Source organism: Taurulus bubalis (genome assembly GCF_910589615.1).
Source record: "Taurulus bubalis genome assembly, chromosome: 1".
NCBI classification, from domain to species: domain Eukaryota; kingdom Metazoa; phylum Chordata; class Actinopteri; order Perciformes; family Cottidae; genus Taurulus; species Taurulus bubalis.
Window position 1 is genome coordinate 38120530 of NC_136589.1, and position 72089 is coordinate 38192618.

Here is a 72089-nt window from a genome sequence, read left to right on the forward strand (position 1 = left end):
GTTATGCAGTTGCTTAGTTTTTGCATAATTTGCAAAAAACAATTTGCATAAAAAAAGTTCACAACAGTGGGCATTCCTTTGTTAAATTAGCATTTCCCGATGCAAATCAGCTCTATTTGTGGGACATAAAAGGCATGACATAATACATCTCAGGACACATTATAGCTCAAGTACAACAGTTATTTACATCATTAACTGTAATTTCTTCCTCCAAGGACTTCTCCTGTTAAAATTACTCTTTAACAGCATTAGAAAAGGTCAAGAATTCAATACAATCTCAATATAACATTGCAAATGAACATTGTGCACACATGGAATAATAAAGAACATCATAAAAGCTACAGACATTTAAAAAAAAAAACGAGTGCATCCAAAATCCCAATAAGAAGACAGTCTAAATGCATTAAGTTATACATAAATAAGATGAAATGGTATTTAAATATGAAAACTTGTTCTAATAATTTTATGATTGTAAAGATCAGCCATTATCTTGTGAGGTGTGAATGAAATGAGTGAGAATGGTTTGATGCATTTCACTGAGAGAGAGACCAGTGTCCAGCAGAGGGCAATAAGGGATCAACCATTTATTTTTAACATTATTCACTACATTCAAAATGTTGCTCAAACCCTTTGCATACTCTTTACATAAATGTGTTTGCATATCACATTTGTGTGTACACTGTTTCCTGTCTCCCTGTCTACTTTACTGATTCTATTTTCTGTGGCCTCCTGCAAGCATTCTCGTTTTCACCTGTCTGCTTTAGCTAATTGTCACCCCTAATCCACAATCTCTACTCTTTCTGGACATCAGCACAACTAAAATGCAGTTCTTAATTGACCGCCCTGTTTGAAATAGAGCTTAGAATAAATAAAGTTCTTTGAATTCAGAGAATGAGGTTTTAAAGAACTTAATATACGTCAGATGAAGGATTTGTATAACATGCTTAGCTGCGCTTATTGCATGATATCCAATTAAAGCGCCGTCTCCTGCCCTGCAGGCAAATGCAATATGGCTCATAGTTCCACCTAATGGTATCCTCCTCATCAGCTGCAAGCCCACCATACTCCCTCTAGACGTGAGCGAGCAAAGACAATCCGCTCTAAAGATCAGGGAAAAGCATATGAATACCCAAAGGCGGGAGGTAACAGATAAACAGCTTGCTGCGCTTGCTCTTCAAAATGCAATCCGATCCGGCTATCAAAAAGTGAAAATGAAGCAAAGCTTTTCACAAGTTTGTGACGCTTCAGCTTGTAATGTGGGGCCTACAAATATTTCAGCAGAAAATAGTGTGTATTCCACAGGCTTGCTAGGATCAGAGTGTTATTGCGACATGCTGGGTGAACTCACAGTAGCACAGTGTGTGCGGAAAACTACAAAGAATATGATTATAATATTGTGAAAATTATGAATTTATAACCTGTCATTACTGTGTAAACACTGTTAGTATGGATTGTGCTATAATATCTTCACAAATCAATTCAACTTTGTGTTGTTTGCAGTAAATTACAGCAATCAAAATGAAAATGTGTCATAACTCCTGTATGTGTTGTTGTTATTAAGAAACCAGCCAACATTGTTAGTTATGAGATGTTTGGTGTGTGCCATTATGTGATGCCAGCTTCTGAATTGCAGTATTATGGAAACCTCATGAAACACTGCAGTTCCACTCTGGTTTATTGCACTTCCAATCAGTTTGAAATGTGTCTGACATCAACGCTCCATGTCGAGTTCTGTCTGCGCGTCGACCGTTTTCACGCCAATCCGCCTTCAGTTATGACTGGATAATCTGCATCATATGCTAATCCAATTGTGTTGCAGAATTGTACAGCACAGCCAAACAGATTATTTTCTCCTACGTTTGACAGGCCAATTAGACACACACACACACACACACACACACACACACACGCACACACACACACACAGATACACGTACACAAACACATCCGCTGTGCAGTCAAATACAAAAGCCTCTGACGGGCAGGAGGGATGTTCGCCACAGTGACTGCAGTAGGAGGAGGAGGAAAATAAAAACAGCAATTTCCTTGATGAACATACTCACATTTATTTAAAATGTATACTCTCGCCGAGGACACTGATTCACCAGCCAGCACTTTGGCGATCCAAATCCAAATATAGGCTCATGTCTGTGTGTCTCTACTTGGGCGCCTGTGGCGCTTTGAATGAAATACTAATGTCAGCTTGCTAAGCACTTGTTCCATGTCAAGTCACACTCCGGGTATTTATGATTGCCATCTCTCTTTGGACATTGTTTGTAATGAAAGCTCTAAAAAGGCTCTTCACAGACTCCGAGGACAGATCCAGCGGCGTTAAACAGATGAGAGGTTCTTCACTTAAAACATTGCGGAAATGGCGTCAGAAAACACAAGCAGCAATCATAGATAATGCAAATGTCACACATTTAATAACCACTCAATGTTGTTCAAAGTAAACCGGTGAAGCTGACCAGAAGTTCAATGACACCCACAGAGACCAGATCCGTTTTCAGCAACACAAATCTGTTGGTGTTAAAGGGGAAACACATGATGCTTCTTCTCAGGTTCATACTTGTATTTTGGGTTTCTTCTCAAACATGTTTAAATTCTTTAATGTTCACAAACATTATTCTTCTCATACTGTCTGTCTGAATATACCTTCCTGTTTGAAACGCTTAGTTTTAGCGCCTGTCTCTTTAAGCCACCCGCCCATAAAAAGCCTGCTCTGATTGGCTTGTGAGAAATATATGACGCACCTCTGCAAAGATAGTTCTCAAGACATGGGTGGAGATACTTAGATGGAGGGCGGGATATTCTAATTACCTTGCATGTTACATAGGAAGGCGGAGCCAAATCTGATCCAGACGGTCCGCACAAAAATTAATGCACAAGCACTGATGATGTGCAAAAAAAAAAGATTTTCAAAACACACACACACTGCAGGATTTGTATCTTCCCACCCGAATGTCCTCTCTTTCTACTCTTTCCCATAACTAGCCCGACAATTGTGAGACACACAACAACACAAAGACACAAAACAATGTGCAAAGGCCACACAGAGCTCATGAGCCACACATTGGAACAGTTTATTGAATTGTGACAGGAGTTACTGTACACCATGATCAAACACAATTGTGAATTATCAAAGTGTGCTGTAATGGTCTTTGGGCATGAAATACATATTAAGATCGTCACGTACCCGGGGAGGATACAGAGAAAATGTTTTACACAGTTTAACTTCAGACATGGTCTATGAAGCAATTCTGTGAATATTAGATTGTTTTCTCTCAGCAGCTCCATTACTGAGAATAGTCCCACTTTTTTATTTGATAACACTATGAAAAGGATTTTCTATGATAACTGTCTATTCAGCTCATCTTTACAGTTTAAAATAGGTATTGAGGAAAGTAATGGGTATCATTTCACCTGGAGGGCCTCATTTGTTATCAATTCTATGGGCTCATGCACAGGAGAGCTAATAAAACTCAAACGAAATCTAATGATAGAGTTCATATAAAAAGAGTATAGCTGCAGGTAAGTCGACTGGTCCGATCCTCTTCAGCAGGTTGTTCGGAAGTCTATAAGGAGCTATTTTAATTTATTTATTACAACATTCACACTATACTACATATTTCAAAGCATTCTTTCATAAACCAAAGTATTGGACAGCGTGAAATTGTGGCTTGGGATTTTTTTTACTTTTCTTTATTTATTCTTTTTCCTTTTCTTTTTTCTTTTTTTTTTTTTTTACACCTAATGATATCTAAAAAAAAATGTTAGGGCATGTGCTCTGACAATTTATCCAATAGTTGGCATTTCTTTCAATCAATGCATGAACAAATTACCTTTTCATTCCATATAAACTTTGATATGATATGTCACTATATAAACCAAGAAAGTAAATCTCAAAGTGGCACGACAGGAAAAGTCAAGTGATCACTAAAGTTAGTGTAGTGCATCCTCTGGGGAACATGAATGAATATATCTGTACACTTGAATTCAATCAAATTTTCTGAGGACCATGAATGTCTGTACAGCATGTCATTTTAATCTATCCAAAAGTTGTTCAGATATTTACCTCTGGACTAGAGTAATGGACAGACTGACTGACTAAAAATCTAATTCTAAATAATGGATAACTTTAACACCAGAACATGTTCAGCGCAAATCTGTGCCTTGAATGACAGACTTTGAGTGACAGTTTATGATTAAATTATTGTGGCGTGATGAATATGAAAACTGTTGTGACTCCAGGCCTTTGAGGATTTCATTCCAAACTCAAATTGTGTGCCTAATTTGAAAGCGTAAATAGGTTAATTATTACACTTACTTCCTTTCCTCACATTTTGTCGTGCCTGAAGTGTGCTGCACTGGCTGTCTGTTGTTCCTGGGATTTCTGCCCTTATCAAACATAGACCAGCCAGAATGTAGAGATGCTTGCGAATGTGTGGTGAATTAACTATTGAAGGATACTTTGTAGCAAACAAAACAGCATTAATGTGACAGATGGAAGCAAATTACTGATGACGTTCCAGAGTCAGACGCTGGGCCACATCAGCAGGCCTCAACCCTCATGGGTATTGTCGACAGAAGTTTTCAGCTGATTGATCATTTGTCAAACTGTGATTGCTCTAAATGAATTTGAATTATCCCAGAATGTAATCATGCAAAATGGTTATATGTGGTCAGGGGTGTTGATTGCCCGCCCACCCCCACAGGGATCTCATTTCAAAAAGGTAGATAATTAAATGGATCGTAAACCACCTTCTAATAAAAGATGCAGTCTCTCCGTGGATTATGATGACAATGGATTTGTAATTGTTTGACACAAGCCAATCAATCCACAAAATTCCTTTCGGCTATAGTGCACATTTTAAAACAGAATACAGGGAATATCACATTATCATAGGTGGATGTGATGCAAGGCTGAAAACAGGTAAAATAGATTAAGGTTAACAACTTCATGCATTGAAAAAAAAGCAAGAACTATAAAAGCAACGTTGTTAAATCGTTCACACTGGGACACTCCGCCTCATTTTTCATCTGACTGCAGGAACTATGAAGATCAGTTTCCAATTAAATTAAGGATTAGAGCATTGGCTTGAATCCCTGCATACATTTGTCACAAACTGTGATGACACATTTGCAAAAGGATGAGGTGTAGCACTCCTTAAGTGTTTTTCCTTCCTGATCCACAAAATTGAATCTCAACTCAGTGTCCTCATTCGTCATAGAATAAAAAAGTTACAAATTAGTCAACATCAATTTCTGCTCAGGCTCAAAATGATATATATGTAAAACAGTTAATAAATGGGACAGCAGTTTTTAAGGGAACTGTCTAAAACATGGAATATTGGTTTTCTTGATCCTTAACTGTTGCTAAAACCAGAAGATGTGTTGGTTCAACACTGGTAATTATCCTTAGACCTTATTTGTTTTATTTCTGTTTCCTCAACGTTTAGTGTATCTTAAAGGCAGATCAGACAACATTATTTTATATTATTCATGAATCATAGCAGTAGCATAATGACAGAACAAAAACTTCCTCCATAGTTCTCTTACTAGCTTCATCTGGAGCTTTCAACCACATCTGGCAATCTTCCTAAGCGGATGGATTGCTAAAATGCCCTGAGACGTCCTGATTCACGTTGATTTCCACTTTCATTGTAGCCTATGAGTGATCAGAGTCTTATCAAGGCTTGTTAGCATATTAATTAGAGATGAAGCTGATAAGTGAGAGGCACAGTTTTTTTGTGCTTCTTCCTCAGAGGTTTGACTGCACTTTTTCACTTTCTTTCTGGATAAGATATCTCTCACTATCTCCTGAGATATAATCTTTATACCGACCTTCATACAACTGTATAGCAGTTTTTTATTTTACATGCACCAAGTATTTATTATGCTAATCCCCTGATATCTTCATCGGCTTTTTAGCTATGACAATGGAATGAGAGGGGTGTTGATGAATTGGTTGCATCATCAAATCAGATAGACAAACACTGTTTGAGAACAGTTTCACCAGTTGACCGCAGCCGAACATCTCACACTGCTTTTTATTCCTCATTTGCACACATTTTAGAACAAGTCCCACTCTGCCCTTTGTGTCAAAACGGCCTCTTTTAAATCGCAGGTACTGCCAAATGCCGGCCTCTGTGTGACTTAACTCATGCAAAGCCTTGACAATTGGATTGTAAACAAAACACATTTTCACAAAAGATGCAAATGCTAACCTCCGTGGCGGTACCCTTCTCTGAATCCCAGCAGCTTTGTGGGGGGGCAGAGGAAAGTTATTCCAGCCTTTGAACGTTTAGCGTTTCTCTTTTTTCTTTTGGCGAGTGGCAGGAGAGATCAATGCCAATTAAAGTCAACCGTGGACCAAAGAACTCCACCTCGATGTCTGTTGATAAGGGCCTCAGTCCTCACACTTCTGAAATGTGTCAGAAGTGAGGAAAATGTGCCACTGAAATCTCTAACCTGCCAGAATGACGGCTTACCAACCCCCAGTACAGCTTATTTATGTGGTTATTGTTAGCCTTCAATGCAAATAAAAAGTAAACTTTGCTGTTTAATTTCTGTGATTCAGATCAAAGAAAGTGAGCTGAATATGTAATGACCAACCAGCTTCTCAAAGCTTGGCTCTAGGCTTGTTTACCATGTACTGAAAATGAATGAAAGCCTTCTGGCAGATACTCAAACTATAGTGCACACATTTAGCGGTGGAGGGATCTGCTGCGTGTGCCTCAGCTTTACTCACCTCCTCGTAATTTAATTCCGGAAAAAAATAACCTGACTGACGTCTCTTGAAGGCACAAAAAGCTGATTAGCCAGTCACGTGGGACGGGTGTATGCCACAATTATAGATTTAGAATATACATGTATACGCTCTTAATTGAATTGCCGATGCAAGTTGCATCTCTGCATACGAAACGCGGTCTTGAGATTTCAAGGGCAATGCTCATGAAAGCATCAATTGAATACAAATGATTCCCACTCTAACGCAAATGGCCAAAGATACATCTGTTTTAAAACGTCAAGCTGCATGAAGGATTCTCTGATGGAGGTAATCAGCTGTGCCTACAGTGGTACCCTGGACCAAAAGGCTGCTTGCCAAGCGTAAGTGTAAATAGCCTATGCAAATCAAACAGCATGTCTATTATTCAAAATGAATTGGCACACAAAAACACTCTCTATTCTCCAACAGCATCAGAGAAAGCAGTCACATTTTTCAGAAACATTATTAAGGTGGATCAAACATTAAAATGAAAGCTTCCTATGTTACGTAGACTCACTATGCAACCTGATGACAGAGAATACTTTGATTTATAGTTTGATTGAAGCTTCCATGAAGCCGGTTTTGCCGAGTAAGCTGATATATATGGATGGATAGTGACCCAAGGGAAACATCACCTGATATTATTTAAAAAATATGACATATATTGCTATATATGTTGTTTTTCTTGGCTGATCCCTAGAAGCATACAGTATCTGACCACACTTCTCCTGCAGGGCAATCTGTTTCCTCCTGTTCTGTTCTTCTTCTGCTTTTTCCTTGTTTCTTTCCCCGTACTGCCGCTCGTGTTCAGAAATCACTGAAAAGCACACATGAATAAGAGAAGGAGACATAACTGGGACAGTTCAAGATGTTTGCCAACATCTTATAAAAAAAGTCCACATCCAATGCAGATGAAAAGTCCAAATCACAAACTGTAATTTAATAGAAAGTTGCAATTTTCTTTGTAAATTTAGACAGTAAGGAGATTGTAGGACATTTTATGTTAAATTGACCATTGCATTTAGAGTCTCTTTGCAGTTTCTTCTCTTTGTTTCTATAAGTAGTACATTTTGATTTTCGTAAGCTTCATTGTTTCTAATCAGTGTGAATGTTCAGTTTTATACAGAATAGTTGTGTAAAGCAAGCCTGTGGCATTTATGTGTGGCCGTGTTGTTTAAAAATATGGGGGTACTGGTTGAAATGAGTTCCATAAACGATGTTATGGATAAATGATGTAATAGGATCTAATATAGGATGATTAAAAAAAAAGAAAAGCATTTGGCTCAACTACATTATGTGACAAGCCAGTCTAAAGTCTTTTATTAAAAGTTTAATGAAAGTATTTGTATGCAATTGAATTCAAATGGGATTTCAGCGTTGTCTTAATTGGTCTGACAGTGACCAATAAATCACGTGGAAGAGGAGAAGAGTGACAGACTGCATGGATCAAGATGTGTCACTTGCAGTTATTGCTATTTAGAAGCCAGGATCCATCAGTGCCACCAAACTTTACTCATAGCCAATATTATTTCATGTCCAGATCTTCAGTATAGCTTTTAATGGAGTGAAAGACTCATGGCCTGGTTCAGGCCATCCATTTGAGCCTTTATGGTCTATAAATGCCTCATGCCACAATTGCTCTGCATTGATTTTGAGAATACCATGTAATACGGTCATTCAGACAATTTCCTTGTCTTCTCCATTCAGGAATTTTATGTACATGTTCCTGACACATTGGATTTACCAGTTGAATTGTGTTCTATACTCGTGGTTACATAAAATGTTCTTCTGTACGACTACTTAGACCTTCATTCATCCCCACAGGGAACATTAAGAATGCATTACTCTTCTCATCCAGGAGTTGAATGTGCATACATTCACTTCAGGCCTATTTTCCCCACACATACAGCTGTACATATACAATGCCATTCATTGTCAGAAACACAAAATGTCTGCGATTCAAATGACAAAATTAATGTAATGGGTAGGAGGAGGGAGGCTAATTAGAAGAAAGAACAGAGAGTATTAAAACTACAAATAGACCCTGTTGTGTGTGTTGTGGCAGCAGGGATTTTTTTGTTTAGACACACAAAAATATCTGTTGCCACGGCTACATGCTGGAGATTAATAGGTTGGGGTGGACTGGTTATGTTGACAAAGAGCCTTTGACAAATGAGAGCAAGTGGCAGTGTAAGGGTGGGGACGACATAAATTAGGGATTCAGAAAGAAGCAGATTAGCTCAAAGACAAACATGTCAGAGTCAGGGACAGAAGTCTATCAGGCGACCAAAAAGGAATTAGAAAACTTTCACGATAAAAAATTCCAATTAAAACTTTATCCTTTTGAGTATGGTCTTTGTGTGCTTTACAAAAAGATCAAAAATGAATTCAAACCGGCTGAAGATGTGAGTGCAAAACTGAGCAGTTTTCCCCTCCCCCTCAGATCCCAGAGGGGAAATTCACTTTTCCCTCCAAACTATATTTACAAACTATCAGACTGCAACTCTGAAACGGTGACAATGACATTGAATTGCTTGACTTTTCTCCTCTTCAAGCTTCACTCAAGGAGAAAAGGCATCTAAAGGTGCTGAGAAAAGATTAGAGGGATGACGGCTGGGCGTTAATGGGCCAGCGGCTCTGTCCTGAATCTACCAGGGCGGGGGAACAGATGGACAGCTTTAGATCTGATTCTGATGAGAGGGACATGCAATTAATGTATCAGGAAAAGAGAAGAATTTCATGGATGTCAAAGCCCAGTGGGGACGTTGCAAGGAGAGATGGGAAACATGTGTAGCATCTAATACTTGTAGAGATGGTAGGTGAATGAAGAGCTACTTAACTATAGACTGCAGCAGGGGCCTGCTGTGAGAATATGATAGCATACAGTATACACAGTTATATAAATATTGGTTATGGACCAGAAATGGTTTTCAAACACTGCTGTTAAAGAGATTATTTAAACAGTTTGTAAAAGCTAATATATTCCTCTGTGCATTCTATGTATTCGTGCATCCATATGACCATATGTGTTCCTTCGCTTTGTAGTCTGAAGAGCTTAGAGGATCGTTTTTCAATTCAATTCAATTTATTTTGTAAGGCTCAAAATCACAAATTGGCCACAGAGGGCTTCACCATCTGTACACATACGGCATCTTCTGTCCCGGGACCTCACATCGGCACAGGAAGAGCTCAAACTTTAACGGAAAGAAACCTAGGAACAGAGAGGGTCCCTCGCCCCGGATGGACAGAAGTACAATACTCATCATGTGTACCGAACAAACATGATTGTGTTTAAATGGGTCTGATGCTGAATCTGGATTCTTAGACATTATATGCATTAATTGTATCAACATTGACACAATATTACTTTACAGCATGCAGTTTTTATGGTGCAAGCAGTTGCCTATCTATTTATGCAGGAGAACTGGAGAATTAGCATTCTGTTCTGTCCACTCTGCTTCATTCTAGTTGCTCCACAGCACAGAACCGAGCTGACAGCTGCTCCGGAAAGCTGAGGGGAACTGCAGAGTCGGGAGTGATAATTGTCTCTGGCTTCATCCCTGCAAGCGACCCCTTTTTACTTACACGCAGTCATTTAATCAATTTTTTTCCCTTCTTTATCAAAATATTAATTAGTGCAGCTTTAATGTCTAAATGTCTGTTTAAAGACTGTTTTAAATGCTTTTCCACCCCACCGTGATTAATAGTATGGGAGGAAATTCAGGCTTATTGAAAGCCCTTGCCATGGCATTTTCAAAAGATATCGACAACATTTTAAATTGCGGTAACTTCAATGAAAGCCTTTGTTTTGGTTTCCAAAAGACCTCATCAACCTCAACACTTTCGTTCTTACTGTAGACGCTGATAGGGGTTAAAACCACAGGGATTTTTTTCAATGATACCACCTGTTACGCCAAATTTGACCAGGGCCTTCTTACGGCTCCCTTGATCGGACCACACCCATCTAAAACTCGGCCTTTGTGCCATCCAAGCACTTGTGCTGGTGATGGATTGTAACATAATTGACTGTTCTGTCATCTTTGCAAAATTCATAATAAGGATTTAGCTGCTATTCCAACTCCATCCATCTTTGTGTCACAGATATGATTATTAAGTATTGAGAATGTATTCTTTAAATCCCGGGTGATCATGGGAAGTAATAGTCCGGAATGCGATGAGGTATGATTAAAAGTATATTTAATAAAAAATTATAGACAGCTTATGCTCCCGAATCGGGCCCTTTAAATCCACGGCGCACCTCAGAACACAGGTCCGAGTGATTCGCTGGGCGGATGGAAAGAGGACGAGCGTTCGCGTACCGGTTAGTTTTCAACTCATTCGCGGGACTTAGAGTCCTTCTCATTGGTTAATGCTTATCTACCTTTGGATATAACCATGTTATTGGAACTGCCGTTTCAGGGGCGGAACGATTCTTCTTCGTCGTCGTCGTCATCTTCTTCTTCCCCAAAAAGGGTAGTGTCCATTGTCTCAAAAGTCAATGTTTGGCTACGCCCCCTCCGGCGAACAAGAGAACTACAACTCCTTAAAGCGGTAGTCAATATATCATGCAGCATGCAGTATTTGTCTAACATTAGGCTCGTTCGTTAGAGCTGCGCCTCGCCTGGAATCCAGACGAGAGCAGGCGGCCGCAGCAGGAGGCGTTGACAAAAAACTGCGATCAAGTCGGACAGTTGTCAGCTGTCAGCTGTGTATACGCAGGAAGTCACAGAAAAAAGTACTTCCTGTTAGTTCCGAACTTTTGTTTACTTGTAGTTTACAGATCACGTTTGGATTTATTATATATGTTTATAAATATATATTTATGTAAAAATCAGTGTGTAGCTACATTACTAGTAGTTTTGATGTGTGTTGTATAGATATGATTTTGTATTAACAACCACACAATAAATGTTTTTAGATCAAACATGAGACTAATAGTCAATAATCCAGCGTTAAGTATTCCAACTACACATAAAATACAAATTTTCTACAACACGTGGTGTTTGCTGTCAGATCTAAGAGCCAATCAGCTCTCTGATGTGGCGAGAGCCAGGCGTTTCCCATCATGCACTGGGCCAAGCAGTCGGGGGAGAGCCACTGCAGCGCCTGCCTCTGAAATCGACGGTCGGCTTAGTCTCGTGAGAGTATCGTTGACCACGTGTGCATGACGTCAGAGCAAGTCGGGAGCAAGTCGGACACAAATCTAACCGGCATGCATTGCGAGCCTATTCATTCACACATCAATCATTCTACAGCAATAAAAGTGACCTTCATATGCATACAATTACAAATCCCTTATAATAATATCCCTTATTAATTATCATATTTCATGCATTGTAATGTACACATAAACAACTTATTTTACATAGATGTGCAAGTCCAAATGTGACTAACTAAGCTTAAAAAACACTACAGTATCACATAAGACACTGTGTAGACTCAAGAAGAGATTTAAAACCATTCATAAGTAATTTAAGCCTGAGAGGCATTTTGCAGTAATCTCTTCATGACTCAGACATGAACTGGCAGCGGGACATTCAGTATATGTGGCATATGGCAGATTCACACAGCCCCTTTGAGGTCCATGATATCATGGCGATTAATCTCTATAAACAAGGAACGCTGGAGTCCACTTGCACAAAGTGTACATGTCAAGTACAATAAAAACGTAATATTTAAAAAGTTAATTTATTGCTTTTGATTTATAAAACCATTAGGCTACACACGCACTGTTTAAATTTCCATTTGCATCACTTTATTTAATAGTTTTTTTTATGTTTGCTGAATATTAATAGATTCAGATTACAGATTAAAAGTACGGAACATTGAATTCATGCTGGAAAAACTGCATGGTTAATGGAGGATTTGCTGCAAATGACCAGTAAAATGTGACAGGTCATGGGTTAGGGAAAGGCCTGCATTCATTGTATGCAGGAGGGAGAGTGATTATGAAATGATTTATGCATGCCTCATCAGGAAATTATATTGGCATTACAGTAGACTCAACTGTATGTATGATTATCAGCGGGCCCACCTGTCGTTGTTTATTTTAATATGTAAATTATTTCCTCCATCAGGATATACATTAAATATATACCGCATTAAAACACATGAGGGATCAGCTTTATGGTTAAGAGAAAACTACGAGGTCAGATCAGTCTCACTATAAATGAATGCACACAGAAGGATTCACAAATGTATTTTGAGATTCATACCAGCCTGCCTGAGTATTACAGATGAGTATACCCTCATGGGCGTGCGCTTGTGTGATTGGTTGAAAATTGAGGAGACATCTGATTGGCTATATGGTTTCCTGTTGAAAAAATATACCGACACATACATGTTTTTGATGACAATTTCTTATCCTTTTAAATACATATATATGTGTGTATTGAAAAAAGCTTTGTGTATACATCGGAAATATACTTTTTTGTGAATTTGGTTTACATTAACTATTTTTGAATGCATTGAAAAAATACTTTTGCGGTGAGAATTTAAAAGTAAATCCCATTTCTTGTGTCATGTTCATTCATTAATACTGAGAGTGATCTGACATCAGAAATCAAAGCTTAAAGGAACTTCATCACACTGATCCAAATCTGAGAAGTAGCATATAAGAAAAATAACATCTCTTGTGTGTTGACTCAATGAACGTAGTTAAAGCAACAACAACTCACCTCATGACTGAAATATCTCGAGTTCATTTGGAAAGCGCTGCTGTCCAAAAAAGAACAACAACAAAAAATAATAATGATATATATGATGAATTACCATTTAGCTGCACTGACGACTCACAGGTGCAAACACGAGTTGCTACATTTCTAGAAAGGTGTCTCTCCTGTCTTGGAGATTAATGATTGACTGCATTATGTGAGTGGTAGAGGAGGAGGTTGGATGGAAGGGAGACAAAGAGCATCCTGGGTAGTATCAATCATGCCAGGCAATGTTGCCCTTGCTGCTTAGCTAGATAGAGCAGTGCCTGCAATGTGGGAGTAAACAAACTGTTTAAGAGAAAATGTTAAATGTGCGAGCCTCTTTTAATAAATTAGCCTTCACAGCATGTTCTAAAAACATTTATTCATGGGATGTCACATTGTAATTTACATGAAAAGGTTTCAAGAGTTTTGCATTTTGTCCGCATTTTGAAGTATTCATTTTTGCCCTACAGCTTAAAATACTTGTGACAGCTTTTGTCATAATAATCATAAAACAAAGCCTGAGGAATAAAGACACTCAAACAAACATATACTTTTCAGTCAACAAAGTGCTTCAACCCTTATTGATTCAGACAGTGTTTACCAATGTATTATGCCATTATTTCGTATGTATTTAGTAATCAATGAAACTGTTCCTCAGCCAGGAATAAAATTCCCCGGGGATAATTTGAGCTCACTCTCTGGTCCCTGGAAGTCATTTTTAAATAACACCTGCTGAGGCACAAGGTTGTGCAGGTAAATGAAGAGCTACTTAATTATAGATTACAGCAGGTGACCCCTGTAATAATATTTGACATTTTCTTTAAATAAATGAAGACTTTCCCTTGCAGAATCACATATTCAATAGTATTACTAACTCGACTCCAAAAGGACAGCACAGTTCAGTAATACAACATGGCATATGGAAGTGAATATGGATGAGGAACAGAATGTAATTGTGCTCTGCATATATCTGTCTTTTTGGAAAGAGAGAGATACTGCTGTATCTGGCTCCTGTCACTCACAAACTAATGATGCATTCCCAGTAAAAACTCAGGTGGGTGACCAAATATGTATATATGTATGTGCATGTATCTATATATATATATATATATATATATATATATATATATATAGTCACTTTGTCTGATTTGTTCCTTGGTAACTTCCCTTGATTTTGCATTAATATACCATGCTTATTTTAAAAATGCAAACAATGTTGAAAACCACATTGGAGACCTATGATTAGCTGCAGAAATAAAACCCTCTGTGATGAGTGCGTTATACTTCCTGAGGGAAGCAGCTCAGTACTATGTGTCCTTTGCTGCATTCTGTCCACATAGCTTCTCTCCTCGACATGAGCCTAACATCTCCGGGGAGGCTGACGCCTGAAGGCAGAGAGTTTTTCTTCTTGTGGACAGCACCGACAGCACATTCAAAATAGTACAGGGCAGATGGCAGGGGATCACGATCCAATATACTGCATATCAGGCTCTAAATTGTATCTGGCTCCCTTTCATGATATGATAAAACGAATAGACAAGTCGTAAACCGTTTTACAGCCGGAGATATAGGTGGGATTGTTTCCCCATCATTTTAAGCAGCCAATTGTTTAAGTGAGGAGTGTTTTTTACCAGCTTGAACTTTGTGCTGATTATTATATAATATTTGCATCCCAAGATAGTGGAAATAAGTAACATGAACTGCAGCTAAAGTCTTTGAGGGATTAGATACTTCACCAAAAGACCATCTGTCACAAGTTCTCAATTATTGTTGTTCAATACCAACAATCCAATATTTGAAAGATATATTACAGATTTGTATGAATTTTTTACAGCTAACAGTTACTCCATGCAATGAGAAGCGTATTTTGCTAGGTCCTCCTTCCACACAGAATTACAATAACTTAAAATGTAAGGTACAAATTAGCATTAAAATTAAGATTACAAAAAAGTGCTATAATGCTAATAGTAGAAGAAAATATATCAAATAAGGCACAGAAATATGAGAACAGTATTGCACAACACAGTCACACAGCAGGAATTGACCATTTTTTTCCCCGTATCACTCAGTGAGACATGTAAAGTAGAAAAATAAAATTACATTTAGGCAACAAAACCACTTTGTTAGATTTATGAAAAACATCAAGGTTGGGCTTCAAATGACTATACGTAAAGGTAAGTTTAGGCAAAAAAAAAGAAAACGTTAGGTCTCGGCAACAAAACCACAACAAAACCCTTTGGGACACGCAGTGCTGAACACCATCCTTGTGGTTGAAAGTCCCCTCCACCACCCCAACCGCCAACCATAAGTGGTCTTCGTCGATATTTAAAAAAGCTATTTCACTAACTCTGACAGTTGCATAGTCACGTGGATGTGTTCAATGTGTGTGTATACCACAAAAACAATCCTAATTGACTATTCATAGCATTTTTGTGCTAAGCGACACACACAAAAAAGCTAAAAAACCCACAATACAAGTCCATGTGAACAAAACCAATAGATTGCATTTTGTGCCTGTTTCACAACCCGCCACGGCACTGGGCTGAAATATAGCCTCCTGTCTGATCCATTTGATAGCGACATTCTGTCATTGCAATCTGGTCAAATATCTGGCCCTTGAATGGACAACGGCTTAATCATAGTGGTATCCTTTATATTTGAAAATCATGATTAAAAAGCTTCTCCATAAATTCCCTGCAGTCAGGTTTCTTTTAAAAGAACAAACACACCGTGCCTGAGTGGAAACAGGACGGTGGGGACGAGCTATTGAGCTGAGAGGTAAAAGTCTGTCACTCTCAAGATGGAAGAATACATATTGATTAAAGCCTCTTTCGGCACACTCATTATACTGCACGGTAGTTGAGACAATGCTCCGTAGATTCAACACTTGGAAAAGAATACCTGCGTAAGTGAAGGTCGAACAACCTCAACACGAAGAAATTAGGAACAATAGCATTTTCTATAGGAAGAAGTTTACTGAGCACAATGCAAAAGACTCCCACACACATCAATTTGGATGAAAGAAACAGTGCTAAGAGATGTGGCATCTTTAGCACTGATAAGATGGCCCTTATGTTTTTTAACATTGTATCCAAATGTTCAGTCTTTTAGACACTCAGAGGAGCTTCTACCAGAAAATCCTCTTTAAAACAGCCTCAGCGCCCAAGCCTTCATGTCTGCAAGCAAGCGGGAAAAATCCCCTGAATAATGGCATGTGGTCAAAGGTTTGATGAAGGCAGAATTGCATTGCCCATCATATGACAGCTCTGGGCAAAAGGATCACCTCTATTATCCGTGATTTAGATGGCAAGGACCTCGGCCTCATCCAGTCAGTGCTTCATTAAGGTGCTGCGGTGAAGATGCAGAATGTGAATGCTACGAGTGGAGGTCTGCGAGATTGGATCCCAGAAGTTTTGGTATTTTTTTATTTATATATTTACTTGCGGGACACTTTTGTGGGAATACGATTACCAGTGATGGGGTCAATAAGAACGAACAATTGGTGTATTCGACACAGATGAAATTTTGACTGAAAACTATTAACATATATACATATCAGGACAATTGTTTTTTAAAGTTTGAAATCATAGCTAGCCAATTACAATGTAAACATTTCTATGCGAGGTACATAATGAATACTAAACACATTATTATCAATACATTTTTTTGTATACCATCAACGTCTCTTTTTACTTTCTGTATCATTCACCGTAATGCATTAAATGTGTGTTTCCTTGGAATCAAACACAAGTGCTGAATGCATTTATTTCGGGTGGCCAATAGAACATAACTCACAATGGATGCAATGTTGTCGACTGTGTCTGCTGGATCTGTTAGCGCTAAAACGTTTGCCATGGTAACTTTATATTGTGATAAATATGTCTATGTTGTATAGCTGGTTGGAGCTTTTTTTTGTCCAGAACATCAATTAATATATGTTTAAACTAATAGTTGCAAAACATAAATATGAATTCCCATAGTTCTAGTTATTCTGCAGCAGTGTTTTAGGAAGCACATTGACTTTTTACAAATACACATCCCCACGAAGGAAAGAATGAACGCTAAGATTTGTCTAATCCTCTTGGTAGCTGATATCTGTCATTCACTCTTCACTGATGATGCGTTCAGACAACTGTGCAAATATTCCTCCAGAGTAAAACACTGCGTTTACCAAAGACCTCTAGCAAGGACAACAGACTATACTAGAGATCTCAGCTCATCCGGCGCTTAGCTACACTTCAATCAGGAGAGACTTGTTTTAGAGTTTAACAATAATTCAATACAATTGCATATATTTGAATAGTGCAAAGTCTTTGGCGATTGAACTCCATCCTGAATTTGGATAAGCAAGGGGTAGAGATGCTGACATATGCGAAGGCAGAATCTCCCCTGGAGTCCAGACACGGTTGGTGGTGTAGTTGAAGAAGGGAGTTGCTGTAACGCAGTGGCGGGCATGCATTTTCTACCGAGGCCTGCTGTCTGATATCGTATACATACATACGCGCATGACGGGATGCTGTTCGACGCGCACCCTAGGGTGGAGGAGGGTCGCATCGCTTTGAGCTGAAATGACAACTGACAGCAAGCAAAGCGGGGAAACTAAGTTTGACAACAACACTGTGATTGGCTTACGGAAACTGCGCCGACTCCGACTGGTTGATTCATTCAACATACACGCCCCCAATCAGCTGATGGAGTAATCGCTGTGAGACTTAGAGACCGAGCTTATGAATGAACCGGAGAGTAAAGAGTGTCTTCCTTGCTGAACTTACGCGTGAGCTTCATTTGTGTTTCTAGCAAACCAGAGAAATTTAGCTCAGCTTATGGCATTTAGTTCTCATTCCCTCAGATTTATTCCTGTCCCTGTGGCGCTCATACATCGCAACGATTATATTTGCGGTGCTTTGGCTCACACCTGGGAACACCACATGGCCAAGATCTCCGGGAGGAAAATGTTGCACGTTTGACAAGATCCCATAATCGCACCTCACACTGCGTGACGAGGAGCAGCAGATGTCTCAACTCTCAAAAGGTTTGAAAGAGAGCTCCGGCAGCATTTTGGTACAGCTTAATCTTTCATAGTTTCATGGACCAAAGAGGCAGTATGTAGCATCATTGCCGCTGAACTGAACCGTGAACTCGGGTGATATCTGGCTTTGCTATTGCGCTGTGTTGGCGTTGAGAGAACACTCAAGACGTGTCTTAAACGGACATCTCATGCAACTTCTCAGAGCGATTTCCAACATTGTGACATGGATGACACAGAGAGAGGCCTTTGAACCAACACCCTTTCAGACGAGGCAGTGGGAGTGACATCCCAAAATGTGGTTTCTGCAAAGGCACCAAGATTGCGTCAGTCAAGCACACTGTATTGGGATAAAGCTCGTGGAAGGAACCAGCCTCTGGGAAATAAAGTGGCTGTCATCAACATACTTCTTCATTTTCAGTGAGTGATCATGCCGGCTCACGCAATTAGCCTCACAGAATGGCACTTTTCTTATTGTACCGTATGAGCGTTTCTGCACACCAAAGCATTCTCCCCAGCCTGGGAGGTTTTTCGAAGTGAGTTGCATAACATTAGATAAGTGGAGCAATATATGTTCATGCTCTCTGTGGCAGCGCACACCTCCTCTCCACTTTATAAAGACAAACTGAGTAGTATAACACCAAATTGGTGCTTTCTATGCAATCAGAAAGCATCGAGTAGACCTCGGTGAATGAAACCACGCTTCATTTGTGCTGCCAGCAATGGTTTTAAACTGGGTTTGAATAATTATTCCAAGAACACAATTAACTTTGTCCTTCAGGGAAGAGCAATCTCCAAAATGCTTTAAAAAAAGTGTCCTGTTTTATTAGATGCTTCCCTGAGGTTACAGAAGGCATCAACAAAGCAGAGTCGATTCTGGCTCATTTGAACTGCAAAGACCAGAGGCCATTTGTTCTTTTAGAGGGACCAGTTAAATGAACATGTGTAAGAAAGTGAAGTCAGATAGTTCCTCTAAATGTATGTCAGAGGTGGGACATGTAGCCTGCAGGTATCCTTTCACAACCAAACCTATGTATATTTGAAGCACCTTTGAAAAGTTAGTGGATAACACACAAAAAAAGAAAAACAATTTTAGTTTAATTTTGAGATTTGGGGCTATTTTACTTCAATATCATGTCCAGTTTTAGATGAGTGGAAAGAAAACAACCAGAATGTAAGCAATAAGAAAAAAAAATCTTACTGCTTTGTCTATTCGCGTCTGTAGATTTCTTCTTCATTCACCAAAAGTTAGCATTAGATAACACCTCACTAGCATATTTAAACAAAACAATTTGTAATGCAACCATTATTTTAGCCTATTAATCTGTAGCGACTTGCAAAATGCATTGAATACTACAAAACACATCCACAAGGCCGTCTTCTCCCAAAAAGTTTTTTCTCAGACTCGGAGCCAGAAATCTCCACTTCAGTAGCTCCGACAAACACCAACCATCCCAATTTAAAAGCTGTCTGTATTTGTTTCATATGTCATTCATAGCCTGATTCATAGAATAGTGTCTTCCTAAAATCATGGTAAAAGTTGATTTTTGTATGGCTGTTGAGAGTATTTTCAGATTTATGGAGTGATACAAAGAGATATCCAACATTTATTTTGGTAAAAACAGTTGACTCTCATATATCAACAAAATGAAAGCCGCTCTAAAGCTTCATTTAATTCAGTGAAAATATCAAAAACACCGCTTTCCCAAGAACGCTGAATATCAATGACATATTTCATGTCATATTTCCAACACCATATTTCACTGCAAATCCTCCTTATAACACCAGATGGAAATATTTGGCATCATACAAATGAATGTTCTAAGAACAGATGCGAGTATATGCAGCATGCATACTACCGCTGTTGTCCGAGATCGGAGCCTGATTGCAAATAGTAATCTGTTGTCTGTACTAACCAGTCTGGTAGCAGCGGTGTGAAAGGATTTATTCCAATAAGAATAAACCAGCGACACGCAGACAGGTAGCATCGTTCGTGTAAGGTGTGCTGTACGACTCGAAGAGAATAAAAGGCTTTTAAAAAAGCAAGGACTGCATGTCTTTTCTCATTTTCACCATAATAACTCACACTGCAGATTCTCAAGAGTCCCAGTAATAACACAAACTACTAGAAGTCTCTCCAGATCATGCACTTGAGGGCCACAGTGAAACAAATACAAACACTTGGATCAGCCTCACAGTGACAGAGAAACACACACACACACACACACACACACACACACACACACACACACACACACACACACACACACACACACACACACACACATACACACACACACACACAGATGAGGGCATGCGCAGACAGAAACAAACAGCATCAACTGGCATAAAAAGTCAAAGCTTGAGCTGAACTTTGGAATATATTTCCCGGGGTGAAAGCTGGAGGAAGAGGGTGAATATTCCCTCTCCACCCACATAGAGAAGTTTCATTATAGAGTTACTCGCTGCACCCACAGACACAGTGTCCTTCTTGGAATATCATTTCCTTGAACATGTGCTTTTTATGTTCATACTCTGTTTTATGAACTGAACAACCTCCGGCTGGTTTCTCTTCAACATAATTGTTGTGTTTTTAGGGACTGTGGCTGAAGACGACAAGAGTAAGCTGCAATAACTTTAAAAAACACAAATCACAATCAATACTGCAAATTATTTCTTGTGCATCTGAGGTGATACATGTACAATGACATCATCGGCACTCAGAGTTGTGTTCTTACTCACAGTGCGGCCAGGTGAACGTTCAGTGTACAACAAAGTGACGTGAGACACAAAGGCAGCATCAACACTACAAAGCTGTGTGTTTATCGACTGCGCAACAGCATGGGTGTGCAGCGTCTCCGGGTTGAGCTCGGCCCACTGTAATGACCCGCTCTGGTAAACAATATAAAGAAGATATGGTATTGTTTTCCCATTCACCCTTTTATACTGCACGGACAGTGATAACACACTGCGTTCGTCATGGCTCAACATGGAAGCAGAGTAGGCAGATACTTGCAAAGACACTCGTGACAACAGTTAATTTAGTTTAGCATATTAATTGCACCACAGGCCTGCCTCAGCTCCCAGAGAGGTTATTAACGGGCTTTTAACATGGATGTTGTTTTAAACCGTGCAATGAACTGCCGGGTTTCACCACCGCTGTATGAAGACAATGCAGTGTAGTTGACAGAGATGGTCAAAGGTTTTCCTCCACGAGGCGAGTGTTCAAGTGCTTAGTGGCTCAATGATTTTAGAGGAGTGGGTCATGTCTGGGACGTACTGAACTCGACCGCTCTCATCCTCTGCCAAATCGAGCTGGGAGTCAAATGGCTACAATGAGCAGGGCTTATCACTCGTGCCACCTGAGCAGGGCTGTGAACTGCCGAGCTGCACTTCCAAAACAGCTCCGAGCTTTCATTAAGTCACCTTGAGGCCAGCGCCGCCGCGCACAAAGAGATTTATTCGGCAGCTGTCGTTTCATTGAATACATTGAGTCAAACCAAACCTTGCATTCATGCCAAGCTTCTCTGGCTGCAACATGTTGCCCTTCTGTACTGTGGGGAGTCATGTTACAGCTTTATGAAATCCTGCCAGTGTGCTGCATAATGCACAGCTGGTATGTTTAAAAAAAAAGAAATTCACACAATATCACTGTGACCTTTTGTTTTGTTTACATTATCCAAAGGTGTTGTTTCGTTGTGTCTCGTTAGGTCTATTGTTTTGTAGATTCTTCAGAAGCTCCAAGGTGGATTTGTGTCCCCCCCCCCTCCACTGTTGCATCCCTGCAGTGGGTTTCTCCGAGCCGTACCCTCGCTCGGAGCCGCTCCTTCATGATCTGATATTCTGATAGAGTTTAGAGCCCGCTAAAGGAGAAAAAAGGCCTTTTTCCTTCAGCATAAAGGCTGACTTGGAGAAATGACATTCATTTGATGAAGGTCATCTGGACTCAATGGGAAAGGGCTTCCCTTGAAAGGGCTTTCAACATGCTAGAGGGAACAACAACAATCTCTCATTCAGTTGATGTGATTGACTTTTGGTTTGCATCCATTTCTGCAGCTTCAGAACCAGTGAAAACCAATAATAATCACAAGTTACATCTCGGGCCACTGGACATTTGATTAGTCATCATGGAACTGGCTTCTTATCTGTACTTACACCCGAAGGCTCTGAATCACCACAGTGATCCCACGTAAAATCAACATCTTTTTTTAAATCCGCACACAACCCTTGGCTAAATTCCGTTGTGTGGGATGTGGCAAAAGTTCTGTTGGGTCTCGAAATACAGGTTCTCTCATCTGAGGCTCATTGATGCAAGCTTTAAGTTCATGCAACCCTGATGGAATGTCCCTCATCTGTGCTCAGAGTGGACACTCTGTTGTTCAAACAAAGGGTGGAGGTGACTAAAAGCATGAAAACACACTATATGCATCATGTGATATCACGTCGGCAGAGGAGAAAAGTATCTTGTTTATCCCTTGATCTGTCAATGTGCTCTTCAAGCAGGTCGTCATTATTGTGATGTATAATTCCCTCTAACAATACTAAGACCAGCGTGCAATTTGGAGCTCAAGACTATGGATGCAATAATAATGCAAAAAGTATAGATGAAACAGTACAAGACTATTTATTTACCAAAATACACAAGTGTGGATAGTGTTTGTGGTTGCAAGCACATAGGTGGTTTATATTATATATTTATATTGTTTTGGCTTTAAATTTATAAATATAATTTAATGGACATATTTTAGGGTTTATATATTATAATATATAATTATTAGTGGGCAGAGAGGAACTTTTTCTTAACGTGTATTTGTGTTATATTTCCCATCTGGTCCCCCAGGAATGACCTGAGATACTAAATCAGTACAAGCGGACGTTGTTCTTTATTAAGATTGAATATTTTGGCAGAAAACAAATGATTTACGTTCTCAGTGAAGATTTTACTCGTGTCTGTATTAAGGCTTTATTATTCTTATTAAAATCACAGACTTTCTCCCAGTTGTCTAATTTGGTGGCTGTCACTGTTTATTTAGCAGCTCTTCGTTCACAATTTGAGTGCCTGGACTGTATTTTCACAATGTTATGTTTTGTCGTCGAGAATATATTATTTTGTGATATCTGGGCAATGGTGTTTCAAGTCAGGAAGATGATCCAAAGGTGCATTGTTTTCCTTCCTTTAGACAACAACTTAACCTTTTGTTATTGTCATAAACAGCACAATATAATAAAGTTCGACCTCCGCATATAGCCCATCCTAAGCCTTATGAGCAGTGTGCTGCTGTAAAGCGCCCAAGGGTTTAGTGTCCCGCTCAAAGATGAGCCGGGGATCGAACTGCCGACCTTGAGATTAAAGGATGACCCTTTCATCCCCCGAGCCACGGCCAACTAGTATGCCGCTACATGTTTCTGCTCAATTTAACACATCATTTATAATCGCATTGTGTGACAACACAAGACAATATACTATTCTCCCCATTAAAAATATGCTTTTTCCATGAACAAATAAAACAGTCAGGATAAGAGCATTCCTTTCTCCTCCCGCCACTCAATGCAGTGCAGTTCAGATGAGGCGCTGTGGGAGAATTCATTAACTTAACAAGTCAACACTCAGATGCTGGACTTAGTGCTAATGTGTTACAGAGCTTTGAGTAAGTGATCTGAGAGCTGCAAGTGGAAGCTGAGAGGAGCTCAGATCGAAAGCCTCATGCTGGTGAAAAGGTCATGTCTTGAATTTAACAGGTAAACAGCCAAGATATTAAACTCCAAACGAGTCACATGTTTTGTCGAGACACTTGTCATTGGACCGCTTTAAGGTTTCAGAGCCAACATTTTGGATATTTATGCACTGCTAAATTTACTGTAAGAGAAATGTATACAAAAAAAGATATAGTGTATATATTATATATATATATATATATATATATATATATATATATATATATATATATATATATATATATATATATATATATATATATATATATATATAATATATACACTGTATATCTTTTCGTAATTTTAATGAATATATGCAAAATGGTGAAAAGGAAACATTGTTTTGACAGCAGATTTTTTTTGTCTATGGCCATCTAATGCAGAAACTGACAGATATTTGAAATATATGTATATATGTATGTGTGTGTATATATATATATATATATATATATATATATATATATATATATATATGTCACTGATTGTTCAATCCATTGGATCCATTGGATCCATTGTGTAATGTGTTGCATTCTATGACGAGAGGGTTTTGGTGTTGAAATGACTCATACTGAAACTCTCAAATCAAACAGAGTGGCAGGGAGATGGTCGGGGGCATCGCAGGCTGACAGACATTCCCTGGCTGAATCTGCACTCAAGTGAACCGAGCAGTGCATTGTTAGAGAGGAGGGTCCACTCAACCTTATCGTAATATGCAGGTTTTTGGGGGGAAATGTTGAAGAGCTAGTGTTGATAGCTCTGAATTTCATGCTAATTTTGATTGTGGTCATAATTATTTTCACATTTTGAAATCACAAATAGGTCTTTTATGTTAAAGTTTAAAGTAATTCATCAATCCTTCACTTTTTAAAGCTAATGTCACTGAAGAGTGAAATCAGGCTCTGCTGACTGAGTGTGTGGAGTCAGACTACATTAGGACAGTCACAACATTTTTGTTGTTGCTGTGTTTCAGCATTGCTGATGGGAAGCCTTTTAAACCACAACTCATGCATACATTGTATCCGTCATCTAAGGAGACTGCCCTCACCTCAAAAAATAAAGCAAAAAATATTGTCTGTCATTTGTTTGAATGCTTTAAAACAACTTACATTTATGTTTTCAGGACAACTGATGTTTTATGGTTGTGGAGATAATGGCTGTTCTGTCTTGGAAACAAAAGGTGGAAACAGCATGATGCTATTTTGATGTCTCTCTGTCATTTTACATGTTTATAACACAATTCAACCATAAATATTAACATAAACCATAAATATGACTCGAGAGGACTCGAGAGGGACTCGAGAGAACTCCCCAAGTTATGAAAACATACATTTTCATATCCCTAGCTTGATGCCACACATGATTGCCGTATCTTTCTGGAAAGCTTACGACCTACAGAATCTGAAATGATTCAAATAGCCCTTATGGTTGAGGAGATATTCTGTATTTAGTATGGGGATGCAAAACCATTTGGAATTTTTGTGAAAAATGTCTGGGGCTTAACTGGGGTTAAAAAGGTTTTAAACGTCTGACTCTGAGACCAGAAACCATAATCTGCCTGAAGAACGCAATGGAAACTAGTTCTTTGGAAACTTTGTTATGTTCTCCTCTGCATTTTATCAATGAATATGTACTTGCGTATAACCTGTAAAATACATATTGATATATGTTTTATATGGAGTGCATACAAGGTCAATATTAGAGGATTTTGACTTTGTCAAAAGCTTTTTGAACTTTCTGCTCATAGAAATGTGGTTAGACCGGTAATGGTAAATATTCTCATGCTGTTTAAGTTTAGGCAACTAAGAAGGCACGACCACCTTCACCGGGGTGTTTTCAGGTAATCTGGCTGATTGGACTTCTTCACAGGAATCTGTGGGTGTGTAAAGACCATGCTGAGTGACATGCTCCTGAACCTCCTGTTAGCTGTGTTGATCCTGTTAGAGCGGGACAAATTACACCGCTGTCATTCTTATTGGGAGTAGAGATTTGTGACCGAAATAATTCCATCACAGCTCCAGCCCTCCTTCAACCTGAGCAGAGGTCTAATCAGAGAAAACAACTGAAAACACCTCTGTGGGTGTTCAGCACCTTTACGGGAAATGTTGTGATTAGACCAATACACAACTTAAATTAGGTTTGTGGTGAGATACGAACGCTGGTCTCAAGCATGAAATGCATGTGCTCCACCTCCATCTCTAGATAAATGGCACACTATGCATTGGCACTGCATGCACAACACCACAGGCGTCAAATCTCCCTGGGTAAATGGTAACCTATTATTATCGCATTTTGATTGTGTGCGTGTGTGTGTGTGTGTGCGCGTGTGTGTGTCATTGCCGATTAGTAATCCAAAACGTATAATACGGTATTACGTACACTGTAACAAGATTACTGTAGAATTTACAGTAAATTGCTGGCAGCAATTAGCAAGTAAGTAGCTGCATTATATTTTACAGTATGCTGTAAAATTAATCACAGTACCTATGGAATACTGTAGTCATTTTTACAGTAATAATCCAGTACCGTCATTGTTATTACAGTAGTATATACTAATACTGTATTTGTCATCACAGTAACCATGTAAAGTTTACAGCAAATCCTAGATTACTGTAACATGCATCACTGCATTCATTTTAATACTGTAAATGAATACTGTAAAATAACTACATACTGTAAAATGAAGACACAGTTTTTTTCAACAAAAGTCATTTAATTTAATGTTTCAACATTTTAAATAAAATATTTACATTTTGTTTTTAGTTTGTAAAAAAATTGTTTTGTAAACAACAACATTTTTTATGGTATTCTTGAACATACAACATTTTAAATCTTCCTCTTTCTTCAATGACAATTTAAACACGTTTTAAAGTAATTTGACAGTAAACAGTAAAATTCAAGGACTGGAAGCAATACAATATTCAGGTCAAGGGGGAAATGTATAAAAACTATTTGAACTGAAACAAGTAATTGTAGCACAATAAAAAGTCCATGACTGACTTTACTGTATTGAACTGAATCCTTTATCCTGTACAAATGATAATTGTAGGTTTTACAATTATTATTATTTTACCAGTGACGAATGGATTAAAACATTGAAGACAGCCTGCATTGTCAGACATTTGCAGCCTGCTTTGAAACTGCAAGAAATGTTCCTAAATTGTGCCAAATTTCCCTTGTGTTTTAATCCCCGCTTTGTTACCTATACACATTTGTTTCTTCTTCTGTACAGCTTTAAAAAAAAAAAAACTAATTATAATTAGACCTTCAATCTCTGTCCACAGTGCTAAAAGCCAAAAGGAGCACAGTGAAAGATGTTTTGACTGTTTTCTATCACTCACGTATTACATGCAAAGATTAGACATTGTGAATGTGTGTGAGGGAGAGTTAAAACAGTTTGCAATAGCACAGCAGGTCCTTGGGTCACATTGCCACACTTATTATTGTTGAAAGAACATTGTGAGTTGTGAGGTGCAGATGTGTCCAATATGGATGCAAGTCCTGGGAATACTTGCCTGTATGGCATGTTCATGAACATGACCTGTAAATTAGGTAAAATCACTAATAGGATACACACACACACACACACACACACACACACACACACACACACACACACACACACACACACACACACACACACACACACACACACACACACACATTAAAATCAACAACTGCTTTACAGCTCTTAGTTACATAATACGGACTGGCTTTATGCTGGATGTTATGGACCAATGTCTTTATAAACGTTTAGTTTGGTGATGACTCAACGGTGAAACTGACAATCACATGTATTGCACTTTTTTTAACCATGGCCTCATGGCTATTTTTTGTTGTTGTACTTTGCACATGAGCTGATTAATTACTTTACCAAATCATAACATTCAGGCTTCAGGCATCCTCAATCTGCCCATGTTTATTCTACAGTGAGTCTCTCTCACTGCTGCATTGGACACCCCTCTCCTGTCAGAGTGACAAAGCCCATGATCTGTCAGTCTGGTGTGTCGACCCTCGTTCACCTGGTTGCTGCAGCACGTGGATGGATGAGCAATTGCGCGGCTCTGATTGGTCCAGACGCGCGGCTCCCAGCGGGAGCGCTAGGCTCTCCACTTGTCATGACTGTTGCTCAAATTCACAAGCCCGTGAACACCGCTGCGCTCAGCGCGTGCATCTCTGCTCGGACTTGGAATTAAGCTTGCAACATTTGAAAGCGGCGGCTCGCACTATGGATGCTACCATTTATCAGATCATATTCAGGGAGCTCGGGGACCTAAATTGTAGTTTGATAGTCGCGCTCCAAGACACTTTTTGGGAAAACGCCTCATTGTCATTGCTAAGCTCTGATGGTAAGATGGAGTTCCTTTTTTTTTCCTTTCTTTTTCTTGTTCAATATTGAGTGATGCTGCCGTCTCGGAGAACGGAAACTATAAGCGTCCGCTTTTGTCCTACTGTATTTCCCTCCTCCCCAAGGTTTATATTGCAATGCCACAAGCGATGAGATTGGAACCTGCTGGCCGCAAACCAGCCCCGGCATGATTGTAGAGAGACCCTGCCCTGAGTACATCAACGGGGTGAAGTACAACACAACCAGTAAGATATGAGGCTGTCATGGCAAAAGTTGTTTTCTGCATTCATTTGGATGAAATGATTTTGCACGAACAACAGTTTTTTTTTTTTTTTTCGTTCTTTTTTTTTTCTAATGAAGCCAAAACGTGCTGGCTGTAAAAGTAAAACATTGTTTTGGGGTGAACATGCAAGGTCAAGTATAAGCAAAACACACTCATCAAACACCTCGCAATGTGTCTTATAGACGTCTGGTGTTGAATCGGTCTGCTTGTATCCCGCTGTGCTCTGATGAAGAGCAGCGGCCACAGTGGATTTTGATATATATATATATATATATATATATATATATATATATATATATATATATATATATATATATATATATATATATATATATATATATATATTCATGCCAAACATGTTCACCAGACCGTATAAATCCAGAATCGCATTACAGTGTGCTATTCTGTAACAAACATGATTTTTCGTCAGCCGGCTCATTTTTTGTGCCACTGAATCTGGTACAGACTTGAATGTACAAGGTCTCTGACCATCACGGATGTTTTGCTAAATCCAGCTCACAAACATTTCAGACAGCTGCATTAATGACATTGCAACTTCACCATAACCACACCTGTCATCATAGATCCCATCAATGTATCAATTGTGAATGTAGCATCAGATCTCCATCATGCATGATGGAGATCTGACTGTATTCAAATACACATGTGTTTTGGAGCTGGTTTGGAATCAGTTGATGAAAGTTTTGATGCCAAATTGAAGCCAAAGTCACTGGTGCTATCTGTAGTAAAAACATGTTTACTTGCTGGGTTCTTCTTTACTCAAAAATAAGCTAAAAAGGATGGCTTCTATCTGCTGGCTTGAAAGACTGAGCACTTCCAAACCTATTCCGTCTCAGCTAACTGTTTTACCAAGTACTGCAAACAGCATATCACAGCTCTCCAACACCCTTGTCATGTTATGTAGCTGGTGTATTAATCATAAGATTGATGAAGTTGTTGACAGAGTCATACACAAATTTAATTTCAGAAAACAACATCAGAAAATATCTTGTGAGCGCAAGGCTTCAGGGTGACAGTGTAAGAGTGTGAAACGCTGGACTTTTCATTTAACAACGCTGTTATCTCTGTAATAGACTGATGTAGCGATGTCCTAACCCCATACCACACACACACACACACACACACACACCCTGCTGTACTGCATTGATTCACCTTCTGCTCTGCTGGTGCTCAGTATAGGTTTGGCATGCCTCATGTTTGATGCACGCAGAGTGAAAAGCGCAGTCATTTACGCTTTCTCTGATGTACCTTTATGATGTACCATCAGAATTACCATCACAACAATAGGCCTGTCAGTTTAATGGCTTTTTTTTGTTTGCCGGAGGTGATGAGGTAATTGCACTAAACTCTTGTTTCCACCTGCTATATTAACAGTTTTGACAAATCAAATAGGACATATTAAGTACAGAAGTCAAAGAGAAATACATTTTTCAGGAAAATGAAGTCACATTGTTGAATAGGTGACATCTCTGAGGTGAAATGATACAGGTGAAAGAGTTTTCTTTCCCCTTGTATAGACTCAATAAACAAGGTAATGATGTTTAAAAGTGTCGACTTAGTCTTACAGCAGATTGGTCTGTGAACAAATCATTTTATTTCTCTTGTCTAAACATAAAAATCACTAGCTTCGTAAATAACCCCCCAAAAATATATGTTTAATTCAACCAAACTATTTGGCAGTGCCCCTGCGACTCACTAAATAGCGCTCTGAGGCACACCAGTGGGCCCATTGGCTGACAATAACTGCATTAGAGCTCTTAGTGTTACTGCACTTTACAGTCATATAACTGAAATTATTTTCCAGCTCGTTTCACACACTGACTGCAGTATCTTGGGATTTTCTGTTGTTCATATAGCGGACTTCTGCATCACAGAATTTTGTATCAGAGCCAATGAGGCAGACTTGATCGGTTTAGCGTGCCTGTGATCGATTGTCATATAAAACCCAGACATTTTAAGAGGTAGCAGGTGTGTGGGATATGTCAATTTGACATATCCCACACACCTGCTACCCAACCCTCCTGTTGTGATGGCAATTTGTTGTATGGAGCTCCTTAACACGCGTTTGATCAAGTGAGAGAGCGCTGCAGCCTATGTAGATCATGTGATGCATCCGAGCATGGAGTATTTGGATGGAGGTTGACGGGACTCCTTAGCCTTAGCATGCACTTATTGCATGGGTCAAAGTTAGTTAGTTGTTAGGTATGTTCAGAGAAGAGATCGAGTTTGTGTTCAGCTAGATGCTCTGTGAAGCTCTGTATTGTATGTATTCCCCGGTCTTATTCACCTGCATTTCAGTTAAATAATGATCTTTTTTTTTTGTTATGGACAAAAATCCAAGGGATAATCGTCCACGTTCAATTTGAATCATATCTATTGTATTGTATTAGTGGAACAGTAGTGAAGCCTTGACAATACTCTTTATTGCCTAATTCACACTTAAATCACGGGATGCTGCAACGCTTTCCACAAAGGGGACACGGTTTCCTGAGACGACGGAGGAGAGTTTCTTCATGCTGCCGGGTCACATTGGCATCACCTATTTTCAGCCACAGATGAATGAAAATTTAAAATCACAAAATAGGTTAGACTAAGAATAGAAGTAGGAACATCACACGGAGAAGGTGGTAATTAAAATGGTGCAGCTACACACAGAGTCTGAAATCATAGAAAAAGCACACTGTTTTGCAAACTAAAGCCCAATGGATGCATGTCTTCGCTCACTTTGGCTCCATACGGTATCAGACCTGAGGGACTAACAATAGAGTATCTTCCATTTGCCTGCTTGAAATTGTCTCAGAGCTAAACATGTAATGCTGCAGGCCTGCATTTTTGAAAAAAGCATGACCCAGAGTGGGCTCCGGTTATCTTACAAGACAAGCCCCACTGCTTTGTACTCCCAGTTGTGGAACACCATGGAGGATATGAATGCTATCTCCAGTGTAACCTCGTAGGCTTACTGCAGGATTTTAAAATGGTTGAGTAAGTTATACGCCAACAAAATTGTAGCTCTACAGAAATCTGACGTTTCACAGGGTTAACATGCCCGTTCAGGTGAGGGCCTGTAAATTCCTTTTCCATTTCTTCAAGCATATATAAATATTAATATTTGTGCGGAGTGCCTTAAGAGCTTTATGCATTTTTAAACCTTCCTTTATTTAGGTCTCTGGTCTACATGCAATTGACATCACCACATTTGAGGCAGAGTTGTGCTAGATGTGGTCTTTCGTTGTCACTGCTTTGTCACCGTTTGATGCGTATTCTGTCGCGCTTCGGGCAAGACCAAATTATTTTTAGATGAACAATATCAACACCAACGCGTCAGCCATGTCTCGGTAACCTGTGTTTTCTCTGTTCAGCCACTAAGAGTGTAGCCGTAATTATTCCATGAATCACGCTTCTTCTAAACTCACACCATCCCTGTGTGTTCCTGTGTATTGCCACCAATCCTGGCAGCACACAGTGTACCTTTTTAGTCAACACAGCTCAGAGAGAATCGCTGCTTCTACAATAGAACTTTATCCATTCTCTTATCTGGATTAATAAAGTCCGAGTCATATCAGCTTCGTGTCGTACATCCGGATCAGCGAGAGGAGCGGAGCTGCTGCTTGCTGGGTAGGCAGCTCGATGCTTTATTTGAAATCAGATGCGAGTCGGAGCAGAGAATCACTCACGTCCCAGTGATTGCACCGAAATCCTCTGTAAAGCACCTCTCCTGCGGTGAATGTACCTGTACCTGTACATGACAGCAGTGTTTCCCAAACACTTTTTATGTTTTTGAAATGACGAACCCAACACCACACATACCACAAACCCGGAAAATTACTCACTCATGCATTCATGTGCAATGTCAATGTATGCATGTGCAATATAAATACTCTGTGCACTATAAACACTATATATTTCCTATCTCATGTGCAATAATGGGCATCCAACCACTCAATCCATTTATGTTGTATTTTTAGCTTTTGTGTTTTTTTGCGATTTACTTATTTATTTTTGTACTTGTTTTGTTTTGTTCTCTACTTGTTGCACTACCCACTTTGCTGCTGTAACCTTGCCAATGTCCCCGCTGTGGGACTGATAAAGGATTATTTTATTGTGACCACTCAATAGATTTTATCTATAAATCATGAGAGTGGAAATATACGTTCCTGACCATTTTTACTGCCATTTTCTCATCACCTTATATTATCTTGAATAGGTAAACCAGCCACTCCGTATAGATATTTATGTTCAATAACTCACTTTTTATTTTTGTCTTAATGTTTATTGTCACACTTTTTTTCTTGCAAAAAAAAAAGGATACAATGTATACATCATCCGTCAATAAATATTTACTGCTGTTTTAAAAATTATTACTTAGATGATTACATTCCTTGTCTAATACATTAAGCTTTGACAGTATCTCTCATCTTAATTTGAAAGCCACTCCAAACATCACTGAATTACCAACCCTGTGTTCTGTGTTTTCATTAGCCCGGTTTCCATTCGCATATTGTATTGCATTAGAATGATTCATATACAACTCATTCGTATTAACAAAGTTAATTTATAACATTGTTTTCGATTGTTGTTGTGCATTTCATAGTGAAAGTTCATTCTTGATTTGGAACGTTTCAAACTACAATACTGTCTTCAGTCCTCAGTGATTTGGCATCTCAAAGTGCTCGTCAGAGAAATGTTTTTGGTTTACTTGAAGCAAGAGACTGATTCTTTTAATAATTAAACGAAAGCATGATCTTCCCTGAGGTTGTTTTTTGTTGTTTAGACATGTATTACTGCAACCTCCTCCTCGTGGACTTTGTGCAGTATAAGGATGTCATAATTCCTGTATTGGAACAATGTTTCCCCCAAAAAGTGTGGAATTACACATTGTTGGCGATATATAAACAAATAAACTTTGCAGCTTTTGATTGAGGTACTAAAAGTCCACAGGATTGAACTGCTTGATTTTAATGATGAGGGTCAGACAGAATTGTTGTTAGTCATTATTGCAGTGACCTGCTATGAATGACTTGAATGAACGTGATAGCGTACGCTTGCTTTTTAGCTGTGTAATGTGGTGGCATAATAGGCCATCATTATCCAAACGCACTTAACTCCATGTTCGGCTTGTTAGTTTCCCTCAGGGCCACAGACTTGTAGCACACATCCGTTTGCTCATTTCCTCTCACCAACTGACTTCAGCGTAGCTACAAGCGTTGACAGAAAACACACGGGGAAAACGTTTGAATCTATGACCTACAATTGTAGTTATTACTAATGTGTCATAGGGGCATGGAAAGAAACAGGAACGCTTGAGAGACACAGCTGTGAGTAGAAGTTACCCAGGAACTCTTCCTCAGGCTGTGTTGGGCTGTCTGCTTCGATGGTTATCACTCAAGGCACGAGTCAGTGTTCCCTGCTAAACAAGAGGAGATAGACTGACAGTTACCCCGGCTCCCCCACTACCGTTCACAGTGTGATGCATCTAGGACATGTTCAGTGGAGCTACAGTACTAGTCACACTTTTATCCAAACCTTGAGTTGTTCAACCTTCCAAATGATTAAACTGGATGTTGAAGCGCCTAAATCAGTCAATCAATAGAACATTCATCTGCAACAATTGTTATCATCAATTAATCACCATTTTTAGAATTTCTTCTTGTGTGTCGGTCCAGCCCCTTTTGTCCACACTGGACCGTATACAAGAAGTGGACGTAGTCAACGTAATGTCAACAATTGGTTTGTGGACTGCCAGTTTGAAGCCTTGAGTTCGACATTTTGGCCATCGCCATCTTGGTATTTTGCACACAGTAGTGACACAATAGACTTCTATAAAATCTGACATCTTTTTTGAAGATGTACCCAGAAGCTGTATCCTGTTGACTATTCCAACATGACACTCATTTGTGGTTTTGAGTGAATGTCTCGACAATTATGGGATGAATTGCCAATGCCATAGGATTTGATATAGATAAGATAATGAGCATGGTAAATCTTGCTTCCTAAAAAGTTGCATTTGTAAGCATGATAGCTTGCTGACGTTAGTGTTTAGCTCAAAGCACCGCTACTAAAGTAGCATTCAGCCTCACTGTCTAGCTGGAGATTCAGCTTCTCAGATGTGAATATTTGCTGATTTCCTCAGTCTTGTGATTTTTAACTGAATAATTCTGGGTTGATTACAGTATGCCAATAATATGTAATGAATGTTCTTAATTGTTATTTATTAAAATAGCTGTATCTGTGACCAGATCGGCCTATTTGAGTCGGTATCTGACTGGTATCAGTATCAGTATTGGTGCATTTCTAAGGACAATAGAGTAGATTTTAGTTTTTGTAACTTTAAACTTTGGCCTTTTATTAACCCAACAATAAGAAGTCCTACATAATTCTAAATATATTTAACAATCCTCACCTTGAACTGTGCATCATGTATCTGACATGTTCTCCTGCTGGGTTCATGCACTTCATTTTAAGCAATGACCTTCCCCTATCAGCATATTTGGGAAGTAAACATGGAATAATAACAGTAGGCTCTCTCCCTCTCTGAGTTCCAGCCTACTGACTCTGAAACACAAACAAAACCCGCCCCCCTCATCCTTTGAATTTAAATTAGAAAATCTGCTTAATTTTCACTTTCAATTCTCCTCTTTGAGGACAATAATCACCCTATTATACATATGAGTAATACTGATCAAATTCTAAAAGAACACATAATTTCAGGTTCATTATTGTTTTACAAGAGGGGGTATTTAGATTCACCATGCCTCTAATGGCTCCACAACCTCAGAGCAGAAGCACGTAATACAATACAACCTATGTCATGTATATAATCACACTCCATCTCATTAGTTCATCCATTAAATTCAATGAACCATCTCAAGTGTAATGAGAATACCAATCATAGTTCTTCCCTTACTCCACCAACCATGGGAAATACATTTTCAGGTCCATCTCTACAAATGATTTGTTAAGAGACATAGAATATCTTCAAATTACAGAGAGGTTAAAAAAATAAATGAATCAAACATCTCGAAAAGGTATTCAGTAACCTCAAAAACTGTTTTCTGATATCAGTGTGTTCAAATTTGGCCTCCCTAAACTGATCAAGCTATTCTTTCTAAAGTGGTTTAATTTCCACACGTTTGCATCTGTATTTGGCGTCAGAAAATCACCTCTATGCAACACAGTGGAGCAGCGTCCCAGATCAGGTCACCAAATTACACAGCTGGTTTGTTCTGAGTCCATCAGAAGATATTGAATATCGCAACAATCACGACGATCTGTGACAACCCAGAACGCCAAAAGAAGTGTTTGTTTTGCAGCTGTTTTATTGATCTCTTAATCAAGAAGGTATTTTGAAAGGACAAGGGCTACAAGCAATCCCAACTGAGGGTTATGTTTGTAGAATACATTTCAACCCCTTTTAAAAGGAAGTATAAAATGTCAATAAAAATGTATGATCACGTTTTCCATCCTGCTGGAGTAAAGGCTGCACTCTCAATTCATTTTACTTCCAGACATGTTTAGTGTTGGGGTTGAAGCAAGTGGAAAGGGACTTGTTTTTTGATGATGAGAAGACTAATGTCAATGATGACATAATAATCCCATTTTTGGGGAGTAAAAATGTTATGTCTCTTGGGTTGCAATTATATAATTACATTTTGTAGGGGTTTTGGGTTATCTCAAAACTTTTCCAGTTCAAAATACGGAGATTAACAACATGAAGCTACGCTTTTGCAGGGTTCATTGTCATAAAATCTGTCTTTCAAGACACTCGAAACAGAAAGAGAAGGATGACAAGAATGCGTTTGATTGAGCGGTTTCTACATGTTGCAGCTGGCTTTTCTTAGTGACTGCTGTGGCAGTTTTCATTTCTCCTTGATCAACAATTCCAGACCTGTAAGAGCCTGTAATTTCCTATGAATCCATTGAAACATAATTGTTGCCTTTGTTCTTTGGCCTTTAAAAAACGGTGTATTAATGCTTTTACAAGGAGCTGTTGAATGCCTTTCCATGATGCATGTGGGAAACTGAAGAGCTAAAGTTAGGGGCTATTGTGTGCAAAATTGCAAAAGGAGTTTCTCAGATTTTTGTCTAACTGTTGCTTTGTTTATCATAGACACTTCAACTCAATCAATGATGCAAATGGTTTCTTGTATATTTTCTGAATCGTTATCTTTTCCCTCCTTGATGGACATCACTGGGGGAAATTAAAGACATTTTCAAGTGAACTTGCCTGCTGACAGCGAAACACAAGAGAAACTGCATGACATGCAGCACAGGGTATTTTTCAAACCACTTAAAATGACCCAGTGTGGGTTTTTTTGTTGTCAATTTGTCTATCTATCTAGAGCTATATCCTTGATCTATGCAGGATGGACGCTAGAAGAAGAAATAAGCAACTGTATTTCGCAGCAGCTGCTTGGGCAGCCAAGGCTGACTAACCCCATACGTCTTCTGTTGATGTTGGTGGTCACTGCGGAGATAAATGCCTCTCTTTAAACCTGCTGCAGGATTGCTAGAGCCACCTCGCCAACTGCCATCTCAATTATCATGTGTAGGCAGAGAATGACACAGAGGCTTACAGTTACTGAGAAAACGATAAAGCAACAGTGGGATTTCTGCTCTGGCAGGTCCATTGCACTATTCTACCCCTTCATTTTGGCTCCTTCTTAAAACTGTCTCCAACCAAAAAATCGTCACGTTACTTGCATTCCCAAGATCTATTTTAATCTACAAGAAGCATCTACAGTAGAAGCAGATGTCTAATTTTGTAATCTGAATTTTTTTTGTAATATTTCCGCACAAGCCACAGATGTGCATGACACATAAAAAGCTCAAACATTTCCTCCTCCTGCCCCTGGGCATTTCCCTTAATAGAGGCTTGTCATCTATTCCCCTCTGTGAAAATGTTAACACAAACAAAGATATTCAGCACCTTTTGTCAAATGTGCATTTGAGTTCTAACGCCTCTTAAAACTAATTTCATGTGCAGTTTAATGCAACAGCTTGATTTTCCTGGAGAAAAGCAAAAGACATAATTAGATGCACGGATAATCCATGAAAACAAACAGATGTTTTAACTAGGCAGGATAGGCTATGAGTGAGCAGGGTTTTTTTTTGCCTTTAGCGTATTTATGCAGTGCTATAAGACAGCAGTCAAATGCACCTGAAAGCAGAGCAGAGCTTAAATACTTCTTCATGCATGTGTGTGTGGGCTTTCATTACCTCCTCAAGATAAACCTCCCAGAGATGTGTTTTAGGTAATTCAGTCACTTTTGGACTGTGGACTGATGACGCCAGAGAGCTGGGGACTTCGAACAAGATCAGCACCTCTGACAAAATGTATAACAGAGCAAATGTGACAAGAACAGGGCAGTAATATTTTTTTTCTAGTGTGAAGTGCTTTAGCTGCCATGTTGTGTTTGATCAAACCTGGGTCAATCAAGGGCTTGGGAACAGTTGCATTTTAATGCTGTGAATGATGATGGCATGTTTGCACCGACAGGTTAGACTCACTTGAGACTGATATTTTATGATCTGAAACGCTGGTCGTCTAGGTCATAAATATGTGCTATTTAGAGTAGAGAGAACAGTTCGAGTTTTCCATTTTACTGCTCAAAAGGAGCGCCTTTTTCCTGCTTTTTATATGTGATTTACTAAATAATAATAATAATAATAATAATACATACTTATGTATTAATCTGTCCCAAGGGCCTTCTGCTATGTGTTTTGGACAAACATGTCACTTAGGGCAGTCCTTTTCCAGCTAGACTATAAATACAAGAAATATGTGAGGAAAAGAAAAATATATTTATATATTTGCCCTTTGAGAAAGGACACTTTCATCCAAGACAAAAAGGGCAGGGGAGGTCGCTGACACACAAAGGAATGAAAAAAAACAGACTTGGAGATGAGATATAAGCCCCAGAGTGAATCACTGACAATGTAAAACAAATCATGACCCAAAAACTAAAAACAGACAAATATAAAATATTCATTGCTTAAGTGGTGCCCCGTGAAAAATATACACACAGCTCAGACAGTGACAGAGATGAGATTAGTTGTGAAATACTTTCCATTCTTTTCTTTCACCATACATATGATGAAGATATACTTTTTAGTAAGCAAGACCAGGTTATTGTCTGAAGTTATTAACAACCTAACTGATGGAAGACGATTAAAACAGAAAAAAACAAGTGAAGAATGTTTTCTAGCAGCATGAATTTCCTGAAATGCTTGTACAGATTTCCCAAAGCAGCTCTTGAATGCATCCACTTGCCAGTAAGAGCTCTTAAGGTGCCGTGAAGGAGACTGAACACACTTTAAAGCCATGCTGTGTTAAGAATACATAAATTAAAAAGCATGAATGTAAATGGTAAATGGTTCCAGAGAACTCCTACGGAAGACTGGTTGATTTGTTACTAATTATTTTTCAAGCGTGCTGGACATATGTCAAAATACAAATGAGTGTTTGTAACCTCTTGATTACTTTATGTCCTCTCTTAAACCCTCTGACGTCGGCATAGATGAGCCAGCAGCTTTGCTTTATTTCCTGCTGATTAAATAAAATATCAAAGCTCAATGAGCTAACAGATTGAGTGCTGTTAAGGTATGGCCTAGTTTACGCTCTCCCCAGCTCACAAAATTACATTTTTAGTGGCTTGAAGGAAAGCTGCTGTAACTAGCTCAGGTGCGCGGCTCGAATGAGTTCTTTTCATCGTTCGACTTTGAGATATTGTACCCTTTCATCTTTATTATAATTTGAAACTCATCCGAATACTGGCTCTCTCACAAAACAGCTGAAACAAGTGGGTAATATACAATAAGCCAAATAGCTCGGTGCTTTGAAGAAATCATGTTATCAGGAAACCGACCCCCCCCCGGCTCAAAATGTGGTGGAAAAACAATTAGAATAGTTCTTTGAAAAAAAGAAAATGTGTCTTCCGAGTATTTTATTTTCTGCGCGGTGAAGGTGCAATGAAGGCTGCGGGAGGAAGAACAAAGTTGACAGAGTATGTGCTGCTCATGAAGAGCAGAGCACAGCTGTCTGTACGCACATTCAGTTGCTTCCTTTATGGAAGCTATAGCAGACATCCTGTATTGTCTTGTTATACATTCAGGCACTTCCCTCTTAGCTAAACAGGAATACCATGTATCGATCATATCGATGGCCTAAGAGCAAAACCTCCTAGCTGAAAAATTCACTTTTTTAAGAATACAAAAAAAAAATACACAAGGTGTTCCCCTCACTTTTTGTTCTGTACTTGTTGCACTACCCACTTTGCTCCTGTAGCCTTGCCAATGTCCCCGCTGTGGGACTGATAAAGGATTATTTTATTGTGACCACTCAATAGGTCTTATCTATAAATCATGAGAGTGGAAATATACGTTCCTGACCATTTTTACAGCATTGTTAACATTACATTACATTTAGCTGACGCTTTTATCCAACGCGAGTTACAATAAGTGCATTCAACCATCCCATGGCAACGCTGTCCCTTACCCAAACCCAGCAAAAATGTGAATATAATGGACTGGAAAGAAAAATGTGAAGAAAATAGCCTCACCATGCGTAATGTACAGATGGTTAGATATGTGCTTCCCCTGCACCAGTGCCATGAATCAGTCCTGCCTCAGCGGAATAGCTCACAGGGACAAAACGGACAACCTGCTCCTCTTCCTTTATTTCTGCAACACTGCTAGATTCACAAACACAGTGAGATAACTCTATCTGGGAGGCACCATGTGCTGCTACTGTAGTAATAGCTCAGACAACCTAAAATATGAGTCTGTTTTCAGATATGATGTCTCAGGATTAGAATAGTCTTCTCCATAACCCATGTGTCTTCTATACGATGATGCAAATTGTATTGACATGGTATAGATCAGTTATGAGCTAATAAGAACCGTTTTTGGGTTGCCAGGTTGTGAACATTTTGTATCCAGTCTACTCTGTAATAATGTAATTTATCTCCGCCAGGAGAGTCATGCGATTGCTCGCGTGAGTGAGTGAATATGCACCTTTGTGTCTGTCCACGGCTAATCTTGCTTTCAGCTGTAGCAAAGTGCGTATTTTAACAAATTTCTATCTATCTATCTATCTATCTATCTATCTATCTATCTATCTATCTATCTATCTATCTATTTATTTATTTTAGGTGGCCAGGTATGGCTGCATGCAACAAGGCTCAAGGACCTCTGCTGGTTGCTGTGTGACTCACACTTTTCTCAAAACACCTATTATTGCCTGTCTTCTGCTGCCGTTGACTGCCTGCTGACTAATTACTCACCACTCTAACCAGCCCAAGGCCGCAAGTGCTTTTCCAAAACCCAGCTGCTCCACTGCAGTCAGATTTAGGTAACACCACAGACTGTACGTCTATGGGGAAAACAGTTTGCTTACTTTCAGGTCTGCAAATATACATTTTAATATGTCCTTATTAATAGGGTTTTGTTAATGATAACAAATAACTTCTCTAGCTTTAGTTCATGTTCAAACCATACATGAGAGAGTAGCTGTCCTCTCATGGTTGCCTACACTGCACAGCGACTCTATAAATCCTACATGACAACTGATCAATGAACACGGTGGGCTCGTCAAACAAACAAGCACAGCGTGTTTAAGGATGCCTAACAAATGACTGGTCTACTGCGTTTTAGGGGATATATTTCCCACTCAATCAGTCAACTGCTTGAGGGATTTATCCGACTGATTGATCGATGTGCGAACAGCTCCTTCTCGAACAGCTGAAAACTGTGATTTTCCTTCATGAGCAGCACAAGTCTAGTCACAGTACGGCACGTGCTGCTCAGCTCCTTCTCTGTTTCTAGCTGCCACAAGCAGTTTTCTGCACACCAAATACAAATGTCACATTACGTAACATTACGTTGAATGCTAAGGATCTTATTCTGCTGCTGACACTGCTCCAATAATGTTTTCCTCACATACAGGAAACACACTGACTTGCATGCGTTGCAAATCATCTCACTTTATGCTACTAAGCAAATCAAATATGTGTAATCCGATATGCTTCCCAAGTCTAGTGAGATTTACACACATGGAGGAGACACCGAATAGTAGGAGAATGAAGTGAGTCTGAGAAGTTTTTTCACTTGACGTTTTCCAAGTAAAGCAATGTGGTCGGCGAGACCAGAGCCTCGAACCAAGAATGGACATGCTGTTATATGTTTAGTCTTCCCACGGGCGGTTTAAAACCAGTGTGTCTTATATTTTCAGAGACCGTGGGGATTTTTAAAAGCGGTCATGTGACGCGCCACTGCGAGACAAAGCACAATTCTTTTGAGCAAAAGTACCCACTCACATCCGACAAAATAAACCAGAAAATGTATTTATTATTAATCCAGTTCAATTTGAAAACTAACAATACATTTGACAAGCAGTTGTTGACTATATACAGATGTAAATCCAACTGCTATACTTTATTATAAATGGGACTAAATCATATAGCGCAAGTTAAACATTACTGTAATGAATCGAATACTCCTGGTTCAGGGTAATATCATAGTGGCCCGAGGACTGTACTCACAGGAAATATTAGAATTGGAAGCAACTTAAGCACATATTTATGTAATAATGTTGTTGAACAGTTTGATTATTTAGAACTTAACAGATTACAGTGAATTAGTTGATTATGAAATGCATACTGGATATCTTGACCTGTGCATTATTATTAATTATTATTATTAGTAGTAATATTTGTATTAGTATTATTTATAAAAGTAATCACAGTTGTAGCAAACCCATAATTGCTGTCAAAAGTTGTCATTCACAATAATGAAAAAAGCATCAGAGTGGTTAAAATGATCAATGGCTGATCATAAGCGAGCAGCAATAAAAAAGTGTTATTTTCTTCTATTCTGTTTCCACCCAATTCCTCAAACCGTTTTCTATGTCTAAGAGATAAAGGGGCGAGGAACAGCAATATGACAAATTCAGTTCAAAGTTGATTATGGAAAGTGGGTTTTGAGATATATGCAAATACACTAAGAGGCTTTGCAGTCCCCCACCATGGATAACATGCACATTGCTGAATTGGTATTCTGTGTAAAACTCAAAAAGATAGCAGTACTCAACTTTGGACTGAGCTCCGAGAAATCACAAGGATGTTTTTGCCGGCCTACTTTGGACACCTTTATGTTGAATACAGATGTTTCAACAGAAAAACTCATCTCAGAGATCAACCAGATTTTTAAAACATCTATGTTTGCAACAAGGTTACAGTACACTTCCATTGTTGTCTTCACTGTGCTAGTCACTCTTTTCTTGCAGGGAGTGCTTACAGGGAATGCATGGATAATGGGACCTGGGCGTTGAAGAGTAATTACTCCAATTGTGAACCTATTTTGGAGGAGAAGGTTAGTACAGCGTCCCATGAGCGATCCTGCTATGTCCTTCATTTTGTAAGCAATCTGTTAAGCATCTCATATACATGCTGTTTGTCATAATTACACTAATTGCACACATGGGATACCAATCATATGTAGCAAAAGCAATGTGGTGCTCTAGCTCAGTGGTTCTCAAATGGGGTATGTGTAAAAAAAATATTTTTAAAATTGGCATCCATTCAAAAATCCTTCAAAAAATGTTATTTAATAAATGTTCAATAACTTTTAAGTGTATGTTCATAAACTTAATTTGATATATTCTCTATTAAATCAGACACTTATGGCTCAGCGCTGTGTATTACATCTTTTTTTCGGGTCAGGGGTACTTCAAATATTTTGCAGGGGTTACATCACTGAAAAAATGTTGAGAACCACTGCTCTAGCTGCTTCACACTTATTGCATTTTTACAGCATTTTTATTGTTCTGTAGTTAAACTGCTTAAACGTTTGTTTCCAGACCACGTGACAAATACATAGGGTATGTGTATAAGCAAAGCCCGAGGCCAAACTGAAACACTAATGTGTAATGAGTGTTGGCCTTGTTACCTCACATCATGTCTCCTTATTTCTGAACCTTGCTCCATTTTCCCAGATAATTTTAAACTGTGACATCTGAAGTGTGTCAGTGACATACATACTGTATATATGTTTTCTCTCACTTTAGTTAAACCTCAAAACAACATGCCTCTATAGATGTATAGATATACTGTATGCACTTGGATTCTATTTGTGTATTTGTGTATTCCTAACCTCTTCTCTTTGTTTTATTATCAAGCAGTTGCATTCAAGAAGTAACTTGTGTGTTGTCTTTGCAGAGAAAATATCCAATGCATTATAAAATTGCGCTGATCATCAACTACCTCGGTCATTGTATCTCTGTGGGAGCTCTAGTCGTGGCCTTCATTCTCTTCTTGTGCTTAAGGCATGTACAGAAATAGTCCCTCTCTAAATGTGTCCTGTATGCATGAGACCTCATAGAGGACAATCAGGGAAATTCACGTAATATCCTCGGACTGCACATCATTAACTAATTTATGTAAACATGAATAGATGCAGCTCAGCTGGAGCACTCAGGCAAAGAAAGAGAAAGTGGGCATTTTATAACGAACATGATTTATTCTAGAAGAAGGAGGAACTTTTTCCATGTCCTGGTTTAAACACACTCACACTTCTACTACGACAGAACCAACAGCCTGTGCTGTGTTGTGCACGACGGTTTGATCAATGCGAGCTTCTCAAATATTGATTTCTTTAGATTAAAGACCAAAATAGTCAATAGTATCTTCTAAGAATAATCTTTTTAGATTTCATGGAACAACCTACAATCTGGCACATCCATAAATATGCTTAAAATTACAAAGAACTCCAGAAATTGCCTGAAAATCACCACATTTTGAATTTTCTTCAGTATTTAAAGTAATCAAACTGTTTGCATGTAATATTGGATCCTCTATCTGTGATGTGATCGACTCAAAACTCTACGGATTATGTTACTTTGAATCAGCTGTTCCTCCATGACATCCTGATAATAACTCATGTTTTGCATTTGGCTTGTGGTAAAGGAGCATACGATGTCTTCGAAACATCATCCACTGGAACTTGATCACCACGTTCATACTGAGGAATGTAATGTGGTTTTTGCTTCAGCTGATCGACCACAATATCCATGAGAGCAACGAGGTAAAAGCTCTGTTCCACTGGGTTGCACACGCACATACTCTACATATACTTTATAAAGTAGGAACTTTAAGATAAGCCTTACACAATTTGGTATCAAGTATTTCTGCTGAGACTCGTGCGTTTGTTGTTTTTTCAGCCTTGGTGTCGATTTATTACAACAATATACAACTACTTTGTGGTGACAAACTTCTTCTGGATGTTTGTTGAAGGATGTTACCTTCACACAGCCATTGTGATGACTTATTCAACTGACAAGCTCAAGAAGTGGGTCTTCCTTTTCATCGGCTGGTGTGAGTATGTCCATGTTGAAGGTGCATTAACACTTCACTCTGCTCTGGAAGATACCGTTTGGGAGACTTACAATATATTTAGTTTTGAATGCATGTAGAAAATTAGTAGTAGATGTGTGAAAATATTTTATTTGCGGTTAAACATAATTTTACTAATGGATTTTAATTCAAATTGCAGCTCAAATCTAAAATCGTAATCTGTTCTCAACCAAATCAATTCTTAGACTACTAACAATCATACGATTTGGTCGACTAATCAATTCGTTGATTCATTTTTTTGTTCTGTAAAACTGAGTTTGTCCACAAAGAATAACCACTTTAACTCTTGTGTTTACCAGAAACTGATAAGGCCGATACGATTCTATGAAATAACTCATTCAGCGTGAAAAAAAGCAGAAAAAAACATTTGAATTTTAGTTAGAAGCCGAGTTGGTCAGGCCACAAAACCCAATTTATGTCCAGCTTATCTTGCTCCTCTCTGGCCTCATAAGCATTGATGTTGTATTTTGATATGTATTGGTGTTCAGTGATTCCAAATCAAGAATATGAAAAGTTTGTTCTTGACTTTGGAAACAGTCACGGTCCATTTAGTTGCTGTTTGAAAACTTTCAATGTTTAAAACATGATCTTTTCCAACAGCTCAAAATGTCATGTTTAAACATGACATTTTGAGCTGTTGGAATTTCCACGAATGATTAATTTCTGAAGAATGTTTTGGATGAACTGTTTAACTGTGTGAAATATGTGCCCAAAAGGACCTGAGCGTAGTTTGATACATTGTACGAGTACTGGTTTTAAATGAGAACCAGGTTGTGGAACAGCGGACCCACAGTTATGTGCTATGTGGCATTTCAAGTGAACTTTTGCTTGACGAAAAGCAGTCCAAGTGAAGTCTGGTCAGCGAGGAAAGCAGAGGGAGACCTTTTAGTGCTTCAGACTCAAGATGGTACTTTAAATTAATTTCAAGAGAACAGAGCTCCACTGAAGTGTGGAAAATGTCATTGTTTGTGCTTGACTTCCAGTGATGGGATGAGCTTTGAACATGCACTGTAGCAGATGACCACATTAATTATCTATGACCACCTTGACTTAAACTACTGTGCAGTATTAGCAAAGTGTGGTGTCAAAATATTCCATCTTGAGGCAGAAAAAACATGGAAACGTTTTTGTATGCTTCCCTGAGCCAGTCTGACATTTCCTCTCTGTCTGTTTATGTAATGGACATTGTGTGTTCTTGCAGAAAGGAAACTACACACACACATACGTACACGCACACGCACGCACACTTTAATGCATTGAGGTCATGCTAAACTGACTCAGAGATTTATGAAAAATAAAACGATAACCAGCAGTAATGGCACATGGGTGACATGTTTGGAAAGCTCATATATTGGCTTTAAAATAGAAATAACCAGAGGCAGATGTCAATCATATCAATGTAGTTTCATTAATTATTGTGATTAGAATAGGGATTTACTGACATCTTTTCATTGTGGTTAGTCACATTGATCTGTGCAGCTTCCTCGTACTCCTACATGATTTTGGGGTTTTAATCCAATCAATATGAGAAGCCACATACCCAGTAGGGTGTATTTTCAGTGAACAGTATCTTGAAAAATGATATATTCATTTTTATAATCAATAGCCGTCATTTGTGATATCTCATCTGTGAAGAGTCAACATCATCATTTACTTGTAGGGGGAAATTTACATGTAGCCAAAGAAACATGGTTAAATAACGGTTAGAAGCAGATAAAGGAATAATGCACTATCATTAAAATGTAATAGAATAAATTAAAATTAATTGTTAAGAGTTAAATTACATCAGAAAGAGGTAGCCATAGTGTGTGGACTATACAGTATATAATATACATATAATCTGTACACATTATATTGTTCTCTCTTTCTTACAACTGCTACTTTGTGGAAACCAAGAGCCAGTGATGAGATTAGATATCTCATTATGCCACGGAAGTCTTGAGAGATTCTTAATAAGAATGCATTGAGGAAAAGATGGAAGTGGGGCAGATTGAATCTGTCTTCCACCAGAGGCCTCGAAATAGGTTTCGAGCTTTCCAGCTCCATTAAAATTCATTTTAACCTGAACATCTGATCCACTTTGTCTACACAGCTTGACCAGTTGTTATTAGTTTTCTGTCACCGTCTGATTTGTGCAGTCAGGAATGATATTTAGCTCAAAGCTAAATTAGCTTGTGGGCACAGTGACAGGGTGAAAGTCAAGAATGTATTGCTTGTTGGAAAGACTGTCCTTCAACTGAAGTCCTGAGTGCTTTGGTGTAGCAGCACGATATTCTAGAGGGCTTTACTTCTTTCTTTCTTTTTTACTTTCATTTTAAGATGCAGCAAAAAAAAAGGGGCTGAGGTGGATTGGGTCTTTGCTCCTTCTACGAAATGTATCATTTGTATATCTGTATGTTTATGCAACGCTGTGAGGATGGGATAACTGATAAACTTTAGACTTTAGAAAAGATTAGACTGCAGTAGATGCAAGTGTGCTAGTGTGAAAAATATGAAAACCTGAAAAGGAAATCTGAATTACATAAACAAATTTAAATAAAAAATGTCCTTAATATCTCTACAAGTTTTGAAAAGAGGATGACAGCAAGTTAAAATGGGTGCTTTTTTTTGTGTGCGAAATATGTGGCCATAAATCATGTTAGTGCCAGAACCGGCAGCTCATATTTTGGTGTGCGTTCCCCAGACGGCTTCGGTTCATGATGCGACAGATCAGCGTTGAAATGTTGAAATGATGAAATGTTGAAATGTGGTCCATGTTCAATAGAAAGTGCTTGGACTTAACGTGAAAAATTGAGAATTTAACATCCACTCTTTCTTTTCAAAATTTTTTTTTTGTCATACATTATGTTATTTCATTAGAGGCATTTCACAAAATCGGTTATTAACAATGACACGTTTCTATGAAGACCAGCTCCTTCAACATCTGTTTTTTAGATACATATATCCATAATTTCTCTGCTAGACCTCTATGAGTAATCATGTATATGACTGTGAAGCCACTTTAGGCTTAACATGTTGTTACTTCAGAAGAGAAAAAGTGGGAGCATGTTTCTTCTTCTTTTGGAAAGAGCCTGATCTCCATTTTGATCAAAAGGCACAAAGTGACAAGGTTCTGTTGGTAAAAAATAAAGAAAACATAAGTAATTATTCCGACTCCCTCAAGTGACCAAGAAAATACATTTTATTAGTATAGCGCTTTAATTAAATGGTACTCAAAGTACTGTATGTAAAGACAAACAATAGAAGCAGCAATTAAACAAGAAGGATGACAAAAATGAAAGGTGGATTGCCACATTAATACATCAAATGTTTTTATTGAAATGTTTTCCCGAAAAAATGTTGTACCCTTTATACTGCAATGTTAAATAACTTACATGAAACTTTGTATATCTCCACTCCAGGTATTCCATGCCCGATAATAATAGCTTGGGCCATAGGGAAGTTATATTATGAAAATGAACAGTAAGTACTATTACTTTGTTCAACGATAATATCTTTTGTACATTTTCCAGTATTGATTATTTCTTTTCTGCTGTCAACAGATGTTGGTTTGGTAAAGAACCTGGAAAATATATGGACTACATTTACCAGGGACCAGTTATTCTTGTGCTTCTGGTGAGCGGTAACACAGAAACCGTACTTCCACTGCTTGTTAGAGCTATTCATTCACATGACACACAATTTACACCAACATTGAGATCTGTCACTTACTCCTGCTTGAAGGTGTGAACTAATGAAAAAAATATGCCCTGAAATGAAAACGGTTTAATAATGAAAGCTTTTTTGGAAAGGTGGAATACATCTTCCTGATGGGTTCAGGCATTTCTACGCATACAAATAGAACATTTTATTCATATGAAAGCATCCGCTAATGGTTTGGTACTAGCTGTTCCAGGCTTGTAGCAGTGCGGCGACCAGTTATTGTTGAGGAGTTAGTTGGCTTTGACTTGTGTCTGCCCTCTATTTCTCTTCCTCCTCCTCCTCACATTAATGAGCAGAGTATTTTTCGCTGCAGAAAATTGCTCTTGGTGTATTGCAAAGTACGCCATTAGCACTCAATTAGTTCAAAACTAATTATTTTGTGTGTTTTTTTTCTAGATAAACTTTGTTTTCCTCTTCAACATTGTAAGAATTCTCATGACCAAACTAAGAGCCTCAACAACGTCTGAAACAATACAGTACAGGTGAGTTATTGATTAAATAAATATAGAAATGACTCTTTCTCCTGTTTCTAGCAGTATCTAATTTAGAAAGCGGACTAATATTAACCTTCATAATTAATGTGAGTTTAAATTCTTCAAACAAATCCTCTCGGAGAGAAGATATTTGGGGATCAAAGGTTCCAATGTTTATGACAACAAAGTGACATCACTGCCAGAGCTGATCAATTATCGTTCTTATGGCTTCAAGCTTTCAAAGTCTATACATGCAAATTGACTTGAGTCAGCACAATGTCATTATTTATTATGTAGTATTTTGTGCAAGAGTCTATTTAATTTCATATCTTTGGAGGTGGCAAACCTCTGTGCACGTCTTTGATTACTGTGTCAAGTGTATTTGTTCTCCTTGGGGGATTATCTTGAGTCACAGCAAAGACAACTTCCATTTCGGCTTCACGGGCTGGAGTGGGATTCACATAGTGTGACAGATATGCTGACGTGAGTCATGCGGCTTTAATAAGTGAGTGGAGGACCGGAGTGTGAGGCATAGATTGTTGAAATAGAAAATAGGATGTCTCCTTCAATGAGATGTCGGCATTCACCAGAATTACAAGAACATTATGAACAGTGCGGTAAATACGACAAGGAGAAGAAGAAAATTAAATTGCTTTCTTTGCACAGCTTGTCATCATTACGGAGCCGCAGAACCTCCACATCAAAATGAATTCATTCATACGGCATTACATATTCAATGTATAGTTGTAAACTCAGACTTAATGGCATGGCTACAGGCTTGGTAGTTTATAATCAAGTAAACAAAATACAAACATTTAAAAATGCATTTTTTTTTCATAATAGAACACAGTACTGTTGTCATCTTGCAAAGGAGGTTTCATTTCTAATCACGTGTTGCTATTTTGAGACGCAAAGAGGTGGTGTGCAAATCAACTTTGGATGAAATCCAAGTTCTTTTTCGAGAGATTCCACAAATAAAGCTGCTGATTTTTTCGTCCCTGTCTTCACAGGAAAGCAGTGAAAGCCACGCTGGTCTTGTTACCTCTACTGGGCATCACCTACATGCTCTTCTTTGTGAATCCGGGGGAGGACGACATCTCACAAATCGTTTTTATCTATTTCAACTCCTTTTTACAGTCTTTTCAGGTGAGACAAAAGAAACCGATGTTGTGCGACGCAGGTCAACGCTCGAGAACCCACACACGGTGCACAAAGTGAACAGCGCGAGTTTTGGTGTTGTATCGCTTCTTTTGCCGTTAATGAGCCTTCTCGTGGGAAGATGATCTGAAGTAGCATCCCGGCTTTGCCTGCACACAATGTGGCCCTCCTGCTCAGTGCTCTCAGATGACAGGATTAACGGGGCCACGTGGGCATGATTTCTGCTCTGTTGCCATTTTTTTATTTATTTCTATCTTATGTGGTTAAACTGTAAGACATAGTGGGTGGAAAAAAGGGGGTTTCATGCAGAGCTTCTTCATATTCAAGAATTATATTTGGCACGACCCAATTCGCTCTCAAACTTGAACACTTAGTTTTTCTTTTTCTTCTCCTGATTCTTCTGAATTCTCCGATTCCTAATTAATGCTCTCATACGCAATACAGCTGCATTTGCCTCTTTTAATAGTAATCCGTCTTTGTCCTCCACAGGGGTTCTTTGTGTCAGTGTTTTACTGCTTCCTAAATGGAGAGGTGAGTCACTGGAGTTTTGCAAAAGACTCAGTATTTATGAATTTAATTTAGTTGTCAATGTGTTTCTTGAAAAATGATCTTAATAGAGCCACACATGGATTTTCTTGATCAGTTTAGTTGAGTGTTTTTTCACTCACTATACCCTCTAGTTACATTTGTTTTTGCTAAGTTCAAACAGGGGGGCACGATCAGATTGCTTTCATAAGGAAAACAAAAATGATGAAAAATGTTCTGTTCTACGAGGGAAATTGTAGCATGTTGATTAGATATGCAAAGAAAACCTTTGCCATCATCTAATTACAAAGACAGCAATTGCTGGACTTACAGGATGTAATGCCATTACAAGAATTGCATCTTTGTCAGTAATTGTGAAGAATTAGAGTCCCTTTTGCCGCTCGTTTTACAACCCTCGAGTGATTGAAATCAGTGGTGGAAAGGTGGTTAATTTGATGAGGAACTGTAAAGAATGTGAGTGAACCACTTTGGTTTTAAATTAAATACATTCAAAATTGTCTTTGGCAACAGCATAAAAGGGTGTGGCATAAAAGGGACAGCTTTGAGTTTCGGACGTTTAGTGGTTTGTCCCTGATTTGAAAAAAAGGCAAACAAGTGTTGTTCGGGCGAGAGCAAGCCTCTTTTCTCCTCATAGTTTTTATGCTAAGCTAGCACAACCTGCCCCTGGCTGTAGATTCATTTACATTACATTTAGCTGACGCTTTTTTTATCCAAAGCGACTTACATTTTTGCTCTATACACCGCAGACACAGCAACGGGGAGCAATTAGGGGTTAAGTGTCTTGCTCAAGGACACAACAACTGGGACTAGCGGAGCCGGGGCGCGAATCACCAACCCTCTGATTGAAAGATAGGCATGCTAAACACTCAGCCACAGTCGCCACCATAAATAACAACAACACAAGTGTGAAATGTATCTTCACATTTATTAAATATAGGTATTTCCCAAAATGCCAAATTATTTGTTTCCCAAAAAAATGAAAAAAGACTTCAAAGTTCGTTGTTATAACATTCCTTCTTCTTTGCATAGACAACGTATCCATAATAAATACAATAATATCAAATTCATCCGCAACATCTTAGGTACGTTCTGCAGTAAGGAAACGGTGGCACCGCTGGCAGGACAACCACGCCCTTCGAGTGAGAGTGGCACGAGCCATGTCCATCCCTACGTCTCCAACCAGAATCAGCTTCCACAGCATCAAGCAGACCACAGCTGTGTGACCAGCACATAATCTCCACTGCAACATCCAGGGAACAGACTAAATATTGTCCCCCAGTGCAAGCAAGGAAGTGATGTACAGAGCAGACTGAATCCTCTAACAAGGCCACAATGTGTCCAATGTTTACTGAAGAGCACGGAGTTGCTCTTGTCTGGTGGGAACTATGTATTGACAACCTGTTCCAAATTCTTGGAAGAAGAAGAAGAAGAAGAAGAAGAAGAAGAAGAAGAAGAAGAAGAAGAAGAAGAGATGTGTGGAAGAGTGTACATGAGGAATGGGGTTTTGCATTTAAAAAGAGAGAAAGATAACAAGTCTTACTTTACAGTGTTCTGATCGCTGTCATCTTACTGCTTAGTGGTTGTTAGTGGAGCCGGATAATCCTACAGGATTTGCAACAGGAAACTTCAACAGCTGACGCACTTACAGACATCTGCTCCCATTGTTACTTTGTGGTCGGGCAACATGGCATCCGTGCAATTTAATTAGACACATTGATCAAGATGCACTCAAAAATGTTGCCTTGGATTGGAATTTGGTGCAATCAACAGAAAGATTAGTTAAACACTTTGTATTCACCAAAAAACAATCTCAACGAGTGGTAATTACCTTCTGGTCAATGAGATCTGATTTTATACAAGCCATTGTAATGGACGTCTTCGGAGCGGTCTGAGCCTTCTCCTTTAAGTCTGTATTCTTTTATACCGTGTTGAATTTTTTTGTCTTGTACTGTTTGTTGTAAACATTGTCAAAAAGACTTCCGCTTCCTCTCGTTTTGTTGTCCCTTCTATTGTTTTCGCTTCCACGTTACCGGCTTTTCTCAGAGAGGGATGGTGTGAAGATAACGAGCAATTTAATGTGTTGTGTGTTTGATTTCCCTGAGGCGGATGGATGAGCAGGATGAAATGAAATCTCTTCCAGATGAGTAAAGATAAGATTATATATGATATACAGTTGGGATTCATTTATGTAATTTATGTGTATGTGAAGTGCCATGCGTGGATTTTTCACGCATGGCACAGTGGAAGCAGATTACATTCGTCTGGCTTTATGAAATCCTTGTGGTATCCAGTAATCAGAGTCACAGCTAAGCTGCTGGTTTAAGAGGGAAAGCTTGATGAAATGAGCACCAACCATTTGCCTGTAATGCCAACGCTTACATCTGCTCAGGCCGCTCACACAATAATGGGAACCACCATCCATCCTCAATGTCAAACTCCAAAAACACTTTGATTTCTGCCAAAAGAACAAATAGTGAGGTAGTGTTAGCTTTGAAGAAGATTAGGAACAATAAAAAACAATGTGAGTTATGTTGCAAGCTTAGCTTTTGGTGCAGATGTTCTTCCTTTGTGTGTCCCTAATAACATCAGCAGAGTATTTATGTGTGGTACAGTTAAGAATGTTTAAAAAGTAATAGTTAAAAAAAAATTGTAAAGTATTCGCATTACTGAGAGTTAGATGAGAGGATTGAATCCCCTCTCATGTCTGTTCCATATTTGCCAGTTAGCTTAGCACGGCTAGCTTGGTTCTGTCCACAGGAGTCTTCAAGTGGTACTGATCTTCTCATTTAACTCTTAAGAGAGAAAGCAAAAATGCATATTTCCCAAAATGTATAACAATGTTCACAACAAGTAATCTGGTTTTTATTTCAGTTCAGGTTTCTATTTAATTATTATTTTTATTTCTGTGGTTTGATACTTTCATCAGGATAATATTCACTAGTTCTACTTTGGACTTTGGATTTGAAAAATAAATATAACATATTAAGGTAAGTAATTATAAGGTATTATATAGTACATACAATATTGAAACACTCCATGTAGTAAAATGTACATTTTCATATTTGCATTTTGTATGTATTTGTTACATTAAAGCAGACTTTTGTTGTTGTTGTTGATGGTGTATGCTGCTTGACTGGACTGACCTCAAATCCAGACTGACATCCAAATTTTGATGTAAATATTGTATTATGACATTTAGGTGAACTTCTGTTTGCAGCATTACAACTTGTGGCGCTATAACGCTGCACACCTCTCGTCATGTTGTGTAAATATAAAAAAGGACTTGGTCTAATATTTTCATACAGAAGTAAGACAATTCATTTATTCAAACTCACCAAAGAGACAAACCATGTTTACCAGCATCCAGATTTTGTATTGTCTACATATTTCTACTGTTACCATTGCACTTTGTTGTAGACCAAATTGTGTTGAGTTTATTTTGTACACCATTTATTCGACATAATGAAATGCATTCAATGCAGTGTGAATTCAGATTTGTTAACTTGTTACTGTAGTGTACATGGACACATTGGACTTACTGAATTTACGGAAAACTATTTGTTGAGCCACCCATGTTGCCTTACACAAACACATGAAAATGCTTTTTCTTCACGTGTGTGAAAAGGAAGCTAATGTCTCTGTACGGATCATTGTGTAACTGTTACATTTGTACATGCCCATGTGAAAGCGAAAATACTGATTGGAATTAAAACCATATATATAAATTTGGCTCTTTGGGTTTTCATCTTAAAAAGGTCTTGTATATTTTCAACGGAACTTGTAAACAACGATGATCTGTGTGGACAGAGTATAGGATGCATTACATCTTTTCAGTTACGCTGGGCAATCTGCCATTGGTTGCAGATTGCACTAATGGGATCTGTTTAGCTAATTCATTTGCTTTTCACTCCCAATTATCTCCAAGCAAGAAACAAATGCAGCTGTCTTGTGATGACTCAGCCATACAGTATATATTTTATTCGGATAGAGTAGACTATTTCAGCTTCACTGGCACTGGAGCATTAAGTAATTGTCTGGATGGTAAATATAGTTCTCAGTGATTGAAGTGTCCTGAGAGTCCCTACTAGGTTATGTAATATGCATGTAGATGCAGTAGCAGTGGAGCAAAAACTACAGCCTGTGCCCAGAACCCTCAGGACTTAATGAGTTATACATCCCCAAACAATTAGCTGAGACTCTGATGCAGCCTAATAAAAGGCTTATTGTGACAAGTAATGCTTTTGATGGTTGACAAAAGCAGGAATGGCACACAACATCGTATCCACTCCACTATACGATGTTCTGAAGTAAACCGGCGCCAGAGGCAAACAGCACATATGCTCTGCATTTAGGATTGTCTGCCTTTGTGTGGATACTAAACTGCGAACTGCTGTTTCCCATTATGCATTAATACAAATAAAGTTAAGATTTATTAGTTAATGTGTGTTTCTAAAAAAATATGGAATTGTTGCTTTTATAAAGATTGATCTCATCCAGATTTTTTCTTCTTTTAAAGGAACCCTCTCAATAAAAAAAAATAATGGTCACTTTTTTGTCACACTGCTCAGCGTGTGAAGACAGCTATAATGTCTTCTGTGGCTGTTGAGGAGCTTTGTTTGACAAAAAATGTCTGATATAAATATATTTATATATCCGAAAGTACGAGACTTCACATTTTGTTATGTTGCAACTTAAAATCTATCCATGTGTAGCGTTTAATGTTCCACTCAATAACCCTGCGATGACAAAGCAAAAACTTGATTAGAAAGGTTTGCAAATGTATACAAAAAAACCTGAAAGATCATACTGACCTAAGTATTCAGACCCTGAACTCAGTACTTTGATACACCTTCAGGGCAGCAATACAGCCTTGAGTGTTGGTGAGCAGTGCTGCCACATGTGGGCTTGTTTCTGCTACTTCTAATTTAGTTGTGGGGAAAAGTGTTGGGCTGGTAGATGAAATATGGGCTGCATTTGTCGACATTTAGCATGCTATTGAAATACCTGCAGAAAATTTTTTTATCAAACAAGCTGTCATTTTATGGAGAAATACAAATAACAGAACTTTGTCAACTTTGTCATTATTGACTAATTAATGACGCATTTGACCTGGGATATATTCAAGCGTTACCTTCACGTCTGACTGCATCCTTTTGTATCTAAATGTATCTTTGGTTCTTTGATGCAGATATGAAGCTTTGCATGCTGATGTGTTCTCTATTGCTCATGTCATGGCTTTTTACAGTTTTGCATAGGTTTCTGGCAGGGTTATGATTTGGGCTTTTTTTTTTTTATTGACATGGGCACGTTATAAGTTGTGATTGTGCTGGAAATTTGATCTATCAACCCGGTTTTCTCGAGTGTGATGCGGAAAGCGTTGCATCCTACACTGCAGATCCTCTCAAGCTCAGGTGGGTTGGACGGAGGCCACCAGCCATTTTCTGTCACGTCTCATGTCATTTCAGATCCTCTGCCTCCTGCTCTGCAGTACCATTCCCTTACTATTCATCTCACCTGCATCTCATTCCCTCTTTAGGCCCTCTGTACCAGGTTCACTCTGTCTCCATATGCATCATCGCATAGCTTTCCAGTATTCTGATTACCAGATTTGACTCACCTGCCTGTTTGGATTCCCCTGCCTGAAAAAAGAAGAAGTTTGGATTCCGCTGCCTGAGTCAAGGGTTTTGAACCCTGCCGATCTTTGAATTGAATAAAGCTCTACTTACATGGGTTCAAGCTCGTTATGACGTCGTTCTGCAGCGGTGAAACTACAATGTTCCGAAGATGGACTACAAAAAAGCGCATCTTCGATACTTCGTCCGTGTGTTCTCACAGTGTTGTTTTATGCAGACGACATAAACAACCCAGTTCAAAGTATTACTTTATTAACAAGAAATTAAAGGAATATAAAAGTGAAACCAAGGGATTATCACAGAGCACAAAGCTGTCTCATTGTTCAGTTTCAAACATGCTGAATTGGCACAGAAGCTCTGACTGTGCTAGCTGGATAGGCTGGTTGAGATACAAGCGTTCCCACACCACTGGGGGAAAACGCTGCATTAGGCCACATCTAGGCCACATTAGGCTGAGTTCCACCTCAGACAGGATTCACTCACCAACAGGGCGTGTAGCTCGCTTACTCGCCTGCTGAAGTGATGGCAAGGAGGAGAGAAAAAAGCAGTCCTTGCAGACAGACATCTCAGCCTCTGCCAAGGTTTTAAGAGGCGAACATACGGCGTCCATTACCACGGACAAGTCCCCTGAGGAGCACTCGGGGCGCTCGAAGGGTGCAGCCACTGAGCCCCGTCTAAGGAGAGGGACACCAGCCTGTGGCTCAATGCCCTGTCATTGTCGACCTTAGCATGCTGCCCTGAAATAGCAGCTATGTACCTCCTCAGGGTAGAGGGAGACCTAGGACTGGGCGCAGTCTGCCGCCCCTCCTCCTTGCGAGGAAGTAGGTTGAGTAGGCTGTGACCGGGGACCCACCACCTCTTTGCCGGGTCGGTGATGGTAGTCCCCCTGACCCGGCTGAAGGTTGGGGGCCGGCGTCGGAATTGAAGCTTGTCTGGAGCGTAAGGTGTCCCGTAGTGGGAGAAATAACCTACAGCCGGCCCGAGGACCTCAGTCCCTGCACCCCCTGCTCCTAAAGGCTTTGGGGGGAGAGGGGGTCGACCACTAGTCCCCCGGTTCGGAGGTTGTCTGGGGGCACGCTTGTTTTGAAGCGGCTCTGCCTCTCAGTGAGACGCTAAGGCCCCTGGTGACTATTTGGGTGAGCTGGGGCCGACATGGAGCCCCTGCTACCGTATTGTAAGCCTGGGAAAGCAGGTCATCTGCGACCCGACCTTGGGGGTCAAAGGTATCCGACAGCCGGCCTCAACTATGCGAGATGCAATAGTCGGCTCAATGGTTGGCCTCAAGGCCCCCTTTTGCAGCGTTTCCTATGGACGCCTGGGTTCGGCCGTCTGCCATAAGACGGGAGAGAGCACCGGAAGCATGAGAGGGCCACTCGCCACTGTACTCAGTAAAGAAATTATGGGACGCTGCCAGTAACATAATGTCCTCCTCCAGGACCGGCTCAGCCGCGGATGGGTCTGATGCCTCAGTTCTCTCTGCACTAGGGCGGAAGGCGAGAGACCCTCCCTCGGGCTCGAGGCCAAGGGTCATGGCCGTCTACGCTACCTATAACAGCCGAAATGTTTACCGACGTCGCTCTCATTAGCGTCCCCTCAGTCAGCCTGAACAGGACGCTGCTCACTGAAAGCCGGCCGCGACAGTAGCCACGCCGAGCGGCGCGCTTCCATCAGCTCTCCACTTAGTTAGCAGGAGCGAGAGCGCCCGTGGAATCTGCTGTTGCAGAAACAATATTAATCAATCTCACCCGGTGTTGCTTCACGGTGTGAAGATAGCCGACCTGGTGATGACCGAAGATAGGTACGCCGTCCGGCTCGATGGTCCGGACGTAGAAGCGCACCGTCTCCAACTAGGAGGTTCTAGCTGTCGCAGCCTTTAGAGGGCGAGAGACCCACGACTCCGACCGGAGGTCACAAGGCTAAAGGCGACGAGCTTTCTTCTACACAAGTTCAGCCAAAGCTGATGCTAACACACTAGTTAGCCTGCGCAGCGAGAAGATGAATAAGAACCGATCTCGGGATGACGCCGGAAGTTATACCCGGCTGTGAGTCACCCGAGGTCACACGTGACTTTGTTGTTATAAATACTCGAACTGCGCAAGCGCGATTCTGAACACATCCAGTGTGAAACACTGCCTCTGGCGGTCAGCAAGGATAAAACAGAACATGATGAGACAAAACCCATCTACCCAGCTGTTTAGTATAAATCCTAATGAACCATTTTCAATTACCGGCCAATAAAAGGGCAGCTGGGGAGCGTCACAGCAGCTGAGAGCAAAAAGAGGAGATGTGGCGCTTGCAGCGAAATCTGAAACACGGCCACAGGAGGAGGGCAGCGAAATATGAGTTCAGGTAAACAAAGATCATCATGAGCAGTGAGCGCCTCCATGACTAAACAGACACAGGAAGGAGGACTTTGATAAAGGAAAGCAGGAAAAAATTGGGAGAGTTTTTAGGTGAGGTCTCCACAATGGAGATTTGAATTTTCTCATGTACCAAACTATATATTTCACTTGTAAATCACAAATAGTGTTGAAAACAATATAGAAAATGTGACATAAAACCACCCAGGAATGATTTTCTGCGCATTACAGGAAATATGTAAAAGTTTTGGAATGCAGATATACCGAGATCGGCTTTTATCATCAATGCAAGTCATATTTATACATTCTTGTAGCCCAGGTGCTGTTTAATTTGACGTGCAACCTCATTCGTGATTAGTGTGTTGTTTATCACGGTTCTATCCCCCTTTCTAAAAGGTGTCTCTCGACCTTAACTGTTAAACTATGAAACTATTAATTAAACTGTTTCAGGATGCCCCATGTGTTTACATGTTTTAAGTTGTCCTTCAGGGTTTTCTGCATGAAATGTTCAGTTTAGGGAGAAATATAAAATAATGGTTTTGATTGAAATACTTTTTCTGGCAGAAAGCCCAGAAGGCAAACTTCTAACTTTATTTTGTCTTTTCCAAGAGAGGAGCAAAATACATGCCACCCATGTCCCGCTTGTGTTTTTTTTTAATAAGATCCCTCAATGACAGGCGGTGACGACGGTGTCTGACATTGTACATCGCATGTGTGATGCTCTCGTCTCTCATGGACAAAGTGGTCCGCTTCTGATAGTGTGCTGAACTCGGCCATGGCTTCCATTGTCTTGCCAACAGCCCAGCCTTCAGCCACTGTGTGGGAGCCACTGTGTGGGAGCCATTGATGATGTCAAGTCCACATCAAGGCTCCCCACACACAGGAAATCTTTCCACTCCGCTTCAGGTAATCTGTGACTGCACTAGCAAGGGTTCAGGGACTGTTGAACCAGCTGATGCCCATGTTTGAATGAATCAGTCACCCTCATCACCCCATACTGGTAACCAGTGAGGGGGAGGAGTGGAAGTGCGCTTCAATGCTCACCATACCAGAGCTCGAGCCATCATAGAGTGCCTCTGGCACGATACGAGGGATCTTCTTTAAAGCTCTGGAAGTGGATCACACCTTTTGCGCCAAATGTCATCTGTGTGTTTTGTGCATTACAGGGGACATGCTGGCTAAGGAAGAGGCTCCAGGGCCGCCACCATCACTTGTGCAACTGCCAATGAACATGGAGGCCAGCAGTACAGGGACATATTGGCAGCACAAGTGTCAGCCCTTATAACCGGTGTCCCTCGCCAGGAACACAACTATTTCATTTTGTAAATGTCCTTTTGTTGGCTAGAACTGAACTGTTTAGTCGATACATCTAAGAACTTTCCTTTCACCCAGTATTTGTCATATTTATTCAATTTGATCTGTGATCAATCATGGCTTGATGATGGCTGCCTCAGACTCTATTCAATCCATGTAAAACTACTAGTGACGGGGCTTCCAACAGGGCAATCTATTCCATAGTGTAAAGAATAGGTAATATATAGGACGGCATGGCATTTCACACAAGTAGGTCGGTCACTTTGACTATTTCTACTTCACCAAACCAATCTGAACACTTCGATATGCAAATAAATGCTGCATTAACAGACCTGTAAAGGTTATACAAATGCACAGAACAGTGAGATGGACAGCTCTGACAAGTGGCTATAGGTATTTGGATTGCAGGAATGTTGCCATTCACTCAGCACTTAGTATTTGCCCTTCAATTAACAGTCATTTTATTTCCCACTAGTTCTGCAAAAAGCCTGAACAGTTATGTTTCACCAAAAGGGCAGCATCCATGGCTTCCTCCTCTGACTGCCTCCCTCCCCCTCTACCCCCGTGCATTGTTAGTGGGAGGACTGTCTTTAACAGGCAGAGACATTTTTCAAGCATCACAGCAAATGATCTTGTGTTATTTTGATATTGTAGTTTTTTTCTTTTTGATACATTTTCAGACTATTTCAGATCCTCTTTTTGTTTTGTCATTATGTCATATTAAATGTCCAACTATTTTAGGTTATGCTGCAAAATAACACCATGTTAAAATTTATAAAATAATTTCTGAATGCACTGCAGTAATATACCATATTGTAGAGCAGCCAGTGTGCAGGACCATAGGCTTTAATAGTATTATTTCCCAAAATATATTGGGAAGTAATACAATTGACCCAATGACAAAGTCAACTTGGAGTACCCCTTTAATTAATTATTTTCTTGTCTCAAAGCGATGCAGAAACATTGATCCATGCATTTATTACTTCAAGACTGGATTACTGTAACTCTTGTCAGGCTGCTCCAGTAAGTCCCTTGGGTCTCTCCAGTTGATCCAGAATGCTGCAGCTCGTGTACTAACGAGGACGCAGAAGAGAGATCACATTACTCCTGTACTAGCTGCTCTCCAATGGCTTCCTGTAAGATCGAGAATTATATTAAAATCCTTCTCCTTACCTACAAAGACTTAACTGGTGATGCACCAACATATTTTAAGGAGCTTATAGTGCCATATTACCCGACTAAAGCGCTACGCTCACTGAATGCAGGGTTACTTGTGGTTCCTAGAGTGTTAAAAAGTAGGTTGGGGGCTAGAGCTTTCAGTTATCGGGCTCCTCTTCTGTGGAATCAGCTTCCACTTTCAGTACGGGGGGCAGGCACGGTCACCTCATTTAAGAGTAGACTTAAGAATTTCCGCTTTGATAGCGCTTATAGTTAGGGCTGTTTCAGGCTTATAGTTAGGGCTGGCTCAGGTTTGCCCAGGTCCAGCCCTTAGATATGCTGATAAAAGCCTAGACTGCTTGGGGACATCTTAGGATACACTGAGCACAACTGAAGGTTGAGTGATCACATCCTGATTCCTTTCGGCTACAATATTATATAGAACCTCCTTCTAACCACAACATTATTGGAACAAAAGACCAAGATTACAATAAAAAGGTATTCTCCCCATTGGCTACATCAAAGCAACTAACAAGAGCTTGATGCCGACCAATCATTCACTAATGGGAAACATAATTAAATTGACTAAATAATAAGGCGTATTTTATGTCTGTGACACTAAAGATGAATTCTACCGCCAGTAGAATGAAATGCTATAGTTCAAACCTTCGGCGTATGTCTCATTCATCACATTAATCAAGGTTGTCAAATGAGAATGTTTTACTTCAGCCTTGGGGAGCTGAAGTTGAGCACAGTTAAAGTGCACTTTCATGAAAACAGCATTGCTCACATGAGAGAAATGATTCCATTATGATACCAATGATTGACTGATTTACTCAGGCTGTGCAGTTGAGACAAAATTCTCCAGCAAATTTAAACCGGTGCTGTCCTGGAGGTCCAGGGGGGAAATTCGCTATGCACAAATAATTGCTCAATGTATAGCCTGACGCTCAGGCTGAAGGATTATGTGGTGCGATTTTGGTCAGCAGACCAGAGAAGGAGAACTGCTTGAAAAATCTATTTGTGGTGAATTTGAAGGTCATATTTAAAGAATTGCAATAGTTTGGGTGGATTGATCTCTATACAAGCTGGTGAGCTAATCATTACAATCTTAACCTTAAATTGTTGAAGCCTAAAGAGCCCACTTAGTTTTAAATATGATATAAACCCCCAATGTTTCCAATGATGGCAAATATCTGAATACCAGAGATACGTGGAGACATTTGGAGTTATTTAATCCCAAACCACAATCTTGTCTAAACCTAACCAAGCCGAATTGTTGCCTAAATACCGCAGTGTCTTCCGCATGCACAGTGATCACTGGTGTTGCTGGACATTGGCTGGAAAACATCGCAAAATAACACACACGATATCGTTCAAACCGTTGTATGAGGACTGACAAATGAGATGGGCCACATCAGGAGCTGCAGCAGAGAAGAACAAGAAGTGTGTCTTTACTCCAGAGAGGTGACACTTTAATAGGAAGGCGTACAAATGGGAAGGCGTTTAAATAACATGCCACTTTTAAGGACATTTCGGGTGTCATTTAAAGGTTGTTTTGCTTATCTCTGAGGAAGATATCCGTCGTTTAGTTGTCACTTCTAACAAGGCTTGTGAGCCACGATGAAGGTATCATTTGGTATCTCTGTGATCGTCATTGATCAATCGTTTTAGTTGTTGAAAGTTAGTGGTAAAAAAACGGATACATGGCTGAGTTTTATGGTAAGGGGCCGGCTGGAACCAATTACAAGTGCTCAGAAACAAAAGGAGGCGACATGTCTAGCCCGCGATATTACAAATCCTTCTATAGAAAAGACATGACCCGCCTTTCTCTGTCTCTGATTGGCTTACCCTATCTTACTCCTTTTGCCTAAACGCCTAAACTTTTGCCATAGTAGGATTTGTATCAACTGTCATAATCTTTACAACCCTAATTTATGTTCCAGTTATAGTTTTATTAATTTTATAGTTGAAGCTGTGACCAATTTTATTTATTAGCTGACATTTGTAGGAAACACACACACACACTTTGTGCCCTGGCCTTTGGCCTGGCAGCTGGTGTGATCACATCTAGTTTGACGTGAAATTAAACTGCAGTCATGATTGTTGATGGCTAATTTGTATGCAAATGTAGCGTGGCTGATGTTTGTGCAGGTTGGACAGGGCAAAGGTTGAGTGAGTCGTGATTGTGCTTGGAGGAGTCGGGGAAGGCCTTGAAAAAGTCCTTGTGAACCGTGGTACTTGGTACATACTGTATGGCCTTGATTGTCGCAGTGCAAAAAACAAGCAGAAAAGCAAACAAATGGTGTGAATCCACGCTGAACGCTCAGCACTCAGTTGACACTCTGGAAATCACACATGTTCTAATTGTAAATGTTCACTGACCTAAGCAGTTTAGCAATGCTGAATAACCCCGAGCTTAGTTCAAAAAGGTTGCATACTTTATTTAAACAGTGATTTGTAATGCTCCATTCAGTGAGCATGTCAAGCGATCCAAATCCAAACACACCCATGATTTTGCATCACCAACATGTGCATGCTTATTGTAGCTAACATGCTAAACGCTAACATACACATGGTGAATCCACCAGGTGACCTCTGGGTTCACTGAGGAACTTTTACCTTCAGTGTGTGAGAACTACTGCTGTTTGTGACTGTTCATTTGTGTCAAACTTGTGTCACATTTTCTCTACCCTCCCTCCACCCCATAACAATTCCTTAAAATATTACTTGTTCCTTCAGTATAATATTCTAGTACTCTTTCCAACCCAACTGCCAGGCCGGCCTATTGCAGAGAAACTGATTGTTTCATGAAACAAATCGTGTACGAAACACCAAACTACTATGGACAAAAGGTTCAAGCAGCAGTGTAACGGCACAACATGAATCATACTTAATTCTCTGAAAAGGTTGTGTCCTTTCACTTTAATTAAACATGAGGGTTTGAAAGAAGGACAGAAATAAAGAGGGACTATTCATTCAGTGAATGTGTCTTTTGCATTTTTTGAGAGGAAGAGCACCCGTCATTGTTTTAATAATTCATTATGAGTCTTCATTTGATGTGTGTTCATCAGCAGTGTGAATGTAACTGACAATGATTGGATCAAATGGAAATTTGAATTTAAATAACGTTCCAAATGTGGGGCACAGTGGGATGGTTGGGTTGTGACAGGTGAACTTTAGAGGCTTATAATGCTCTCATGTGTATGATGAAAACAGGACTGGAGTGTTAAATCGGTAGACAAAGTGGAAAACAACAATCAAGCTTTTGTGGTTCATTTAGCAAAGGAATGGCATGTAGTTTGTTCCCACAGTGTGTCCTGAGTCACACTAATTAGAATAAGGAAGACATCATGTTGACAATAGTTCCCCCTGCTGGCTAAATACATTAATTACCAATACATTTTTTACTTGAGATGGTGCCATACATTCTAATCTCTATACGGACATACACACTTTGATTTATCTTTTTACTCTGGGTGGTTTTCACCTCGTATCTCCTTCCTGAGGGCAATAACCTGTATTCACTATACAAAACATGATTAGTGTTTGAGGTGATGTTTTTTGCCAACCTCAGCATGCTGTTGTCATACGTGGAAGCATACAGCTCCTGAAGTGGTTGTCCAACAATCTTTGAACAAATGTTTACATTTGTGACTTTAGGGCTACAGACAGACATCCATACCAGGTGGTACTGCAGTACTGAAGAACACTCATAATGACAGAAGTGAAAAACAAAAGAAGAATCCTTCTACTGGCACCAAAAGATCTTAAACGGCGAAGGAAATAGATTCTTTGCTTTGTTTTCTTACACACTGATTCGATCTGATCTTTCCATGAAAGAAGATGGTCTATTGCTACTCCGGTTCATACACAGGTATGTGTATGAACATACCTGATCGATCTGTTCACTATTCCTATCACTAATAGTAATAGGAGATTTGCATATCTCCAGTGGTGTACCAAAAACAATCTCTTCTGTCTTTTTTGTGTTTATGATGAGAGCGTTGTTATCACTCCATTCAACCACCTTATTTACTCTCTGCTGGTGCAGTCCAGGGTCACTGAAACTATTTAAGAGAGAAATTAAAACTTTTGTTAAAACATTTCTCAATATTTTATGTTTTGCCATAATTTTTACCCTGGTTCTTGAACTTGGAATCTTGATCTGTCTTCATTCCAAAAATGAAGGGATTTTTGTGAGTTTATACATTCAATACAGAAAGTTAGAGTTAGAGTTAGAGTATATATATATATATATATATATATATATATATATATATATATATATATAAATATATATATATATATATATATATATATATGTATATATATACATAATTCTAATTCTAATAATAATTATATATATATATATATATATATATATATATAATTTATATATTATAGCTATATTATAACTATATATATGTATATATATATATATATATATATATATATATACATATATAATATATATATATATAATAATTTATATATTATAGCTATATTATAACTATATATATGTATATATGTATATATATATATATATATATATATATATATATATATATATATATATATATATATATATATATATATATATATATATATATATATATATATATAAAGTAATTTAGTTGTTCCTGGTTTGGCCCTTTAATGACGCAATGTGCCGTCTATTGTACACCTGTTGGAAAGGTATGTGAGAGAATAAAATCATCAATAAAAAAGTTTTTAGTTTCTGCACAGACCGTACACCCCAGCCCGTTCACTCTGCTCGGCTTCTGCCAATCGGCTTGTATCTCCGTCACTGCGAGCTAAACATCAACAAAGTCGCTACTGTTTGCTGTCCTGGCTCCTCAATGGTGGAATGAGCTCCCCATTGACATCAGGACAGCAGAAAGTCTCTACATCTTCCGCCGCAAACTAAAAACACATATTTTTCGACTATAACTTGAATAAAGAAAGTAGAACTTTAGTAGCACTTAAATGGCACCTAAATAGCACATACTGATAGCACTTTGTAGTTTAACTTTATTGAAGAAATTGTACTTTCTTGATTCTTGTTGTTCTGAATTTGGACTCATGGTTGAATGCACTTATTGTAAGTTACTTTGGATAAAAGCGTCAGCTAAATGTAATGTAATGCACAGTGTTAGCTGTCAGAGTTTGACAGCACCAATATGCATTTTCCACAGCAGACATTGTGACCTGTCATACTGGAGTAGGCAAAGTGCAAGTGAAATTGATAAACGGTGGCTCAGCCTCTTTCCCATTCAGTGCCCAGTAAGCTTTTCCAGCAAGCCAGCATAATACCAGACCCTCTTGTGAGTGGTCTGCAGCAACAATTGATGCTATTAAATACAATTGTGCTTTTACAATTCTGACATGCCAAAATGTCTGCAGTGAAGAAGGTGTTTTGTGCATTCTGGCTCGCTGTCACTCTCATTGATACATCTAAATAGAGTAAAGCCACCTTTTAGTGTTAGAAGTAACAGCTGTGCTTTTCCCACGACATGTCGAAATGCTATGCCTGACAAAGGTCCACGATGGATGCAAGTTTTTCGAATGAACTCATTACCGACAGCGTGCTGGAGTCCCGAGTGAAATAACTTGGATATATAAAACCCTCTCTTTGTGGTGCAGTTTTGAATTATAGCTTTGAAAAAGAGAACACCATCAAAATGTATTTATTTAGCATAATCTACGACATGAACAGGGCTAAGGTGCAATATGTGCACGGCAATCAACACAAGCGGAAAAACAAGGTGAAATATTGATGAGTTATAGATCCATCTGCTATGCATGGAAATATACAAGATCTTCTGTGGCAAAGGAGACACAAACTCATTACCCAATACCAACTCACATTGATTGCATGCAGAGTGACGTAGCACCAGAATGACAATGAGGTTGAAATACTCTTTTAAGATGCCATAATGTGTTTCACAAAAGCTTCATAATTTATGCAACCATTAGCATCCTCCTGGCTTTGCATCAGCTGCTCCACCTCGTCCTCCCTCATCTTCTCACCTGCAGCCCACGAGGAGGAAACAAGAGGACTGTCAGTTTACACATCCTCAGAATGGCGACTTCGTGAAATCGGTTCGCTGTAAACCTGTTTTAACTCACCCAGCGTTGCCAGAACGTGCCTGAGCTCAGCACCCATGACTGTGCCGTTTCCCTCCTTGTCAAAAACCCTCAGACCCTCCACAAAGTCCTCATATGTCCCACATTTCTTGGCCTTGCAAATGTGCTGGAGCAAAGGCAGAAACTGGTCAAAGTCAAGCATCTTGGTCTGCATGTCTGTGGGGGGGAAACAAGTGGTTTTACCAAAGAAAAGAAAAAGTGTACAGGCTTCAGTCATGACCAATGCTGAACTTTATTTCAACGTTTCTCTGTATTCCCCAGCTGCTACCTGTGAAACCGGAGTAACACCACTCTGACTGTAGACAACAGGGCGATACAACCCACCTTCAGGCTTGGGCTTTCCAAGAACATACATGATTTCAGTGTTGGTAGGATTCTGGCCCAAAGCCCGGATCAGATCACCACACTGGGCATAAGAGATTTTCATTTCACAATTTGGTGTCCTGTCAAACAGCAGAAAAGAATCTTTGAAGTCTGTGGGGGGAAAAAACAAAGAAAACAACAACGTCTTATTCTATTCAGTTCTTTGTGATCCAAGAGTGCATGCAGAATCTTTGGGGAGAGGCCTTCAGGATGCTTCAAAGTAATGATGTATAAAAGCATCTCTCGGATAAAAGGGTCCTCTGCAAAAGACGAAGCCAGGAACGGTCAACTCCTCAGGTGTTGCACTCTACCTTGATTTACATGGGCTTTCATCTCCTTTCAAAGGGATCAACTTGGACATGTTTACTTTAAAATAATCCCCCTCGTCAGCTGCTGCCGAACATTTGTCACACACTAATGGGCAGCTTGATCCAACAAACCACAATCTTTTTATGCATAGCGGACAGGCCAACCTTACCCTCGATTTGCTCCGGGGTGAATTCCAGCTGAAAAGAGATGAAACAAATAAAGCGGTTAGATCCCGCTGCTCATTCAGGACTTAGTGCAGTTCACAAGGCGAGGGAGTGGGATTTACAGCAGGGGGGAATTAATTATCAACTAAAGAACGGAGAACAAACTGTTAAGCGTTGCCTCTAGCCTCCACCTTTATCGTGCCAATCCAACAGATCGAGTTACAGTTCTGATCATAGTGCATTGTTCATCAGTGACCTTGCCCACAGCCCGTCTGCTACCGTCAGACCCATTTGAGTTTATTTTTAGTCTCAATATGTGGCGAGGATTGTTTGATTCTGTAAACACAATCAGCATGTGAAATACAATCTAAACCAGCTCAAGAAATCCATGTGTTGCTGATTTTAACAACCACTTGTCGTTAGAAACAAGAAGGTGGCTAAAAACATACTTTTATTAACTTTATTTTCACGGCGTAAAAGACGTTTTTTAACACCAGCACGATTTAGAAATGTCGTGTCATAATGTGCGGTCTATTGTACACTGTATTTTGTAATATAGCATATAGTTATATAGTAATATAGTCCTATATAACAGTTTAAATAACTATCTATATGGCAATTCAGCTGTGAGTCTAAAAATAAAGCCCTGTTCTGAACACCCATGACAAATGAAGACTATTCATACTGTATATTCTGGACTCCCACCATAGTTTCTGTCTGATGTATGGATATCTAAAAACATCCATGAAGCTTTGTACAAATGTTATCCAAGCACTTATCTAAACAAGTTGAAAGACGGATGGTGATGGATGTAATTATCTATATTTTTCTTCCTCCGGGTTTTTCCACCCCTTTGCCCACAGAGGAATGGTGCGGGTGGTCCGCTATACACAGACATAATGAAAATCATATTTTGTGGCTTTAACCGCGCCTCCTCATTGTAACATGGCGGCTCCGTCAACCAGGAAAACATTTATCCATTGAGAAGGGGCCAAGTCAGCAAAAGATATTTCCATGATGTCTGGTATATCAGCGAGTTTGCCTCTGATCCTCCCCCGAACAAGAAGTCACAGCTTCTTTAACTGTATGACACAATTTCTTATGCATGTTTGAAGTTTATAAAAGACAGGAAATTATTATAAATATTAAATTGCCAGCATAATCATAGCCCATTTAAATTGCTGTACAGTCCTGGTTTGCTTGCACTGCCAATATTGGGTCACATGGGGTCTCTGGTGCTCTTTAAACTCCAATAAAAAAAAATCTGTTCTTTGCGTGTCTCTTTATTAGTAATAATCTTAAAATAAATAGAAATGCTACTATAATAACAATAAAAAATAATAAGAATTTAAAGTTTCTTTTCCAGTGTGAGTTATCATTGGCCATTAAACATATTAAAATAGTCGACAGTTGCTCTGCATTGCTTAATATTGCTGTTTTTCTTTTGTTTTACCGTTACTGTTGCAGGGTCAAACTCCGGGGTCTTAGGCCGCTCAGGCTCTGGGGGTTTGGGAGTTGCTGCTGCTGCAGGTTTCGGCTCTTCCTTCTTCTTTGGGGCCATCGCAAAAAGCTCTCGGGAGGCGACGTGGAGGACCGACACAGCAGAAAGATCCAGTACACTGCGATCAGGTCCCTTTTATCTGCCGTCCACAGGTGTCACGTCCTCCACCCCCCTACAGCACAATACCCAACCATGCTGCCAACAATAAGAGGAGGACTATAAAAGGATATGGCTTTGTGATTCTATTTAAGACAAAAGATTGTTGTTGTTGTGTATGTCCATCATCAGCACACAGATGATGGAAAACTATATTAGCTGAAATCTCATGCCTGGGACCTTGTAATCAGGCTATTTCCATCAATAAGAGTGAGACCTTTGTGTCCCCTATCTTGGACCGTTGAACGTGTTTAGTGAAGTGTGACGGATATTAGCGAGAAGGAGATGAAGATGATCATTACTGGACAGGATTGGGGTGACGTTGTTTAAATTACAAAGCTACAATGCTGTCTGATGGGAAGTGGGAGCTGCAATTTTCCTTGATTATTATATTAAATTGCAGCCAACGACACAGTAGCACATGCCGTGCCAGGACAAGCGTTTATGATGAGCATTTGTCTGGTCTGATCGGAGGGATTTGCGGAGCTTTGAAACTCAAATCTGCTGGCTTAAAATATGATTCACAGAATGTTCCCACTGTCTGATCTTCGAGTGGCGTTATGTGAACAAGCCGCTCTTAAAGCGTAGTACCAACAACACAGAAGTTAAGAAAATAATCTAGGTTGACACTAAGTGCCACTTTGAGAAGCTGCCATTCACACTTGAATGAAGACGAGCTTCGTAGACAAAATGTCGGCCATAGAGTATTCAATGTTTGCATTGTTATGAAACAAAGACTTAAGATGTTCATTCGAAAGCCATCTTAAAAAACCTCCTCTTTCAAATGACATTTATTACACTGTGTGCACACTGTAACCTCCACCTATAGAGCTACTGTATACGCACTCTATGCATCTCACATGCCTCCAGCAACAAATGTCTCCGCTCAAAGGACAATCAAGGCAATAGAGCATTCAGTGTTTATGCTTTGAAAATATGGGACAGCTGTCCTGCTGAGTCTGTGTTTCCACCTACACTGCCTTCCTTTTGCATTTATGTGTGTTGTCTGCATCATTAGCTGCTATGTGTGAGACTGGGCTTCACAAGCAACCATGAACTCAATGTTTTTGCAATTTAAATCCGCAGAAGAAAGTCTGAGCATGTGAGAATAACATTGGTCAGCTCATTTAAATTTCATCATGGCAGCAGTGAAGTCATAAATTCCCTCAAATAACCATAAATAACCATAATTACCATGATTACCATAATTATGAGGGCTGATTCATTTAGTGAGATTGACTTATATTGTTTACTCTCGTTAAAGTCTCACAGTTATTCACTATTCAGCTGTTTTCTGCTCTTAAAAAGGACGTTTTGAACTGTGAGCCGCTGATACGATCTATTTTGAGTTTGTATAGTGACATATGGAGAAGGAAATATGACCCATCCATGAGTAAACAAGGAAAAGAAGAGAAAACTATTTCTCCTGCAATTTCAAAGGCTTTTTTACACATTTGTTTTTCAATTCTTTTAAAAGACAAATGTTCCCTCTATCTATATCTTAATGTCATCGCCTTTGCACTACAACGATGTTACGGACATATAAGTCAATGTGAAATCACCTCTGCTCTGCAACGATGATGTTGCAAAAAGAATACAATATTGTGGGAACAGAATCATTTCCACGGGGTGATGATAATCCAGTTGTGCATGATTTAAACACAATCTACCAACTTCATTCAAACACAAATCTCTATGAACAAACTGGAGGAGAATAAATTAAAATAATTTGGGATGATTTCAGAGATATTATGGGCTTTGGACCAAGAAGGTAACGCACATGAGCATAACATGTCTGATATTGTGCATTAGAATTGTTGCCGACATAGACACTCGCTC

General features: G+C 39.3%; 2 protein-coding genes across 2 annotated transcripts; one reads left to right on the forward strand and one right to left on the reverse strand.

The window, feature by feature from the left end:
- Window positions 1–28427: 28427 nt before the first annotated feature.
- LOC306743095 (corticotropin-releasing factor receptor 2) lies at window positions 28428–52365 on the forward strand (the record flags this gene model as incomplete). Its single annotated transcript, XM_079225576.1, has 12 exons — window positions 28428–28554; window positions 28679–28798; window positions 43139–43224; window positions 44070–44176; window positions 44817–44934; window positions 45071–45224; window positions 48665–48725; window positions 48806–48878; window positions 49362–49447; window positions 50449–50584; window positions 51086–51127; window positions 52225–52365. The coding sequence occupies exons 1-12, from the start codon at window positions 28434–28436 to the stop codon at window positions 52363–52365; spliced, it is 1245 nt and encodes a 414-aa protein (XP_079081702.1). The 5' UTR covers window positions 28428–28433.
- Window positions 52366–67312: 14947 nt separating this feature from the next.
- On the reverse strand, window positions 67313–70154 carry myl13 (myosin, light chain 13; the record flags this gene model as incomplete). Its single annotated transcript, XM_079229952.1, has 5 exons — window positions 67313–67640; window positions 67740–67913; window positions 68082–68231; window positions 68599–68626; window positions 70047–70154. The coding sequence occupies 5 exons, from the start codon at window positions 70152–70154 to the stop codon at window positions 67534–67536; spliced, it is 567 nt and encodes a 188-aa protein (XP_079086078.1). The 3' UTR covers window positions 67313–67533.
- Window positions 70155–72089: the final 1935 nt, after the last annotated feature.